This window comes from Psammomys obesus, unplaced genomic scaffold, assembly GCF_907164565.1.
Source record: "Psammomys obesus unplaced genomic scaffold, mPsaObe1.curated_primary_1811, whole genome shotgun sequence".
Lineage (NCBI taxonomy): Eukaryota > Metazoa > Chordata > Mammalia > Rodentia > Muridae > Psammomys > Psammomys obesus.
This window is the reverse complement of record NW_026593286.1, coordinates 12,241,008-12,313,096: the sequence shown is the minus strand read 5'-3', so window position 1 is coordinate 12,313,096 and position 72,089 is coordinate 12,241,008. Positions and strand designations below refer to the sequence as shown.

Below are 72,089 nucleotides of genomic sequence, written 5' to 3'. Positions count from 1 at the left end.
AAGCTTATAACTTGTGCTTCTCCTCTCCCCAACTGACCCAACTTGGTATCCTCTCACATGGTGTATTGCTTATTTCTTTGCCCGTTCACTGGTTATTGCCTGTCCATCTGCAGAAATGTCAGCACAAGGGCAGATCACTGACAGTGTTGTTTGTGGGTACTATTCCACGCACCTAGAAAAGTGCCTGGGATCTTGGCAGATGCCCCTTGAAGATTTTGTGGAATGCATGAAACCCAAACATTCCTGGTAGCTTGGTTCCTCACACCTCTTACTTTCTGTCATCTTAACTGCAATGTTCTTGATGAACCGTGCATTTTTGGTGGGCTGTGCGTTGTTTTGCTGGGTTATGGGGATGCCTCAGGTCTGAGAAAACTGGAGACAGTCTCTCCTATTCTGGGCTGAAGGGCATACCAGGAAGATGTGCTCTGATGTACTCCTGTGATGTCCGTGTTCTTTTTGGCTACCAGCTCCCCAGGCTCTCTTCCTCAGCACCAGCTGGGACAACTTCCTGCTTCTGAGCTTGGCATATTTAATGATGGAGTTGGAAAGTCAAAAGGAAAAGAGTTGGGAAGAAGTCAAAACAGATAATAATTAGCACTGAGAGCTGATTTTGTGATCACCTAAATGACCTTTTAAGCTAAGTCACATATTGCCTGTGCAAAATTAGAATAAATGAAGGTACAGACTTCAGTACTTAACTCCTCTCAGTGGGGTTAAAGAGGTAACTCAATCAAAAAATCCCTTGTCGTGCCAGCATGAGGACCCAGGTTTAATTCCTAGAACTGATATAAAAAAAAAATCTGTCTATTGTAGTATGTTTATCTCTTTGGCTAAAATCCACTTATAAGTCAGTACATACCAAGTGTGTCTTTCTGGATCCAGGTTGCATCACTCAGAATGACATTTTTTAGTTCCAACCATTTGCCTGTAAATTTCCTTGTTTTTCATAGCTGACTAGTATCCCATTGTATAAATATAGCATGGTTTCTTTATCCGTTCTCTGGCTGAGGGGCTTCATCTGTGTTCCCTAGTAAGGGAAGCGAGGGCTGTCTCTGACGTAAACTCTGTTGCCCACTGTTTGATCACTTCCCCTTCCCTCGCCAGACCATAGGGGAGGAGGTTGCACTTAGTCATAGTCATGTTGCAACTTTATATGCTGGGGTGGGTTGGTGTGGGGGGTTCCCCTTTTCTGAGAAGTGAGGGAGAAGGGAGAGCAGGAAAAGGTAGGAAGGGTGAGACTAGTAAGAGAGGGAGGGAGGGACTGTCAAGTGAATAAACAAATGAATTAGTTAATAATAAATCTGGGCATGGTGGAACATGATTCCATTCCCAGCTCTGAGGAGACAGAGCTGGGTGGATCTCTGAGGGGCTTGCTGGCTATCCAGCTTAGGCTACTGAGTGAGGTCCAAAGCAGTAAGAGACACTACTTTTAAAATGATGAACAGCACCTGAAGAACAACACCTGATGTTGTTCTCTGGCCTATATACATATATATGTGTGTGTGCACATGCGCCCACACAGCACAGCCATGTATGTGAGCACACGCACACATACCTACGCACACAGCATAAGTATGTACAGCAAAAGTTATGCTTGGTGGAAGGCTGAGCATTTTAACCGAGGTCTGTCTAGTAAATGAGTAATATTTTCTATCCTATTCCTTCTAAAAGAATCTGGAAATGTGTTCCTTCTGAAAATATGGATATAACAGTCGTGAAACTCAAACCTGATTCCTGGCTGTTCATAGGACTGTCACTCTCTGGTTCTCACTGTTTTTCTTTTGAATTTTTCTTATGAAGTTGAGGTTTGCGGTGGCTAAATTCTGCTCAAAGACACTTGAGAGCATAAGTCAATGAACTGATACGTATTCTAGTTTCTGAAAGGCATTGGGGTCTGTGCAGAAAGCCAAATATGAGTTTTGAGATTGGTACTTGAGTCCAGAGCCACAGGATAGCGCAGATGCCTGGAGTGTCCACCAGTCTCTTCCTATTGGAAGCAGCCGCCTACAGTTACACTAGTGGCTAGGCTTTGGGTAAGTCAGAGGAGATTCATCCCTTCATGTCTTTCCAGGTTGGAAAGCAATGGCCTCTCCTAGGAGCTACACTTAAGAGCCTGTTCCTGGCATTACTTTAGAGACATAAGGAAAAATTAAATAAAAAAAAGAAAACTTACTAGGAATCTGCCTGCACAGTGAGTTAGAAAAATGAAAGAGAGAATGACTTAATGAGATCAGAGTAACAATAACACCATTTTTAATCATTAACCTTTTCCCAAGTTTCTCTCAGAGGAGACAATTCACACAAAGTGGTCCCAGCTTTAGTCCCAGAACTGAGACCCATTCTTTGTAGAAACTCCCCCCTCAGCCCCAAGGGTTCTAACAGTGACAAAGAAGCCTGAGGCTTCAGAGCCAACAGCTTTGGGCTGGGAAAACAAACAGACTTTTACTGATGCAGAATCCCAAGGTTCAGGTTTCTTCTGACCCCTGGTAGAAACAGACTTGTCCTTCCTGGCTCTTGCCCAAACTAAAGAATGTGACTCCTAAGTTTTCGATGGCCGGAACTGTCTCGCCATGATTCTGAGTCTCTTTTTCATCTTCACTTCCTTTCCTCTTTCCCAATGTTGCCTTTGTTTTCTAGACAGTCTGGCTTCAGACTTTTGGCTCCCCTTTCTAAGAGGCTGTTTTCTTATCAACTTTCTGATGGCCCATCCTTTGGTGGCAGTTGGTTTTTCAGAGTGGACCACTAATGTAACGTTTCTTCTCCTAGGATGGTAAGCAAAGAGGGCTGGTAACAGGTTCTTGGAGCAGATTCAATGACTTTGGGACATTTTCAAGTAGGTCACATCGAGGAATGAGGCGATCCTTAGGACCTGTTTCAATAATATCACCCATTGTTTAAAATGGATAGATGGATGGTTCAGTGGTTGAGCGTATGAACTGGTTTTACAGAGAACCTGATTTGAGTTCCCAGTACCTGTTTCACAATCTTACCTGCAAGTCCAGATCCAGGAAATCTGAAGCCCTCTTCTCACCTTCATGGGCACCTGCACACATGTTCACATACCCTCCATGACACACATACACATGACTAAGAATAAAATAAAGCTTTAAAAAGTACTACTCGTCATGTCTTCAGTCTCCTGCCAAATGGGGTCTGCTCGTCTATGCATAAATAAAACTTGATAAATAAAGGTAAGACTTCCCAAGAATGCTTTCTTTCCTCCTCACTTAGTCAATGCCTATTCATACTTTACATTTTAAATCAATTGTCTCCTCCTCAGGAGTCCTTCTTCTATAGTTTTATGCACTTGTATAACTCTTTTTTTCCTCAACAGTGATTAACTGGTCAATGTTTTTAGTTTATATGTAATATCTGGATTGTTGAGTTTTTATACTACATGGTATGCTGGATGCTCATTTTGTTCTCCCTTGAATATTCAATGTCTATCAGGAACAGTAAATAATTGTGTAATATGTGTCGAATTGTGGCATAATTTAAATGTGATTACCAAAGAACATTTTCTGGAAATTTAATTCCATTGTGGTATTGAGAAGCAGAACCTCAGAGAGATGCTGAGGCCATGAGACTTCAACCCTCATGCATGGATCAATGCCAATCATAAAAGGGCTTGAGGCTGTGAGTTCTACTTCCTGCTTGCCTTCAAGTTCTTATACCCTTCCACTCTCTGCCACGGAATGGCACAGCCTAAAGTCCCTTGACAGATGTGGCTCCTTGATCTTGGATCTCTAAGAATTAGATCAGTAAGAAACAGATGTTCTGTCCAGAAATTACCTATTTTTTTGGTATCCTGTGGAACAATGCATAGCTGGCTGTGATAAGCAATGGAATAAGTCTGAAGATAATTATTATAACATTTGGTGGGTGGCACCATGAACCTTGCTGTTTACCTGACAAAAAAAAAATTGGGTCATGGGAAGAAGAGAATAAAGGAACCCCCTGACACTTCATCTTTGCTCTCAGCCCTATTTGAGAAGAGGTGACAACCATCTGCAGGCATGGGAGCTTGTGGTGACAGCCTTTCAAATCGCAGCAGCATTAAAAGTCACGCCTTGGAAGTGGGAGAGAATGAAGCCGACTCCTTGGATTGAGGCAAGATTGTGAAGATTAAGGGCACAACCTGAAGGCTGTACATGCTCTGTTAAGAGTTTTTTTTACCTTTTAAGAATTTTGGTGGAGACATGAGCAGACATGCTCTGGTGGATGGATAAGTCCATCTTAGCATTACAGACTACAGTAGGGAGGGAAGGAGGGTGGGAGAGATGGAGAGAGGGAGGGAGTTTTTTTTTTTTGTTACTACAGTAAGATGCATGACAAGTCACCTTATAAAGAGAAAACGGTTGTTTTGACACACATATGATGAAGTCCTAGTCTCTAATCAGTTGCTTTTTGTTAAAATAGATGTGTTTATTTTATTCACGTGTGTGAATATTTGCCTACATGTAGAGAGATTCCTCGAACCTAGAGTTACAGATAGTTGTGGGTGGAGAGAACTGAATGGAGGTCTTCTGCAAGAGCAGCAAGTGTTCCTAATGGCTCAGCCATTTCTCCAGCCCCTTAGAAGGTCTTTTAAAATTATTATTGTTGTTGTTGTTGTGTTTATGACATGTGTGCATGAATTCAGCCACACCCATGCTGTGTACACATATGGGAGTCAAAGGAAAACTTCCTCTCCTTCTGCTATGGGGTCTAGGACTTGAACTCAGGTCACCAGACTTGCAAGGCCAGCCCATATACCCGCTGAACCATCTCCCCTATCCCTCAGTTGTTCTTTTTGCTTTACACCCATGTCAAAGAAGTGCATATTAAAGGAGTGTACAGTAGAGAAAAATACTTGTCTATTGTTCAAGAAACAAAAGGAAAAAGAGGGGGGTCCTTGATCCCACAATAATCCAAAAGACCTTCCAACAGGTCTCATCTCTAAAGATTCCAATGCCTCCTCCCAATGCTAACATCCTGGAGACCAAGCCCTTAGTACACATGGCTGTTTGGAGAACGTTCGGGGTTCACATTTTAGCAGTTGGAAAATTAACTTACCATTTCTGTTAAGGAGGTGCCAAGACAAGTGGAAGTCTCAGGTAAGATAAAGCTGTGGCCTTCAGCGATGTGCAGAGGTGAAGGAAGACATCTGGGTAGCACTAATAAAGGGAGAGATTTATTTCTTTTCAGGCAGCCATGATGTTAAAAGCTCATCTTTCATTTTCTGGGCATGAAACAAAGGCAAGAAAATCCTGGGTGCTTGGGGGACAGGAACCCAGAAAGGCAGCTGTTCTTTCTCTTTTCAGGGTGATGTTTAGGGTCTTGCTGCATTTCATGTAATGAACAATGGCACCAGCCACTTTTTCATGTTTACCACAATGCCTGGTGTTTGGGAAAATTGCACATGCACAAAAGAAATTCCAAGAAAGAGACACACAAGAGAAAGAAAATGCATTCCATTTACCACAGAACAAATTTATGGCTCAATCGTCATGATTAATGACGGCCCCCCTTGAAGTTGCTTCTGAATTCTCCATGCTTGCCTCTCCTGCTCATGAAGCAGATCTTCCCCTCGTCCATACTGACTTTGTATTTTAACAATGCCAAAGTGCCTCTTTTTCTTAGCACTTGGGAATATCTCTGTTCTCTCTAGAGTGCAGCGATTGCTGCTCAAACCGCTCATGTATGGACCCTGGTCTTTCTCTCTCTCCAGGTATCTATAGTGGTAGTGCCAACTCTGTGGGGGTGAAATCCCAGCCATTGCAAAACTGAGCCCCAAACACACTGAGTTCTTCACATTCTCAAATGCCTTGCTAGTCTCCTCTGGAGGAAAGAGGGTCTGCCTCTTCGGAGCTGAACTAAGAAATACACACCCGGGGTCCGAGGAGAATACAGCGTATTTTTGCGTGGTACTCCCTGAGCTATCAGAGTGGGGCCAATTCAAGGTGATTGTGAAATGAATGACCTCAATCAAGTCATTCTCAAATTTTACTCCCTGTCTATTTGAGTTTTTCCCTTCATCAATCACAACAACCTTGCCCAGAGTAGAAGAAATAGGATCTAAAATAATAAGAACTAGCTTGGACTCCAGTGTAGACACTGGGAAAAATCTATGAACTTTCCTAGTCTTTTTTTTTTTTTTTTTTTTATACCACAAGGAGCCTGACCTACCTGTCATCATGTTGCCTATGAAGGTAAAATTTTATGGCATATGGGTGGGTGCTGTGTAAACTGAAGAGTGCCAAGCAAAGGTAAAGAATGTTGTTTATGATAGTTTCCAGAGCCTGGAATCTGCTGGGCTGCTTTCATAGCATATGACTACTTATAGTGAATATTTATTCAAGGCCATTTGTGAGGTGCTCTGCCTGGATAGAATTGCTTTAGAATCTTTGTATTATTATCTTTTTTTCTACTAAGATTGTTCTGTACATTTTTCTTATCTTTATGCTGTTTCACCTATGTGATTGCTCGCTCAATACCACCTAAAATCACCTAAGAAGTGAGTCTCAAAAAGGATTGTCGACATTGGACTTGCGTTTGGGCATATCTATAGTGGATTGTCTCTTATTTTTTTTTACATTATTATAAAAATAAACATCGCAACCAAAACTAACCAGGCCCAGAGACTATATAACTTAACAACTGGCATTCAAAATGAAGCTGTGAAGCATCAATAAACAATAAACAATAAGTTTATGCATGTACCACAACAAAACAAACAAACCATTGTTTCAATTAGATTAATTGATGTAGTAAGACCTAGACCACTGTGGGCGGCATCATTCCCTAGGCAGTGTTCTGAACTGCAAAAGAGTGTAAAAATAAATCTGAGCATAAGCAAGTGATGTATGGATTTATTTCTCTTTGCTCTTGACTGTGGAGATGATGTGGTGAGAAGTTTGAAGATCTTGCCTAAGACTTTCCCGGAATGATGGACTGTGACCTGGAATTAATCGTTTTATCATCTAAGCTGCTTTTTTTTTTCAGGGTATTATGTTATATCAATAGAAATAAATGAGAGCAGTATTTCACATAGCTGTTCAGATAACCTTAAGTATATTGTTAAAATAGTGACAAAAGATATACTATGCAAAATAATGAATTTGTATATAAAGTAGTGCAATTATATAGAAGACAGTGGCCAACTGTGTGAAAGACAAGAGGCCTTGGCTTCACATCTTATCATGCCCTTCACATGTGTTCTGTGATCTGAACCAGTGTTTATCAAGGTGTTATGTGGCAATAAGAGATTGAGGTGGCAAACTCTGAGTTTAAAAAGAGCACTAAGTCTTTCCTTTGTTCTATTATAAGGTTAATGTGGAGTGAAAATATCCCTGGAGGGAATTTGTGCATCTTCTTGAAATTTGCTGGCTCATAGAAGACTTTTCCAAACGAAGTAACTGAGTGACTAATGCCTTTATAAAATTCTAAAAGGTATGGTAGTATGAGTTTGCTCCTGGGCACTTGAAGGCATTAAATGATGATGTATGAAAGTATAAGCAAGGTACACCAGATGGAACCCTGCAATGAGAATATCTAATGGTGATGGCCAAGATGTGTCAGGTGGTCCACAAGGGAGTGCAACCTTAACAAAGATTGCCACACAGGGGCATAGAAGTCCTTTTCAACATCCAGAAACCTTAAAAGGCAGAAAGAAGCAACCCAGAACTCCAGGAAAACAAAAGAACAAAAAACCCCCAAATGGAGCCCATATAGCAGTCATGATCATACAGGTTACACTGAATACCAGCATTGGTGAGGAAGAAAAGAACTAGGTGAATGTTGTATGTTTGTGAAGGCATAGCATCGGTGCTGGGTTCAACTGAGAGACTGATGTAGGATTTCTAGGCATTTCTCTACCAGTGTGTCAGTCCTATGTTAGACTACGGAGGAACATACATATCTGTGAGGGTAGGTCCTTTAGGAGACCGCAGCTCTCTTGATATGATGAAAGCTATCTGGAAAGTTGAGCCCTTCTGGGTCTCTCAGCTTCTTTCACAGGTAAATTACAGTTCTGTCAGTAATTCTAACACTGTAGGTTTCCACCCCTTTGGGGGAGGGGTCGATCAATTTTTTTCACAGGGGTCACATATCATATATCCAGCATATCATAAATTTACATTATGAGTCATGACAGTAGTTATGATTCATAACACTAACAAAATTACATTTACAAAACAGCAATGAAAATAATTTTATGGTTGGGGTTGACACATTAGAAAGGTCAAGAGCCACTGGTAGGTGTTACACCTGATAACATTCTCATTTCTTTCTGTGTTCTTTTTTCTCAAGAAGAATAACCTTCCTGCCAAGGCAAGGTTGAAGCTTGGATCATACATACTCCAAGTAATTCAATAATTCAACCAAGTGGACAAGATCCGCTCTAAATCAGACTTCCATTATTTCCTTTGGGGTTAAACACAGAAGAATGTTTGAGCTGAGATAGCTCTATGAAAAGCATGCTTCCTCCCATGTGAACAAATAGCCTAATTTCCCATTCTGCGCTAAACTCGGCCCTTTGTTGCCAAGTCATGTTGATTGCACTAAAACAGATTCAAATTTTTCATCAACTCTGATTCTGATTTGGAGAAAGACTCTTAAAATGGATGAGGGGCGATGTGCTAACAGTCACCTAAAAGTTCAATATCTCATACAAAAAAAAAAAATTGTTTTAGCTTCTCTGCATGGGAGGGCAGAACAGATGTAAAAGAATGAAAAAAAAATCGGAGAAAGAAAATGAATGGTTGCAATAACAGGCACCTTGAAAAATGATGGGCATTTTCCATATACTTGATCTTCACGGGATTCAGTGACAGGCGCAGATTTAATGTGATTGTGAAAAGTGAGGCGTCTGGGAAATAATAAGACACAGTCCATTGGGATGCATCTCTGTCAGAAGAATTTCCTTCCATGGTATTCTGATACTATTTACTATCTTATTGCTAGCTTTGTTTTTTGGAATGTGTGATGTGCCCTCTCAGAGCAAATAACTTCAAAGTCTTTTTTTTTTTCTAGTCCTGATGACTTTTTGTGGTTTTTCAATCATTCATTCATTCACTAGATCAGAGAGAACACATTACATTCCAGGCACTAAGGGTTCAAGGTAATCATTAAAACATCACTTGAAAGCAAGACGGAATATATGCATATAGGAAAAAATGATTGGAACCCAGAGGAGAGAGAAAACAGCCCTAGCTTCCCATTCATTTCTGTAATCAGTGTCTCAGTCAGTGCAGGGCTTAGCAGAGTGCTTTTCAGCGACACTAGTGAGTCATCTCTGACCTTTATTATTTATTGGGTCACTCTCTGGTTTGCATTTTAAAAGCTCGTGTGTTTCGGTGTCAGCCCTAATGCAGCAGGATTCAAAAGTGGAGACCTTGGGAGATGATTGGCTCATGAGGGCTCCAAGCTTTACCTGGATCATGCTCTGGCCTCCTCTCAGCTCCATAGCTCTTATAGTCCCCACCCCCACATAAAGAATCGAGGTACAGCACACTGAGTGTAGTCTAGAAGACAAAGTTTATTATAGAGCACAGTGGAGTGACTTCCAAGAGCCAAAAGCAAAGGAGCTGTCGTGAAGGAAATCACCGTTAAGGGGTGAGAGTAGATAACAGACAGACAGACCAATGCGTGAACGTATACTTTAAGGTAGCCTCTGTATTGTTTTCCAAATTGTCTAGAATTACTGTGCTTTCTTATTCTAGTGACTCTCAGGTTCATTTGGATTATCAAGGGAGGGGAATTTGTTCGTTAGCAGAAAGCCTCCAGCTAGATCATGATCTTGTAATCTTCCGGGAATTCAGAAACTTGTGTCTCCATTCAGAGCTATGTTTAGGGGGAAGAGCTTTGTTGTAGGGCTGAAGTTTTTCTTCCTGCTTCATTGCCTATGTGAGGCAAGCAGCTGTAGGACCCCCCATCAGGATGCCCTGCCTTGCCACAGACCTGGAAGAAAACAAGGGGGCTGGAGTGACAGCGAAGGGCTTAAGATCTCTTGTTACCCCACATGGTGTCTCTCATCTGCATGTAACTCTAGTTCCAGGAATCCAGCGTCCTTTTCTAGGCCCTGTAGGTACCAGGCATGTAGATGGTTCACAGACTTACATGCAGCTACAAACACACACACACAAATAAAACAACAATATCAAGTTGTTGGCATATTTAGTGATTAAAGAAAGAAAAAGAAAAGGAGCCACAGACTCCAGCATCTGAAAATAAATCTTCCGTTCATTAAGTCGCTTTCCCCGGGCATTTTGTCACAGCAGTGGAAAGCTGATTAGCAAGACGCTTGGGGTCAAGCGTATGCAAACCTGTGGACCCTTCTCTATGTAAAATGTGATATGGCTGCCAGCGTGCCTTGGTTCTGATGAAAATCCCGAGAGAGGTTGTGGCGTGTGGATGTTTTGTACCCACCGATTGCATATAAAAGAGAGGAGAGTTAACCTTTCGTTGCTTCTCAGGGCACTAATGTTATTGATGAGGACTTCACCCTCATGGACTCATCACTCCTCAGAGCCTTGACCTCCAATTGCCATCCTGAGGGTTAGGATCTCATTTTCTCTGTCCAAGGCCAGCAATGGGAGTGTCAGTATCTCTGCTCACAGGGCAGGCCATTCTCCAACTTCTAGTCCTACATGCGACCCCCCTTTCTAAGGACTTTGTATGAATATGGCTGTCTCAGAGAGACAACAGTCACAGCCAGAACAGTGTTTGAAAACGCAGGTACCCAGGTCTGGCTTTCTGAGTTCAAGCTCTGACCCACCATTACTAACATTAATATTTCAAAGACTTTTATTATTTGTGTATGTATGTGTGCATTTATCTCTTTGTGTGTATGCATATTGCGTGCATGCGTGTACTTGTACATGCATGTGCATACTACGGTGTTTATGAAGGTCAGAGGACAACTTGTGGGAGTCACTTTGCTCCTTCAACACTGTGGGTTCTGGTGATTGAGCTCAGGTCATCAGATTTGACAGCAAGTACCTTTAGCTACAGAGCCAACTCAGTAGTCTTAGCATTATTATTACTCCAGAGTGTTGGGTCCGTTGTATGAAGGTGTGTCTCCATATATTCAATTGTTGGTTGCTAAACTAGCAGAGAGCTAAGTACTGGCTGGAACCTGGTGTTGTTATTTCTATGGTCCATCCCTTGTCTTATATTTTGTAACTATTTGTCCTTCCTCACTTGCCTATTGGCTGTAATGAAGATCTGCTGGAAAGTATCTGGGCAGGAGTAGGACTTCCGGTAAGAGAGAGCGGTGCTGTGAGAAGACACAAAAGATTTGGGGACAGACATGAAAGGAACAGGATGAACCACAGCAGAGTAGAGAAAGGTATAGAGTTGGCCATGTGGTGAGTCATGGCAAGACAGCCAGGATAAGTTTAGAGTAGCTGGGAGACTACACAAGCTAACAGGCCTTCCCTAGTAAGGAAAGCATGGGCAGTCACTGGTATGAACTTGGTTGCATGCTCTTTGATTCCCTCCCCCTGGCAATGTGGCCTTACCAGGCCACAGAGAAAGAGGATCCAGACAGTCCTGATGAGACCTGATAGGCTAGGGTAGGGGAGGAACATGAAGGGGGTGGAGGGAGAGAGGGTGGAACCAGGAGGAGATGAGGGAGGGGCTACAGCTGGATACAAAGTGAATAAGTCATAATTAATAATCATGATGACGATGATGAAGTAATAAAATGAGTTCTCTTTAGTTACTTCTTGCTGGGTAGGGCTGTGGGATTTCTTGTGGAAAGTCCAATCTTCATTTTAGGATATCTCCAACTTCTTCCTATCCAACTGATCAAAAGCAACCAGGTGCAGCAGGGGGGAAGCACCAGCAACATTCTTCTTCCTTGGAGCCCCCGTTCTCTTTCTGGGCTCTGGCCTTTATTCTCTCTCCAGAGTCCTAAGATTTAAACTATTTTGCAGCTGGCAAAGACCTCCTCTCAGAGTCCACATGAAGCAAATCTTTTGCTGCTGTGGACTATCAGAATCAGGCCCACATGCCACATCTAGGATTAAAACAAAAACATGTTTATATCCGCAACACAGGTCAGTTAAGATGCTTGGTCTTTTAAACGATGATATGGATGTATATTGTTACTCTCAAGGGGCTGTGAGATTTGATTTGCTGCAGGGTGAGTTTGGGGATATTGAAATCAGACTATGGGTTAGAGTCATGTAACCACATCATTGCCATGTGGTGTGAAAGAAGAGACGACAGTGAACATTTTCCCAGCTACTCTGAAGTATCCGGACTATATTGTATTGCTTATTGCAATGACGGATTTCATGCATATCTCTACAGATGAGAAACTATCCAATGATGCTGTTGGTCAGGTGATTTGTTTGTTTGCTTTTTGAAACAGGGTTTCTCTTTGTAGCCTGGCTGTTCTGAAGCTCACTCTATAGACCAGGCTGTCCTCAAACTCAAAAATCTGTCTGCCTCTGCCTCCCAAGTCCTAGGATTAAAGGAGCAGTTTTATGCAAAGGATAGTCATTGGCCAGAATCAGCAGCAGCGCCTACAACCTTGGAATAGACACAGAATCTATAACCATCGAAGCTACACAAGAGAGCAAGGACCAAGAGTCCTAGGTGATTTAACCAATTTGAAAAGAAATAGTCTACAGCCTAAAGAAGTGCTTCTCGATCTGTGGCCCTTTTGGGGTCTCATATCAGATATTTACATTTCAATTCATAACAGTAGCAAAATTACAGTTATGAAATAGCAATGAAATCATTTTATGGTTGGGGCCCACCACAACATGAGGAACTGTATTAAAGGGTCACAGGATTAGGAAGGTTAAGAACCACTGCTCTAAGGGGACAAGAAGAGTAGGAAGAAAAATTTTAGCTCAATCTGGCTGCAAAGGGGAGGGGCGATCTCAGGCTCATATGATGAGAGAGCCAAGGCTCTGCACCTAGGGCTTTTCTTGGGGATAACCATGTGCCATTAAACAGCAAGTCACTGAAGTGAGGAATCTTCCCTCTCAAAACACTTACTTTCCTACACTCATCATTAGCTGTTGTGGGAAGGACAACCACACCTCTTCCTCTAAATTACCAGCAGAAACTACATGGCTAGGGGCCAACATTAGGCTGGTACAGCAGCCAGGCCAGGTTGTCCGTGAAGTAGAGTTGCCAAGCTTCACCCTGGCAACTGTGAAAGGAGTTGGGGGTAACTGAAATAAGGCTCTTGCATAAAACTACTCTCCATTGAAGGGCTTCAGGTCACTACAGTGAAAACCTGTTCTGTGAGCTCAAGAGGATCAGACATTGCAAGGTCTCAGGGAACTATTTACCTATGGAATGTTTATCTAAAACAGGAAGTAATGATACAGTTTCCTTCTGATGCAATGTGCTAGCCAGTCTGGAAACTGAAGAATGATTTCTTTTCTCAACAATTTGACTTCCAGCTTATAAAGCGGGTTGCCAGTAACCTACTCGGTATCTCAAGTGAGAATCACATCCAAGTAAAGCATCTCAGCCCTCCCATTTCCACCCCCACAGCACAGCATGCCGAGGTCCTGCAGCTCTACTAAGAGAAGATTTCATGACTTATGTCTTTGCACCAACTTTAAAGAACTCCGGTCTTGTTTTTCTGGATTTCACAAAGATTAAGTGACTTGCCCAGGGCAACAGGGATGGTTATTTCTGGAGCTGCTTTCCCTCCTGTGAGTCATCCTGAATAATGTAACCCTGAGGCTCAAGGTACTAAATTTAACATGGAAACGGTTCTTCTAAACAGTCCAAAAGTAATAGGTGGGGTGGGGGATGGCAGACAGAACAAAATAAGACGTAATAAAATGAGGCCTTGATGATTGAGGCAAATAGACTAGAATATTTCAGATATGGCTTAAGGTTGTCATAATAAGGTTGAAGCAGGTAGACTTTTCCTGTTGACTTGAAACTACAAAACACAACTGAGATTTTGCAGGCTACTTTTAAAAACATTGTATTAGTCAACAGACATTGAATGTACAATTTACTCAGTCTACAGAAAACAGGAGATTTATAATTAGAACATGCAGTTGAACCATAAAATACAATTTTTAAAATAAGCCAACTATCAGCATCCTATAATGAAACATTCCAAATTCCAGGAAGGAATTCATAAAAAAAAAATTCTTAACATATGTAAATAAGTTCATGAGAAAGAAAGTAAAAGGAGCTGTCTACTGAACTCCCAAAACTCTGTAGCCCTATTCTACCATCACATGATGACAGAAAATTTAAAAAATAAGTACCAACTGAAGAAAAGCAATAGTGAATACTGTAACAGAAAATGCAAAATTATTTTTTTTGGTCAGATGAAAAATTTTCATAACCAAGGATTCTATTTTTCATATCCTTTGTCTGTTCTATTTTTAAATGAAGAAAGAAATACAATAAAATTAGTGGATACTTCAAAACAATGAATAAACCTTTTTTTTTTTAATTCTGTGGTAGCAGAGAAACTGTTTTGAACTATCAAGGTCAATGTCATGTCAATTATCGTCATATTTGTGCTCTATTGAGTGTTATCATAGTGTTCTTTCATCAAGACCATGTGGATATCCATGGTCTATGCTGTCTCCAGAAACCATGGAGAAATCCGTGATCCATGCTCCCGCTGACTGTGAAGGGCAAGGAAACTACTTTTACGATGTAATAGATGACTGCAGATTCACAGTTGGGAAAGAGGGACAGAGAAGGCTTTTAGGAGACCCCTACCCACCCTCCCAAGAGAGTAACTGCCTAGACAGGAAACCATCAAAGAGAACTTTTGAAAATTGTGATAAGGATGTAGAAGTGTGGCTCTTCACAGCTGAGAGCTTCTGGCCAGGGTGCATGGGGTGAGGGAGAACTCAGTTCTCTTAGAGGGGCCAGCTACTGGGAGCTTGACCATGCTCCAGTGAATATATGGGCAACACAAAGTGAATTTGTGGGTTTCTTTTTCATTTTCGGAGGGGGGGGTCACAACGATGAGAGGGGGACATGGGAGGACTTGGAAATGAGTGTGATGTGAAATTTCAAAAAAAAATCAATAAAAATATTATGTTGCTAAGAGAAAGATTTCCTTTTGAACTCTTAACACTCATTTGGGGAATGATAGATAACAATGATCTTAATCAATAGAACTAAAACCAAAAGTTCATCATTAAATCAAATCACCGTAGGAACTATTGAACACCTAGAAACCACTCAACAAATAATCCGCAACTCTTTGGGTACAGCTTCACATGGGGGAGGGGAGGTTGGGGATTTAGCTCAGTGGTAGAGCACTTGCCTAGCAAGTCCAAGGCCCTTTGGGGGGAAAAAAGACAAAATAACAAAAAACAAGGCAACCAGCTTCACACAGATGCTTCTAGTACTGCCTAGCATAGAAAGACTTCAGGTGATAGTAATAGACTATGAAAATGGAGGAAGTGGAGGTAGGGCATCTGTCATGTAAGAAATTGACAAAGATTGCTACTGACTGAGGTTCATACCAGAATATATGACTGCAATGTTTTGGAGATTTAATGTCTCTGAATTTGAAAGTATAAAATTCTAACAAAATATTCTGTAGGCTGACATTGGCAATGCAACTCCACTCTAAGTACCTAGCTGTAAGTGTTTCTGTTCAGGCTAAGTTCAAGAGGCTATTGAGTGGCTTCCTAATTACCTGGAAAGATGGCTACTCTGTAGAAGTAATTTTAGACTGAGCATATGAGAAAGACCCAGGGTCAAGGCTTTTAATCATTGCTTTGTAGGAGACAATCTTAAGAGAACTGGGGGAAAACATAAGAACATAAAATTCAGGAGGGAAAAAAGGAAGAAAAGAGGTATAGTTCTTGGCTTTACCAATGTCAAACAATGCTTGAAGTACACAGCCTAAGGAAAACAGTGAATCTTACATCAAAGCTCTTACAACGAGAAAAGGTTTAAATACAATTGAATTTCCTTGGGAAGACCCTGGGCCAACAAATGTCACTTGAAAGTAGGAGATTGAACCACTTGAGAGGCTATCATTATAGATGGCATTGCTTCCCCTGATAGTCATCAATTAAAAAAAATTATAAGAAAAGACCTTTTTAAAACGTAGGCATAAAGCTCCATTAAAACACAATATTGAATGGAGTACCTCACTTGAAAATGGTTTGGTTTTTCTGTTTATTTGTGCTAGCAAGGACATCCATTCTTCCCCAAATTAGAGAATTGATGGTCAACAATCCATTGTCTTCTAAATAATGTATAACAGGGCACAAATTGACATAGGGGTGATTTTGAGCTTGGCAGAATGGTGGCTTTCAAACTGAACTATAACAAGAGAGAACAAAACAGTTAAATTCAATCAAATAATTCAATCAGAATGCCCTGCTGTTCACGCTGGATTCATGTGCCTGAGTACACACATGTTTTTGGTCATTGCAGAGAGTTAAGCATAAGTCGGTCCAGAGAACTAGCCCATTCCATAAGTGTTATCTAAAATAATATTGAATAGAAAGAAACATCTGTATACAGACACATAGCCTTGAAGTCTTGCAAGCCAGAACATGGCTTTCAAAAAGTAATTATGTAAATGAAAATTACATAAAGCTCCAGATGAACTCTTGAGTTTCACTGTTTGTTAAATTTCTTTGTGGAATCACAGCACACAGCTGAGGAAAGGCCCCAAGACTCCTGATGAGGTTCATTAAGCCTCTTCTTTTCAAAAGTCATCTTCCTAAAATGTGAGGCCTTTATCCACTAACCTTACATGGTCCTGGAGACTTCCTCTTCGATCACAATATACTTTCTCTGTCTGGATGGAGGAATTAATGAAAGCGCACTGTGTTCGAGCACTAAGTGACTATGTGTTACTGTGTTTATTTGGGGCAAAATACTTACTTCCAAGCACAGCCTTCTCTAAATTCTGGCAAATTTCTCCTTTAAGTTGTCAATTTTCTTTTGTCGTCAGACTGGGAAGTGATCAAACTTGTCAGAATTTTTACACCCCAAATATCTCCATCTCTACCCAGACTACCCCAAGCACTCAGATCATTAAAATCTGCAGTGAGTTAAGGAAATAAAAGATAGATTTAAATTTTTTGGTTGCTCTCCTTGTGGACCTCCTGTCCTCTCCAGACCTTACTATTTCCCACTTCTTTCATAAGATTCCCTGCATTCTGCCCAAAGTTTGGCCATAAGTCTCAACATCTGCTCTGATAGTCTGCAGGACAGAGCCTTTCAGAGGCCCTCTGTGGGAGGCTCCTAACTTGTTTCCTGTTTACTTCTTCTGATGTCCATCCTCTTTGCCTTTCAGAATGGGGATTGAACATTTTAGCCAGAGTCCTCCCTCTAGATTAGTTTCTTTAAGTGTACAGGTTTATCCTATATTATAGGTCTATATGAGTGAGTATATACCGTGTGTGTCTTTCTGCTTCTGGGATAGCTCACTCAGGATGATCCTTTCTAGTTCCCACCATTTACCTGCAAATTTTATGATTTCCTTGTTTTTCATTGCTGAGTAATACTCCATTGTGTAGATATACCACAATTTCTGTATCCATTCTTCAGTTGAGGGGCATCTGGGCTGTTTCCACCTCTGGCTATTACAAATAAAGCTGCTACAAACATGGTTGAGCAAGTGTCTTTATTGTGTACTTGAGCCTCTTTTGGATATATGCCTAGGAGTGGTATAGCTGGATTTTGAGGAAGTGCTATTCCTAGTTGTCTGAGAAAGGGCCAGATGGATTTCCAGAGTGGTTGTACAAGTTTACAATCCCACCAGCAGTGGAGAAGGATTTGAACACAGGCGTCTTTCCAGCGACTCATACTCCAACCCAGTTCCATGAATGGAGATAACCTAGAACCCCTGCACAGATGTAGCCCATGGCAGTTCAGTATCCAAGTGGGTTCCATAGTAACGGGAACAGGGACTGTCTCTGACATGTACTGATTGGCCTGGTCTTTGATCACCTCCCCCTAACGGGGAAGCAGCCTTACCAGGCCACAGAGGAAGACAATGCAGCCACTCCTGATGAGACCTAACAGATTAGGATCAGAAGGAAGAAAAAGAAACCCTCCCCTACCAGTGGACTTGGGGAGGGGCATGTATGAAGGGGGAGGAAGGAAAGGATTGGGAGGGGAGGAGAGAGGGAACTAGAAGAGGGATACAAAGTAAACAAAGTGTAATTAAAGATAAAATTAAATAAACATTTAAAAAAAGATAGATTTAAACAATATAGAGGGGGAAGGCTGCATCTTTGTGGAGGGTGTGTTCCCTAGGGAAAATGAACCTTTTGTAGGGTTCTGTGCTGTTTTGTTAAATCTAACCCCAGCTTTTTTTTTATGGATATGTGAAACTAGGAGGACACTTTCTTGGGGATGACTCACATCCTGCTTTGGTAACGTGATAGGATGTTTTAAAGAGCACACGGACCATTGCTGAATTTGGCCAAAAATGCATTTACTCTTCATTGCTCTTTCAACTTCAGCAAGTTAGTTGTGTTAGGATAAGAGCTCCATGGGTGTGTCCTCAGAGACCTGAAAGGTTTAGGTGAGTCAAGGTTTCATGAAAGGCAGATTATGATTCTTGAGGAGCAGTGAGAGAAGAAAGGGACACTGGAAGGGCTTGGAGTGCAGCAAGGAAATCACGAGGTATGACATGAGGTTGAAAAGGGTTGTCCAAAACCAGGAGAGAATCCAGAATGTAATAAGCAGAGGCAACATTTAAATAAATATTTGTTCTTTAAAAATGATAATGGGGTCAACCTGACTCTGCTCCAAGCTGAGGCATTCATTTCCCCAGTCAACCAGTGAAACAATATCAGGGAGAAAAACAGCACTTTGTCCAGGCACCACTCAGATCTGGGAAGAGGAACCGACAAATCCAAAGCCCTTCTGGGAAGGGATTGAATCTGCCATGGCAGCAGAGCCTAATGCTCCAGCACCAAGTGTCTAAAGAAGTCACAGGACTGTGTCTGTTGACTGTATATTAGTTATGTGGAAAAAAAAGAGTCCTGAGTGCAGGTGTTTCCTACAAGAAACACCCAACCAAATAAGATGTATCATTTTGATAGCATTTTCATGAAGGAAAGACAGATAAGCAGAGTACAAGGTCTATAAATACACTGAGTGATCTATCACAAGTTCAAGAAACTTGTGCTTAAAGAGTCTGGATTCTGGAGCTAGTCGGGCTGAGTTACTACATAATTAGCTTTTTCATTTCTTGGCAGAATTTCCAACATGAGCCATTTAAAGGAAGGAAAGGTTTATTTTAGCAAAACCCTCTAGAGACTTCACTCCATCATCATTGGCTCTGTTGACCTGGGGTCCCCAGGGCGAGGTAGAACATCATGATTATGGAGATGTGCGGAGAAGGTGGCTGTTCGCCTCATGGTGGACCAGAAGCAGAGAGCACAGAAGGCACTATGAAGCAGGAAGTATCCTTCAGAGGCATGTATCTAGTTACTTACTTTCTCCAGCAAGACCCTTCCCCCAGCAAGACCCTTCCCCCTAACATTTCCAGAACTTTCCCAATTAGTGATTCTGTGCGGGGACGTTTCATATTCAAATATAATGGTTTGGTTAATGGCTTTGTACTTCCTAACAGCAATCCTGCATACGTCTTTGAATGTCTTTGTCCCATTCTCCTGTTCTGTGAAAGGAATGTAGTAATTGCAACCTACAGGTGGGGATGAAATTAGTTAATACCAGAAAGGCATTTTGTGGGATTCCTGGCATGTAGTTACCATTCACCAGGGAATGATAGCTATTCTGGGATGCAATTATTATTCCATTATTGTTGCATGGAAAATGCAACAGTACATAGAGTATACATAGTATACTATATAAATAATGCTCTGACTAGTCAAGTATGAAGGATGCACATTTGATTACCCCTTACATTCCATCCCAAGATAAAGCCCAGCTGCCTTTAGAACCCTAACAATTCTGGGAAGCGCTGGTCAGTACTTCGATAATCTCATGGTAGAAGAAGGTCTTTCTAAGCATAACACCAGAAGAAAAAAAATCTAGAAGAGAAAAAAAAAATGGGAAGACTTGATTAGGTGAGCACCAGCAAACTTCCAGGTCCCCAAACAAAATAAAATAATTCACCGTAAGCAAACTTAGAGACAAGCTACATGGCCTTAGCAACATGTGAGCTGGAGCAAGTGGCATGTGCAGAACATAAGGAGTTTAGGTTTTAATAGTATTATGCATAATGCTTTTTGTAAACCATGAAACAAAGTTACCCATTAATAAAATCTTAACACCTCTACATGAAAGCTCATCATGAGACACTATTCATATTTAATTTATGATAAAATATATAAATAGAAGAAAATGAGTAATCAAAGGGATATGATAGAATGTGAGAAAAGATTTTTTTTTTTCATTTTTTAAACTGGTGATGACTTTTAAATAACTGTGCTCAGTATTGGTTAGAGAGAGGGAAACAAGCACTTCCCATGCTGTGGTCAGAGGTAAAACTTAGCTCAACCTCTGTATAGGATAACTTGTTATATTGATTGACAGTGTGTTTGCATGTCCTTAGGCATATCTATGCCATGGCATACACATGTCGCAGCATGCATGTGGAGGTCAGGAGACAACTTGTGGGTATCAGTTCTTCCACCAGGCATGTTCTGAAGATTCAGGTCATCAGACTGGCAGCAACATGCCCAACAATTGTTTTCTATTTGTTTTGGGAAATAGGTTACTTGTTCAAGTCTAGGCAGACTTTAACTTACTCTGGAGCTAAGAATGACCTTGAACTCCTGATCCTCCTGCCTCAGCTTCCTGTGTGTTGGGAAACAGGTGTGTACCACCACACCAGGTTAAAGACATTGTAACTCTAAGGGTTGGCCCCTGGCCCTTGGGTCTTCCAGGCAAGCATTCTACAGAATTATCCATTTCCCCAGCCCCTCTGCAGGAGGATTTCTAGTGCATATCTATGTAGCTTTTGACTTATCTTTTACACTTCTGAGATTTATTTTTTTAATGTTAAAATAAATGTAAGCACAAAGGGTATCTTTTACAACATTTTAATAATGTGAAAAGGTTGTATCTTCTTAATAATGTGAAAAGGTTACTGGTTAGATCAAGGTCCAGACCATCTTGGCAGCCTTGAGAGTAAGCCACTCGGATCCCTGACGGTAGCTGCCGTAGGCCTCCAGCTGCTGTGTTCTTCAAGGCATGTCTGGGGAGACCCTAAATCAAACATCTGTATAATGCTTATCAGTGCAACTGTATCTGCAGGGGATATGTTCTAAGCCCTGTGATAGGGGTCAGAAATGACATATAGCACCAAATGGATACTGTTCTTTTCTTCTATGTGTATAACTATGAGAAGTATTGACCTTTGCACTTAAAGGAAGCACTTTATGGCTTCTTCTTGGTATATTTAAACTACAAGACATCCAGCAGGCCCAGATTGCACCTCCCCCCACCAGCCTAGGGGATGTGAGCCCAGGCACACACAATCCTGTCTCAGCTGTGCAGGCAGAACTCTGACCTTTGGCCTCCCCTAGGCTGGGGAGACGAGGGCAAGTCTATGCTCTTTCTATGATGCTGTAGACTGACATTGTGTTTATTCAGTTCTTCTGGCTCAGAAGCAGCTTTTTCTCTGTAGTGTTTGCTCCAGCATGGCTTTTCAAAGCAGCCTCCCTTCTCCAGCCCACCCAGACTTGCCCTAAGGTGCTTCTTGGAGGCAATTTTCTCTGCTGTTTTACTCTTAATGTGGTGAATAGACTTTCCATCTTCCTATTTTTCTTTCTGTCAAAATAGGTTTTTAAAAGTCTTTTCTTGGCTCTTTACAGCCTTGACAGTTATAAACAGCCTATCTGAATTGTGCCCCCTGGTGTGTCCCTTCGACCTTCTGGAGGCATGTTCCATCTTGCTGGGAGATGCCTCACTTATCCTTTAAAGTAACTATTAAGACTGCTCAAGATCCCACAGTCCCCAAAGGATACCTATATATTTTGAGCATCACCTTGTCTCAGGTTTCCCCTGAGACAATAAGAGGGCTTTGATTTGTTTTGCTCTCCCCCTCAGCCACCTCTTTCTTACCACTCTTAGATCTTGGGAAATAGGTACCTCCTCTGGCTTCCAGTGAAGCCTGACTCTCTACATTTGAACTTCTCCTTCGTCTAGTCCTGTCAATTATATCCCATCCTATCAGGGTACCAATTTGTGGACCATCATACCACAAACAGACAACTGCAAGGTTTTGTGTGCATCAGAAGCACATAAGAAAAAAAAAAAACTTAAAGGACAAATTCCCCCATCTAATTGCTATGGCCTGAACATTTTTGTTCCTCTGTCTTCCTCAATTTGTATATTGAAATGGTAATAGATAAGGTGATAGTTTCAGGAGTTAAAGTGTCTGGAGAGGTGATTTGGTCATGAGACTAGAACCCTCTTTAGTGGAGTTAGTGCTCTCATGAAAAAGGTTCCAGAAAGCAGCCTTGTTCCTTCTGCTGTGTGGCAACATAGCTAGAGGGCTGTCTACAAACCGTCTACAAACCAGATGTTGGCTCTGCCTGTGCCTGTGTCTTGGACTTCCCAGGCTCTAGAACTGTGAGAAACAAAGCCTTGCTGTTTATAAGCCACACAGTTTTTGGTCTAAGTCATTTGTCACTTACTAAGAGGAATGTCTCACGAGAAATATTTCATCTTATGATTTCATCTTATGATTTCTAGATGAAATCGTAAGAGTCTAACTGCACACACTAAGGTATCTACGCTGTCATTAGGTAGTATACAGTTATGGGTCCACTTTGTATATGCAGCCCACAGTTGACCAAAATGTCATTCTGTGTTATGTTTGTTATAGACTCTGTCTTAGTCGCTGCTCTGATGCTATGATTAAAAAAAAAAAGTGTGACAATTTTGGAAGAAAGTTTATTTTGTGCTCATGATTCCAGGGATTTAGGGTCAATAATGGTGTCAGCAGGTGACAGATATTGTGGCGGGGGCTGGAAACTGAGTGCTCACCTCTCAAACCACAAGCACCAAGCAAAGAGGGAACACTGGAAATGGAACAAGGTTTTTGAATTCCAAAGGCCCTCCCCAGTGACACACTTCTTCCCATAAGGCCATACATCCTAAGCCTCATCAAACAGCCAGCCACCCGGAGACCAACTATTCAAGTGCCCTAGAATATGTGGAACCACCACAGAGTCTGAGTAGACTAACACACTTATCCGTGGTGGTTCTTATTCAGTACGTCTAGTAAATGCTAAGTGTAAGGATTCAGTGGTCCTCAAGCCTCGTGTCAATATAACCTGGAAGAGGGGGGGGTTAGAAAATGTACATGTTCAGATAGAGTGGTGCTTATCTGAATTTAGCTATATATGAATAAATAAAGGGATTTTGGGTTTGTGTTTAAGATAGGGAATGAAAAGATGAAACAAAAATGTTAACACAAAAATACAATTGTAAACTGATATTCCCTTGACTTTCTCTTTTGTGTATTCTTGATTTTTAGGTGACTAAATTCCATTAGCATTCATTCAATATTACCCAGATGTCTGCCATGTACAATAGAGGCTCAATTCCTGTCTCCTAACCTTCCCTTTCCTTGTTTGTCTGCCCTCTCAACTCCTTTATCATCAGATAAAAGAGATGCAGGTTTTGACCTGCACCAAATTTAATCAGAGTCCCCCTTGTGGGATTAGATTCCCACACAAAGGAAAGCATTAAAAAGAAAACAAGAGACAAGCCACAGGCCACACAAAACTTTCCTTAAGGCCTTTGCTTGCTTTCAGCAGAGGATTCCAACTCATTGGACTTGGCTAATTCATTTTCAGGACTTTTGTTTTTTTTATGTTGAATTCAAAAAAAAAAAAAAAAAAAAAACCAAAAACACCCATGTTCCTTTGGTTCAGAAGTTTGGCTGGGAGCTAGCTATTTCTTCAATAACTGTCCCCAAAGCAATTCTTATCCTTTTTCTAATCTGTGAGGCTGTCTGACTTTCTGCCCCAGAACAATGTGGAAGGCAAAGATCACAGGAGTCTCATCACACCTCAGTTTCATCCTGTAGTTTTGCCACCCACCCATCGCCCTTTCAAGAATTCAATGCTATTTTTCTTCCATCTAATTCATGCAGAGCAACGGTTCTCTGATCCCACCATTCAAATGCAGGAGGATCTCCTGTGTGGTTAACGGGAGCCCCACAGTTATTTCTCTACCTTTGCTTCCTGTTATTACCTGGCATGCTTTGAATCATGGAAACTTCTTGGCTTTACCTAATTTTGAATATCTTGCTTTGGTTTACTTAGTCATCCTCATACCAGAGGGTTTGCACTCTGCCCTAAAAGAAAATTCACTTCCACTTTTTCCATGAACACCTTGGAAGTTATGAATGAGGACGGTTGTGTCATGTCTCCTCCAAAGAACTCTGCATTATACAAAAGAGTGTTCTGGGACACATTCAGCAGTAAGCTTAACCAAGTGTTTGTTAAGACCAGCGTTGCCTCTTCTAGCGGAAGACAGAGGAAGTTGTAGCAGTTGTTTCACGCTTCACACCAAACTCCTCAGAACATAATGGTCAAAGAGAACACAAGAACACGATAACAGACACCCGGGGATGCCTCGTGGAAATTCTATTGGGGTTGGGGGGTGGGAGGGAGCAGGGAGGAAATAAGATCATGTTCTCTTTTTCCTCTTGTTCCCTTCGCTCCAAGCTGACACTGCCTGTTTTCGTTCAGTTTCTTCAGTCACGTGCCGGCCCACTGCACGTAGTGCTTTGCCTGTGAGCACTGGAGCTGAGTTTTGATAATGTTTTAAAAATATAATGCTGAATTCTCTCTGTTCTTCAAACATGCTTTATTCCAAGAGAGAGAGAGAAACATGAAAATCCACATACTGTTTAATTATAAATTATTCTGAGGCCGAATTTGTCCACAATGAAGCATCATGAAAATCCTTAGACACCAGCTACTTTCCACTCCAGACTTGAAGGGTCGTTTGCAGAGTGATAGAGAGAGAATATCAAAGTTAGATCAAGGATGCAGGTTTAGGTTCCATTGACCGAGCCACTATAGAAAGAAAGCAAAGACATGACGTTGTGACCACCTCCCTTTACTCTCCTGCTTACTTATCGTTGGCCTCTTTCTATCCCTAAAACACACAAAGCCCTTTTGTAAGCAGACCATTCCCTCCTGTGCATTCTAGCAAGAATTTGGTCACCACTCTGTAAGTTCTTGTTCATCCTAACCATTGTTTTGTCATGATCTCCTCTACACAGAGTGTTTCATATCTGGATGTTTCCTAGGGACAGCAGGAGCGTGTCTGTCCTCCCATTGGAATGCCAGGGTACTGTCTTGCTCATCACTATGTCCTTGGCTCCTAAAAAGGCAGTTGGCTCATGACATGAATGTAGCTAGTGTTTGCTCTCTGCTTGCCTAGGTCTCCTTACAGTAAGCATAGCTCAGTGTTTGTTATATCAGCATCCCTTCTTCCAGAGGCAGGTGGAATAAAGCGGGGAGGCACCTGTATTAGTTGTCTACTGGCGTGTATCAAGCTCCTCAGAATGTACCATTAAAAAGTAACATTCACTTAGTTAAGCTTCTGTAGGCAGGTGCTTAGAATAACTTCAGCTAGGTTGTTCTTGAGACTGGTTCTCCTAAGGTTGCAGTCAAACTGCTGTCTGGAGAAATTTGAAAATTGAGGGAGAAGGAGGCTTTATTTCCAATGAAGTTCATTTGTAGAGAGAATATCTTGTGTATTGTACGGGTGCATTGCCTGTCAATTAAAACAAACAAACTAAGGCCTATAGGAAAGGGTAGAATAGAAGGTGGGGCATTTGGCGGGCAGAAAGGATTCTGGGATAGAGCCAGGCATGAGAAATTCACTGAAAAGATGTGTGGAGGACAAACACATGTCACCTGAGCAGAGGTAACCAGCCACGTGGCAGAACATAGATTAGCATAAATGGGTTATTTTAAGTTGGGCACTAGTCAGAAAAGAGCCTAGCTATATGGCCTAGGTATTTGTAAATATATTTTGAGCTCATGAGTCATTATTCTGGGGGCTTGGGGCTGAGAAGAAAAATACACACCCTACTACATTCATTCGCTCGGCTAGTGCCACAAGGTTTCCATTCCTGTGGGCCATTGGCGGGAGGCCTTAACTCTGACTGTTGGGCAACCAGAGAAGGGAGGGTTGGGGCTGTATGAGGGATGCAGAAAAGAATTCTAACTGGGCAGAAAGAACACAGTACCTGGAGACAGCCAAACAAAGATGGCAGTGAGAGTTGTAGAAAATGGTTAAGAGTTGGAGGAGAGTCCCCAAGTCCCCAAAGTGTGCCATCACTAGACAGAATTCAGGGATGAGAGTCCACAAGAAGACTATTTGACGATTAAGGTAGAAAGATACTCATGAGGAGTAATCAGCTCCAGATTTAAGGAACTAAAACAGGACTCCAACCTCACAGAGAGTTTCATCAAGTTCTTGTTTCCTTTTTAAATGTGTTGTTTATTAGCTATCCCATTTTCCCCACCATTCTTTACCCCCAGAAACAAAAACTACTGTTCATCTCATTTTCTGAGCCATGAAAGACTCCCTGCAAGGATGGAGAGATGGCTCCGTGGTTAAAAGTACTGTCTGCTCTTCCAGAGGACCATTCCCAAACACCCACTTGATAGCTCACAGCTGTCTGCAACTCTAGTTCCAGGGGACCTGACACCCTCACACTGACATACATGCCAGCAAAACACCACTGCATGTGATAAAATAAATAATCATTAAAAATAAGAAATAGTCCCTGTCCCCCACTTTTCTATGAAGTGGGATGTTAGCCTTTTTCTTTATTAGCTTTCCTCTCAGAGCTAGGAGAGAACACAGAAACCCAACACCAACAAAACCCTTCCTTCTTATTCTAACATGTCTAGGACAAGCCTAGTATCTTCACTATACTGTCCACATAGACATTCAAACCCAGCATCTCTACCTCATATCCCACTTAGAAGCCTGCTTACTTCCCACTCTTGTGATACCACGGCCTGTGGAGTCTCTGATAACACCCCCAATTTAGTTTCTGAACATAGTTTCTAGGCTTGATCATCAGAGACCTTGCTCTTTCACCAGCGTACCCCAACTGCAGGCTCTGCGCTGAGCTGTCTCAGCTCACGGATTCCATGATTTCTTTATATCTTGCACATTTTCTACCTATTTTTCTTTCTTTTTTAAAATAAGATTTATTTTATTTTTAAATTGGATACATTGAAGGTGCCTGTGAAGGCCAAAGGAGTTCGTCAAATCTCCCATAGCTGGAATGACAGGTGGTTGTCAGCAGTCTGAAATGGGTTCTGGGGACTGAACTCTGGTCCTCTGCAAGAACAACAAGCACTCTTTACGGCTGAGCCCATCTCTCCAGCCTCCCTCCACTACCCCCCCCCCTGCTTTTCTGAAAGCCTCTTACATGCTCTGACTTTGCATTGCCACCCTCCTCACCTTGTCAGTTCATGTTGTGTGATTTAGTCCACACATAATCATGCTTTAAGCCCTGACTCACATAGTTGTCACCTCCAACTTCCAGGCAAGTCCTGGCACTGGGATTTCAGGCTGTGAAATCAACTCTTTGCCTGACCTCACCTCTAAAATCGCCATTGTCCATCCTCACTAACTTTCCTCCAGAAATTCACTTCTTGTAGGATACTTGCTGTGAGGGTATGTACATATTACTATCTCCTCAGAGACATGCTAGACAACCAAGTGCCATTGTCATGCTTTCTTCTGTTCTTCCATCTATCAACCCTTTTAACACTGAATATCTTTTTTCTCTCCATATTCTTTTTTCCAGTTCAATCTGTCATTATTTCCCTCTCTGCTCTCTAATTTTACACACACACACACACACACACACACACACACACACACACACACACATTTCTAAGTTCACAGCAAAATCTCCTAAATACCCTTATCCAATCTGTGCACAGCCTCTCATTATTGGTGTCATATCCTAACTCCAAGAATAGTCCATTTAATGAAACTGATTGATCACTATTGACAAATACAATCACCCAACACCCATCATCCACATCACAGATTGTTCTCGGTGTTTATGGATTTTATGAGTTTGACCAAATGTATAGGGACATGTCTATCGCGACACTGTAGAATCATGGGGCAGCTTCACTACCCTATGTTCTGCCTGCCTCTCTCTGCCTCCTGTCAGTTCCAACAGCATACATCGTTTGCAAACATTCCGCATAGAATGCCAGACGGTTATGCATGAGCTCTGCTTCTTTACTTTAAGCCCTTCTTAATTTTTCCTCCCCCACACTGCCATGGTGCTCTACCTGTAAACCTAAGTTTGGTTGTTTTGTAGATGGAATGCCTCCAGTGGTTTCTAGTGGCTCTGTTTGAAGTGGAACCACCATCACATTGCAAATTCAGATGGTTTTTCAGTTGGTACCTGCCCCTTTAACTGTATTTCCTGCCTTTGAGGTCACCTCAAATATCATATACTTGCACAAACATAGCATAGTGTTTTCTTTCTTTATTTCTGGCAAGAAGGAAGTTCTTTTAAGCTCAGCTCAGGCTAAGCTCTTCCAAGGTGACTTGCCTGACCATCTTCACCTGCCCGGACAACCCAGGCACCGCACCCACAGCCCCTCTGCAGCTCTACATGGGCCTTTGATAATCGTACTTGCCCTTGTACGATTGGGCCTTGTTACGGACACCAACACCCCATCCCTTACTTGGTGTGTCAGAGAGTTCAGTGACATTTTTATTAATGGGCTGCTGGTGGGCTTTCCCCCTCTTGCACTTCAGTGTCTAATAGAAAATATCTTCCACCATGCCTGAGGGAAATTAGTAAGAAGTGAATGATTTAGGAACTGAATCCAGGGTCAGCACCAGAGGGTCACACAGGAAACATGCTTGCAGGTGCTAATGATGCAATGAGGAAGGAGAATCATGACTTGGCAGCAGCTGCTTCAGGGGTGGCATTTACAGGATGCTATGATGTGAGGAAGTCAGGAGGGCTGAGGAAAATCTATCATAATCTGGAAGTTGATAACATGACAGGAAATTTCCACATCACAGTCTTTTGTGCACAAATATGTGATCATGTGACCAAGTTCTGTTCAGTATGACTTCAGTGAAACGTTTTTGTTGTTACTGTTTTTGTTGTTGTTGTTGCTGTTTCTTTTTAAGGTTTTAAAACTTTATTCTGTAATTTAAATTTACAGACTCGAGTTCTGGTGTGTATTAAAATCCACGGTCATTTCTACTTTGGCTGTAGATTTCTCATTGGCAAAGTTTCTGATCTGTGCATGAAAATTCAGGGTCACAAAAGGCTGTGAATAGATAAGTGGTCACTTGGTTTGTCTTGCTGGGTCCACATGCTCCAAATGACTGAAGATCCAGTCACACAGAAACAGTACTGAGGATGATCTGTGGGGAGAAGTCACTATCTTTGATCTTTTGTACATGAGGAATGGTATGACCGGCCTCTCAGAATCCTGCTTGTTGTTTTAGGTAAGACTTGGGGTGAACAAACAGTCTGTCCTTCTAAAGAGGGCAGTGATGTTCAGAGGAGAATTTAGAGCTTGTAGTAACGAGCTTGGCGGGCAAGTGCTTGTTTCCCTTGCCAACATGGAATAGCAGCAGTTTTTAGTAGACAGTGCGCCAGTTGCTGCCATCACTTGGCATCAGCCCTGCCCCTCCCCCCAGTAATCAGCAAAATAAGGTCGACAAACCACCAGATCCCAAGTCTTCCAAGTGTCAGGAGCTTTCCCAACTGCTGTTCCAGTGTGTCCCAAACAGACGCAATCGTGAAACATCCCAGGAAGAAGGAGCAGAGAAGCGTGGTTATGAAGTAGTGTCCGGTGTGCTTTATACAAGGCTTATTCCCTCATAGAAAGGTCCTGGGGTTGGCACACTCAATTCCCTCTGGGGCTCTGCACTGGACTGAAGTGAAGTGTGTTGCATATCACTGTAGACCTGATCCCCAAACTTGAGACAACAATAACTAAACTCCTGGGGTGCAGTTGCTTTACCAACGTGATTCACTGGGGCACCACAGATTATGAACTTGTCCAGTAGGCAAGAGCAAAGGATGACAGGAGAGTTGGGTTCCTGTATTCCAAGTTCTGGCTGTGGGACCCTCGAGTTGAGCAGCACCTGAAGGTAAGATATCCAGCCCTGCAGAGACTGATACATCAACCAGTGACCATGCATGGAGAGGACCTAGGCTTCCTGCTCGGATGTAGCCCATAGGCAGCTCAGTCTCCATATGTGTTCCCTAATAAGGGGAGTAGAAGCTGTCTGTAGCATGAACTCAGTTGCCTGCTCTTTGATCACTTGCCCCTGGCCGGGTGGCCAGACCAGACCACAGAGGAAGATTTGGGCAGTCCTGATGAGACTTGATAGGCTAGGGTTAGATAGTAGAGGAGGGGAACTCCCCCTTCTCAGTAGACTACCAGAGGGAAAAAAGAAAGAAAGGGTGGGGCCTGGAGGAGATGAGGGAGGGGGGCTACAATTGGGATACAATTGTAAAACAAACAAACAAACAAACAAACAAACAAAAAATAAAAATAAATTAAAAAAGAGTTTGACTTAAGTTTGACTTTTTTACTTTTTTTGAAAAGTTGCAAATGTCTCAGCTGTCCAAATTTTACTGATTCTCATTTTAATTGGTGGTGTGAGCACACTATGCCAGAAATATTTATGTCTTTCCACAATGTCAGAATTTATTGAATAATAGCAAATTCATAAGGTTTAGCTGTCTGAATAGCAGTAATTTGCAAGATAATACCCCTTACATTAGCAATCTAGCAAAGGTGAATGTAGATTCTTTTGTTCCAATTGTAATTACTAATATTTAACTCTCATATCACACAGAATACAGCAAAAAATGTGTATATATATGCATTTATATGAGTTACAGAATGAATTCAATTTAAAGAAGCTACTTCAGAGTTCAAGGGGTATCGGAAGTGGAATAATAGAAACAAAATGGAGTCTATATTGATAAGATAAGAAACCCAACCCAACCACAGGAAAGATGCCGTAGAAGTCAGGACATGAAAGAGTTGGAGTTGAGAATAAAGATATAGCCAGCTGCAAAGACAAAGGGACCAGTCCTGGAGTAGACTCAGCAGGTCCAGGTCCAAATGTGTGAACAAGTGACAAGGCAGATAGCAGTCAAGTTGACTGAATCAACAGTAGAGAACCAAGCTGAGCTGTAGCTCTATGGATAGTTGGGGGTAGGGGGTCATTGATACACAAGGTGTTCATCAGATGATAAGTTGATATTGTCCTGTGCCAGTAACAGTGTTGGTGTCTATCGCTTTATGGAGTACTGATGTCAACAATCCAACAAAAACCTAGTTGCGATCAGCTTCAAAGGAGCTGTGTTTTCAAAGGGAGGCAGTGGCAAGAAGAAATGGTGGTACTTCTGGAGGAAGATAAGTTTGAATAGCACCCTGTGAGTCAGAGGCCAAAAGGCTGAGTGTCTGCAGAGCAGAGAGGGTAGGAGCGTGGGAAGGGATGGGAAAAGACCTGGTCCACATGCCAGCTTGTCTCTGCACTGTGCTGGGACTGGTATCCACTGAACAATCACTTCAGTGTGGCCCTTGGCACATCTTTTCTGTCTGGAATTGCCAGAGCTGATAGCAAGACTTGTCTGGAAGTTATAAACAGTGTCCAACCCTAGGGTGGCCTGGGCCCATGGCAGCCATGTATGGAGTACTGTTGATGAGGAAACTGAAGCCTAGTTAAGGTGGGCACTGAGAAAGGTCACAGCAGGCCAAGTGGTCTATCTTTACTTGCTCTCACCCCCAAAAAAATAGATATTCTTGATAAAGGCCAGCTAAATGGCTTTCCACTCAGCCGCTCTCAAACCTGTTCTAGGAGAAAGATGAGGAGAAGAAGCAGAGAGGAATGCAAGTAGGTTTCTCTGCATTGTTCTATAGCAGAAAAATGGCACATCCTGTACCCTTCCTTGTCTTTATGTCATCTTCTAGAACAGGAATATTTAGTAGTTTTCAGATCTGCTTGGTTGATTTGGAGTAAATATATACATTTTTCAACCATAGGGTGTATGTGTGTGCGCGTGCGTGCGCGCGCGCGCGTGTGTGTGTGTGTGTGTGTGTGTGTGTGTGTGTGTGTCCATTTCCATGCCTCAAGTCTAGGTGACTTTTCTTTCTGATGGCTGTGGTGGCTGTGGTCTGCAGCTCAACTGATTCAAGAGTGGAATACAAAAAAAAAAAAAAATAGCCTCACCAATCTCCTTTTTGTGTGGAAAGGACAAATCCTTTGTGATCCAAACAAAACAAACAGCGCCACCTCTGTAAACTGGTTAAGAGAAATAACTCTCTTGTTCAGTAGTGAACCATAGAATTACTAATTCAGCAAACACAGAAACTACCCGAGAACCAAGCATTTCTTTAGAATACTTACTATGTTTCCCTAAAGTGCTTATTCCCCTTGGAGAGAGCCATGCAATTCTACTGACTTGTGTGAACAGAGAAAAGCAAGAGGTCTACCTTGGTCTTCTTTCATCTCTCTGTACAGGTGTCTAGGATCTGGATTCAGTCATCCATGGTTTCTGTAACACTGCCCAATCCTGCACATCTCTTTTCTCTGTCCATCTTCACTACCATCCATCTTTCCCCTTCAAGTACTCTCATGTTTACTTAGACCAAGAGAGCAGTCACTTTCAGAGCTAGCTAACTAGTGAATATCCTGGGAGATACTGGTCACACAACCTGGGATTCATTGGGAGATTCACATGTGTCGTAGGCTTTCCTCCACTGTGTTTCTTGCAGAGTAAACTGTTGATCTTAGCAAGAGGCCGTTTGCCAAGAAACTCAGTGCTTAGTGTTGGGAGAAATCAATTGCAACGGCTAAGATACTTGGTTCTTTTATTGTTGTTGTTGTTGTTTTTCTATCTGGCTACTGGTGACCAAAGATGAGACTAAACTAGAGCAAATCCAGTTTTTCAGTCATTCTGAAACTATTGCATTAGAGTATTTTCAAATACAGTAATCATGAAACTATGCTCTGTTCAGCAAATGGCAGTCGCCTATTATCACATGAAACTTCAAGGATGATGGGAGGATGAGTCAAATGCCTATGTGATTATTTCTGCTCAGAGGGGAAACTATGAAATGGTCATTCATCGTCAAACTCTGCTTGCTTTAAAGATTATACTATAAACACTATACTCTAGGGGTAGGAGATTAGCTTTAGATCATAGAATGTTAGAGCTTAAAGAGACTCTTCAGAGTCTACTTTTAAAAAGATGATAGTAAATTTAGCTAACCAAGTTCATGAGAGAGAGAACCCTGGTAGTTTCTATACGCTGAGGACTGGGGCCAGAAATTAAACACCTCCTCAGATGAGGATGAACATTTCCAGGAGCCCTTCAAAGTCTCCTTCCTAAGTCCTTCAACTCTCAGACTGTATTGATTACTGGTTGCCAAAGACCCTAGTGGTATGGCAAAGAAAAATGCTTGATGTTTCATTTATGGAAAAATGTCTTCAGACCTCAAGGGGCAGTTGGTCTTCACAAGAGTGCTTGGTTCCTGATACATCACTCTGAATAAAAAACAGGTTTGTAGGATAGTGTATCACATCATGGTGAGAAGACCAACTTAAATCCCCTGACCCTCTCCAGAAGACAATTACAGCAAGCACAGTTTCCTATCAGTTGTTGAGCAAGACTCTATATTAGTGAATAATAATAATAATAATAATAATAATAATAATAATAATACCACATCAGCCTCTCCAGTGTCCACAGATTTTTTCCCCCCTCCACTTCACTTTTGTGAGTTCTCCTGGCAGCTCAAGGTCCTTTAGCATTCATTTTCCCAATGACTCTACTCTGAGTGCCAAACATTCTTTGAAACTCATTCTTTAAAAAAGTGAGACCTGGTAGGCTAGGGTTAGATGAAAGAGGAGGAGGACCTCCCCTATCAGTGGACTGGGGAAGGGACAGGGGAGAAGAGGGAGGGGGGAGGACAGGATCATGAGGGGATGATGGTGGGGGCTATAGCTGGGATACAAAGTGTATAAGTTGTAATAAATTTTATTTTATTTTTTAAAGAAGAGGAGGAAAGATTGCAGGAGTCAGAGGAAATGGAGGACACCAAGAGAACAGGATCCATGGAATCAAATAAGCAGGGCTCACCTGGGCTCACAGAGACCGAAGCGTCGGGCATAGGCCCTGCATGGGTCTGCACTAGGTCCTCTGCATACATGTTATGGTTGCTAGCTTTGCGGTTTGGTGGGACTTCTAACTGTGGAAGGTTTGTCTCTGACTCTTGTCTGCTCTTGGGACTCTTCCTCCTACTGGGCTGCCTTGTCCAGCCTTGATAGGAGAACTTTTGCCTCATCTTATTGTATCTGATTTTGTTGTGTTTGCTTGCTGTTTCTTGAAGGCCATTTCTCTTCTGAAAGGAAATGGAGTGGGCATGGATCAAAGGAAGAGGAAGGGTTGGGGAATCAGGGAGTAGTGAAGGGAGAGGAAACTGTGGTTGCAATATATTGTATGAGAGAAGAATCTATTTTCAATAAATAAATGAATAAACAAGTGAGGAAAAACAATTGAAAAAAAGTCATTCCCATATGCAGGTTTTTAATTTTAACCCGGAGCATCCCGGTTAATCCCCAGAGTATCTCTCCATGATCCACTCTTACACTGCCTCTCTCCATTTACAAATAAAACTGCTGTTTCATGAGTATATTGAACATAAGTCCAAACTGACAAACCTACAGGTTTGAAGTAAAATCTCTCAGTCACAAGATGGATGCTGTTTTTAAGTTTTCCTAGTATTGGCTAGAGAAGGAAAAATGCTTTGAAAGATGGTACGTGGGTTTATTATCTGTTCAGGCTATGGCCTCCCTGATAGTTGTTGGAGATCAGATAATCTTTGTGGAGTCTGGGGAAAGGATGCCTTACAGTGTTGATGTGAGAATAAACCAGAACATGAGGTGTTTTTCTCTACTATATAATATCATATTATGGTTATCAAATGTCCCCTCCCTTCCTATAGAGATATATCACTTTCTTTTTATTTATTTATTTTTTTCCACTTTGTATCTCCCCTGTGATTCTCTCCCTCCTCCCATCCCAATCCCTCCCTTCCTCCACCCTCTGCATGCATGCCCCTCCCCAAGTCCACTGATAGGGGAGGACTTCTTTTCCTTCCTTCTGATCCTAGTCAATTAGGTCTCATCAGGAGAGGTTGTGTTATCTTCTTCTGTGGCCTGGTAATGCTGCTTCCCCCTCAGGGGGAGGTAATTAAAGAGCAGGCCAATCAGTTCATGTCAGAGATAGTCCCTGTTCCTATTACAATCTGAAAAGCTCTGCCCTGCAGGCTATCAATGTAGATGCTGAGACTTATGGGCAACCTTTGGGCAGAGTGCAGGGAATCTTAGGAAAGAAGTGGGAAACAGTAAGATCTGGAGAGGACAGGAACTCCACAAGGAAAGCAACAGAACCAAAAAATCTGAGCACAGGGGTCTCTCCTGAGACTGATATTCTAACCAAGGACTATGTATGGAGATAACCTAAGACCCCTGCACAGATGTAGCCCATGGCAGTTCAGTATCCAAGTGAGATATATCACTTTCAAGCTTGTTTATATATGACACCCTTTCCCCTTTTGTTGCCAAGAAGGCCCTAGAACCTTCTTGGTGACTATCATATAGTAATCCCTCCTATCTCTTTATATCTGCCAAAACTCCAGCACTTGTGTAGAGTGAAAACAGTGGGATACACTTACCAGTCCTCCATTGGGAAGCTATGATCCTTCTCCATCTTTCAAATTCTCACCACATGTATCTCTGTGCATCTACCTCTAACTCCTATCCCAAGTAAACCTTTTCTACAGGTCACTGGGAGCTCAAGATAGCAGAAAAATCTCTCACATGCTTTGCCCTCACTTTTCTTGCCCAATAACCTCAATTCTAGTCTGCCTTGGGGCACAGATTTCCTTCTAGCCCTCTCAAGTGTTGATTATTCTATCTACCACAGCATTCAGACAATAGTCCATGAGCCTGGAGCTGGGAAATATCTCTGTTCCTTTTTTTTTTTTTAACTACTTTCATCATCTTCTCTATGCTCTTCCAGTTGTAAAGCCATTTTCATCAGACTAAATCAGTTGCTGTGCCTTCATGTTATGGTCATCTATGGACTTAAGGCACTTACATTTTTCTCAGAAGACTAGGTCCAGGATTATTGTCAATTTTTAATGGCATATCTGCCATGACTTTTGAGGATTTCACAACTCCTTTTAATGGTCCTTCTAACCTCTGAGGTCCTTCTCCTCAGTGACTGTGTTCATGTCCTGCTTCACCTATATATCCCAATGTCTTGGCCTTGTCAGTTACTGCTGTTGCTGTCATCAATCAACTGAGAAAAGAAATCTGCGGAAGGAAATGTTTATTTTGACACATGACTTTAGCTAGTACAGTCAATCAATCATGGCAGGAAAGACATGGTGGGAGGGGGGTTGGTCTCCTGTATTCATAGTCGGAAGCACTGGGATGATTGCTGGTACCCAGCTGTCTTCCTTCTCATCCCTTTTACTCTGTAGGATGGTGCTTCCCACATCCAGAATGAGTTTTTCCTCCTCAGTTAAACTTCCATGGGACCATTCTCACAGACACGTCAGGGGTGTGTCTCCTAGGCAACTCCTAATCCAGTTAAGTTGCTGATGAAGAGGAACCACTGCATTCTCATACCCCGGAAGTACTCTCCTTTATCACTACACTCTCCCATCCCTTGAGCTCACTGCCTGGTAGATAGCTCAGCTTCAATAAATCCTCAGCCTGACTGGGGCCACGGTAGTTTCTATTGCTGTTATTCCAAATTTTGCAGGCAAAAACAACACAATGTGTTTTCCACAGTCCCAGGGGACAGAAGGCTAAAATCAGTTCAAGTCAAGGCAACAGCAAGATTTGTTCCTTGCAAAGATTCTGAGAAGAAAATCTTTTGTTGTTTTCAGTTTCTCATGGCCATCTGAATCCCATGGCTTTCGGTTCTGACTTCAAAGTGTACCACTCCACTTTCTGCTATTGTAATTATGTAGCCTTCTTCTCTGACTCTGACCCTCTGCATCCATTCTAAGGATCACTGGGATGGCATGAGGACCACACAGGTGATGCAGACAGCCCCTTACCTTGAGATCATAAATCACATCTGTAAAGCCTGTGCAGTCACATAAGTTAACCTACACTGAACACAGAGATCAGGACTAAATATCTTTTGAGGGAATTATTTAGCCTCTAGTGATTTGTAATCTGTGGTTGGTCCACATTTCCAAGCTTCTTCATACCGTCTTTACTCTTAGAGCACACAGTGAGCATTATCACTTTAAATAGCCTAGAGGCTCCCTTGTACCTTTCTTGGATTACTGTGTTTGTCTCAACCCTCTCACCCATACTGGTCAATCACAACACAGACTTTTAAAAACTTGTACCAAGAAGCTGGATGCCACTGAAGAAAAAAACGCAAACTCATGTTAATGTCTTCTCTTCAAGCTTTTAACCAGCACCTTCATAACAGCCAACCAAGTACCCTACTTATCCTAGTCTAGGTACCTACCCACACTCCCACTGTTGACTAACATCTTGTTATGCCTTCACTTTTAAAAGTGAGAGCAACCAGGCAGCTCTTATTAGCAGGGAAGAGCTTAATCTTTTTATGTGCACAAAGATGAAACTTAGCTTTTCTCCAGGGCCATGGGAAAATTATTTCATTTCTGCAAAAGTCTAAGACCCAGCTTTCTTACTGCTCCCCAGGTCTCATGCCATCTTGCAGGCCACTGCGTGAGGGACTGCTCTCCCTGTAGCATGCAATTTCTTCCCCCGTGCTACTCCATCATTCCCACCAAGAGGCAGGATTACTAAGGGGACAATGGAGTGGAGGCATATAGCTGTCCCATTTTGTGCCTTAGCACTATACAGACATTTATCCTGTGCACTTGGAGCAGCTGTGAGTTTCTGCATTAACTACTTCGCACTAGCTGCACAAAGAAACTTCTCTGATGAGGTCTGACAGCTGCATTAATCAATGGGTATGGAGATATGAATTTAGGAAGCAGTTTGATACTGTGGCTATTTAGGAAAAGAATAGCAGTAGGTTCACCCTTGAGGCCTGTGGGCTTCCAACCATGGGTCTTTGCCCAGATTTATAGTAGCAGGCACATGTTTTCTCCTGTGGAGAAATAAGAATGTTACCTTTATAACATTCATGCCACACTATAGCACTCACGAGCATATCTTACCATTTTGGTCATTATTGTAGCTCACAGCGCTCTTAACTGGGTAAGCTTGTTGAAAAAATTTTCCTCCCAGGAGTCTACATAGCAACTCTCCCTTCTATGAGATCTAGTCAGCAAGGAGAAAGTTTTCTGGCCAGTACTAACTTGATCTCTCCATGTCCTGTACCCAGTATGTGTGGTGTCTTCAGCAACTAGGTCTTAACCCTGAGTCTAGTGAGCAACCAAGAGCAATGGCAGCAGCCTGGATTTCAGGACTGTCCAGGACACCTCTGGCCAACAATTCAATGGGAACTATCCCATAGCTTTGACTTTAGAGCGGAGCACTATCTCAAACACCCTTACTGTTATCCTTTTCTCCACCCTCCTCTACCCAGAAAAGAGATTTCCTTGACAGAGAAACAAACATGTCCATGACATGATGGTTCAAACACTGAATTCTAACCACTGAGCCACCCGAAAGCATCCACACTTTCCTATAAAAAATAAAGTATTTTTAAAATTTAACATATCACAAAGTATGATTTTTATTTATTTATTTATTTTTACTCACCCAAGACTGGCCCTATATAGCCATTTAACCAACATTACTCAAAGCAAACACACACACACACACACACACACACACACTCACACACAGTGCTTTTTCAATCTTGTATTTAATACTAAAATTAAGGCTGTAATCAAACTGGTTGGTCCACAGAACAGCCAAGTCACTAACAAAAAAAAAAAAAAAAAAAATCTCCACTTATCAAGAAATGACAGTCTGTTGAGAAATGTGAACATTCTGTCCAAAATGCCAACTCTGCTTTTGGAGTCAGGTTGGAGGGAGCCCCCTTTTTCATGTTGACAACCTCAGGTCTGAATTACTCATCAAAGATTGGTCACGATTCACCAGAAGCAGAGGACTCAGCGTGTGATGCCATGAATTCTAAGCACTCACTCTGTAATTTGAGACCTCTTAGATTCACATTTGTGCCTTGGCAGAAAATTTATGATCTACATAAACAAGAAACTCATTTTTCTCTAATTTGAATATGGCCTTCATGCCAAAGATTATAGCACTGAGTTTTGAAAGGCACTTTGGAACCAAATTAAATCTTTAAGATTCTTGATTCAGGCTTGATGAAGTTGCCAAAAGTGTCTTGCCTCTTATAAGTTTTTTGATAAATAATGCAAAGTGGTTGCACATCTCTTGATTTATAAATGCTGTGTCTAGAACTCCATCCTAACAGAATAGTCACATGTATGGAAGTAAATGGTAAGAAGTCAGACCTTAGAGAAACAAACAGGCCATTCTTCTGGACCTATCCCTGGAGCTAATTTCAGCACCTACACTTCTTTTAGAGTGCTAGACTCAAGTTTTCCCTGCTGTAAAATGAGAATAACATTGCAAATACATGGCACCTTTTGAGGGTGAGAGATGTTAGAAATACAGGCACTGTCAGGCAGTCCTGGAATATTACAAAATGGTAGCCTTGGAAGGGCTCACATTTCTAAAACCATGCATGGCTTCTGACGTCAAAGAGAGTGGCACAAGCCCTTTGTCCTTCCTGCCCTGCCCCCACTCTCCTCTCATATGATTCCCATCCACTTTTCCCTCAGCACTCCCTCTCATATCCTGTTCTGCCTCTTTAACCACTTCTGTTGTCTATTCTATTTCCCCTTCTGAGTGAGACTCAAACATCCTCCCTTGAGGCCTCCTTGTTACTTAGCTTCTTTGGGTCTGTGGATTGTAGTATGGTTTTTCTGTACTATGAGGCTAACATATTCTTATAAGTTGAGTACATACCATGTGTGTCTTTTTGGGTCTGGGTTCCCTCACTCAGGATGATCTTTTCTAGTTCCATCCATTTGCCTGCAAATTTCATGATGCCTTGTTTTTAATAGCTGAGTAGTAGTCCATTGTGTAAAGGTACCAGTTTCTTTTTTTAATCCATTTTTCAGTTGAGAGACATCTGGGTTTTTCCAGTTTCTGGCTATTACGAATAAAGCTGCTATGAACAGAGTTGAGCAAGTGTCCTTCTTCCTGGCCTGCGTGGTTCCTTCTCCATGCTAACCATTGTGGCATTCTTCTTCCTCTTTTCTTCCTGTCTGTCATTTCCGATGGTTCTCTTGAACCCAAAGCCTGGGAACCTTAGCCATGCCTATCCCATTCTGCCCTGCCTAGGTTTTAGGCCTTTAATCAACCAGTCAAGTATAATGTCTTAGGCAGGTTTACACAACAAGGATAGGTTTATCCAGGCAGTAACCAGATCGTGTGGGCCAGTAATTAGCATCAAAATACAAGCATCAGACCAACCCAACAACAGCCCTTTGTCAGTTGTAGGGTAGGTAAAAATCTTTTCCCAACCTATAGGTTGCCATTTTATTCTATTGACAGTGTCTTTTGCTTTTTGTTTCATGCTTTTTAGTTTTATGCAATCCCATTTATTAATTGTTGATCTTGAGCTGTTGGTGTTCTGTTCATGAAGTTGTCTCCTATGCTAATGAGTTCAAGGCTGATTCCCACTTTTTCTTCTAAAAGATGTGTTTTTCTGGTTTTCCGTTAAGATATTTGATCCACTTGGACTTGAGTTTCATACAGGGTGAAAAAATGAATCTATTTGCATTTTTCTACATGTGGACAACCAGCTAGACCAGCTGGTTGAAGATGTTTTCTTTTTTCCATTTATTGTTTTTGGCTTCTTTGTCAAAAGTCAAGTGTCTGAAGGTGTGTGGGTTTATTTCTGGGTCTTTGATTCGATTCCATAGAACAGCAAGTCTATTTCTATGCCAATACCATGCTGATTTTTATGACTATTGCTCTGTAGTAGCTTGAAGTAAGGGACGAAATACCTTCAGAAGTTCTTTTATTGTACAGGATTGTTTTTCACTAATCCGGTTGTTTTTATTTTTCTATATTAAGTTGAGAATTATTCTTTCAAGGTCTGTAAAGAATTGTGTTGGTATTTTGATGGGAATTTCACTGAATATATAGATTACTTTTGCTAAGATGACCATTTTTTTGTATGTTAAGCCTACCAATCTGTGCCCATGGAACATCTTTCCATCTTCTGATATCTTCTTCAGTGTTTTTTTTTTTTCTTTCATTCTTTCCAGAGAATTGAAGTTCTTGTCATTCAGGTCTCTCTCTTCCTTGGTTAGTTATATCAAGATACTTTATATTATTTTAGCTACTGTGAAGGGTATAGTAATTTCTTTCTCAGCTTATTTGTCATTTGTGTACAGGAAGGCAACTGAATTTTTTTTAGTTAATTTTGTGTCCTGCCACTTTGCTGAAGGTGTTTATCAGCTGTAAGAGTTCCCTTGTAGAATTTTGGGGGGCCACTTATGTATACTATCATATCATCTGTGAATAGGGATACTTTAATTTCTTCCTTTCTGATTTGTATCTCCTTGATATCCTTTAGTTGTCTTATTGCTCTAGCTAGACCTTCTAGTACTATATTGAAGAGATATGGAGAGAGGGGGCAGCCTTGTCTTGTCCCTGATTTTAGTGGATTGCTTTGAGTTTCTCTCCATTTAATTTGATGTTGGCAATATATTTTGTTTGCTATATATTGTTTTTATTATGCTTAGGTATGGGCCTTGTATTCCTGATTTCTCTAAGACTTTTATTATGAAGGGTTGTTGGATTTTATCAAAGACTTTTTCTGAATCAAATGAGATCATGTTTTGTTTTGTTTTCTTACCAGACGGAGACCTATAACAGGGTAAGTTCCTGGGAGGATTTGGGGTGATTCTAGCTGAGACCATTAGTAGCGGGGGTCATGGAGACTGAAAAGACCACTCTCTAACAAGACAGGGCTTCTAGTGGAGAGAGGAAAACACCAACCCACCCATAAAAACTTGGACTCAAAATTTACCCTGCCTACAAAATGTGCAAGGATAAAATAGAGCAGAGATTGAGAGAATGTCCAACTAATGCTGGGCCAAACCTGAGACCCACCCCACAGGAGACAGCCAGCCCTGACACTGTTAATGACACTCTGCTATGATTGCAGACAGGAATCTAGCATAGCTGTCCTCTGATAGACTCCACCCACCTGTAGATCGAAACAGATGCTGAGACTCACAGACAAACATTGGGTGGACGGCAGGGACCTTTGTGGAAGAGTTGGGAGAAGTATGGAAGGACCTGAAGGGGGACAGGAACTCCACAAAAAGACCAACAGAGGAAAGTAACCTGGGCCAAGGGTGCTTGAGGAGACTGAACCACCAACCAAGGACCATGCAAGGACTAGACCTAGGCCCCCAAAACATAAGTACCTGATAGGCATCTTGGTTTTCATGGGGGTCGCTTAGTAAGGGGAGTGGGGGTTGTCTCTAATAAAGACTCTATTGCATGTTTTTCGATCACCTTCCCTTAGCAGGGCTGCTTTAACAGGCCACTGAGGAAGAGAATGTGTTCAGTACTGATGTGACTTGATGTGCTAGGGTGGGCTGGTGGGGAGGGGGAGAAGTTCCACTTTTCTGAGGGGTGGGGATCAGGAGATAGGGAGAAAAGGGAGGAAGGGACTGGGAGGAGATGAGGGGGGGTTATGATTGGGATGTAAGTGACTAAATAAATTAATTAATAAACAAAAGAACCATCAACTTCAAAGAAGGAGGAGGAGGAGGAGGAGAAGAGACCAGTATCACTGAGGTGAAATCTGGGAAGTGTTTTCTGAGAAAAAAAAAAAAAAAAAAAAAAGAAGAAGCTGTGTTCCAGAGACAGGCCTCGTGCTAGCAGCTGGCCTTGGTAATGTGCAAGAATCACCCAAGTGGACTGATTTTTGAAGGCATGAAGGGGTCATGGAGAGCAGGTGAGGTTTGGCACTGTGAGAGGCCAGGAAAGGCCCGTGGCATTTGAAGGCCCAGGACTGAATGGGTCTTGGAAAGAACTTGAGGCTTGGCACAATGAAGAGAGCCTATGGGAGGCTGTTGATGAAACTGAAGCCTAGTTTCAGTGGAAGATCCCAGTGTTTTGGAGATGTCAGTACCATGGGGTGACCACCAAGAACAGCAGCAGTAGTGGCGTGGAGTTTGCCAGAGACTAGTGTGCTACAAAGGTTAGAGCTGGAAAAGTGGCCAAAGCCCTTTGGCGAACCCAGAAAATCATGTGTGGATCTCAGACACTGGAAAAAGAAGCTGTGAAGTTAAAGTTGCCTTGGAGACCCAAAAGGACTTAGAGATGCCAGAGCATTGGAATACCTGACCAGGAAAGCTGCTAATAAGAAGTGGAACCAGCCCAAGAGAAAGAACTGTGTTTCAGTCAACGAAAGTGAAAGGAGTTGGACACCAGACACGGAGATGCAGAGTTTGGAGTTTGCCCAACTGGATTTTGGTCTTGCTTTGGTCCAGTATTTCCTCACTATGATGTTTTGAAATGGTAATGTATATCCTGTGATGTTGGAAGTATGTGATCTGCTTTTGGATTTTGATTTTATAGGGGATTACAGTTAAGAGATTACATGACTCTCAGAAGAAATTTCAAACTTTGGACTTGTAAACATTGTTGAGACTGTGATTGACTATGGGGGCTTTTCAAGTTGGCCTAAATGCATTTTGCATTATGTTATGGCTATAGACCTCTGGGGGCCAGGGAGTGAAAACGGACGGTTTGAATAGGTTTGCTCCTCATAGACTCATGTATTTAAATGCTTGGCCATAGGGAGTGGCACTATTAGGAGGTGTGGCCTCATTGGAGGAAGTGTGTCATCACTGTGTAGGCAAGCTTTGAGGTCATATATGTACGCTCAAGCTCCACCCAATGAATAAGTTAGTCTTCTCCTGGCTACTTGTGGAGGACAGTTTTCTGGCTGCCTTTGGATCAAGATGTAGAACTCTCAGCTGCTGCTCCAGCATCATTGTCTGCCTGTATGCCTCCATGCGTCTTGCCACGATAATAATGAATTAAATCTCTGAAACTATAAACCAACCCCAATTAGAGAGAGAAAGAGAGAATGAGAGAGAGAAAAACAAGTATCCAGTAATAGAGGATTCTGAACTAACTTTTTGCTGTGTTTTTGTTTTCTTTAATTAAAAAAAATTTAATACAATATATTTTGACCATGCTTCCCCCCAACTCCTTCCAGATTCTCCATACCCCTCTAATCCTCCAATTTCATTCTCTCACTCTCTCAAAAAAATATAACAAAAAAATAAAAATAAAAAACAAACAAAAATGCAATAAGTCAAAAATACTAAACAGAACAAAATGAGATATAATTCCTCCCCACAAAAAAACATAGAGTTTGTTTTGTGTTGTCCAACTATTCCTAGGTATGGGACCTACCCTGGAGTATGGTTGAAACACAGTGACACTCTACTGAAGACCAATTTTCCCATTCCCAGCAGGTATCACTTGCAAATAGCTTCTTGGTTAGGGGTGGGACTTTATATCTACTTTCCCTTCTCAGTGTTGGAATTTTGTCTGGCTTGAACCTGTGCAGTGAGTGTTGCCACAGTCTCTGTGAGTTCATACATGTATCTAACTTTCTTATAAACCCATAGGAGTCACTTGAGCAATGAAAATGAGCATTGCTGAAGAATTTTTTAATGAGTTAAGAAGTAGTCATAATAAAGTGTTGCCTGAAATTCTATCCCTAGCTACAAAAGTGAAAATGGGCATTTGAACAAAAATTGGTACTTATGAAAGTAGAGAAGGGGAACAGTGGGAGTAGAAAGACTTAAACAGAGAAGGGGTAGGAATACAGTAGACAAAATGGCAAGGAAGGAGAACCAAAATGAAGGGGTATGACAAAGCTGTATGGAAGCCTACTGTCTCATAACCAAGTAGACAATATATAAATTCTTCTTAAAAGTTGTATTGAACCCTGCTGGGCTGGGAAAAGCTGCTCCTATGAGTTGTGAATCATTAAACAAAACTCCAGTTTGAGGGGTGTTATACTAGGTGGTTAAGGAGGCCTCATAAGTTTCCTAACACAGTATAAGCTCTTGCTATTCCTCTGCACTTTCCACCAGAAGTGTGTGATGAGACCCTATTTCTGAGGACACCACGCACCATGATTTAGTTACATAATATAGAAAAACCAAGCTGAAATGGAAGCTTCTTCTCTGCCAGCTAGCTTGGATTCTTCCAAAAAGGGTTGTGTAGGTTGCTAGGGTTTACCCAGCTGTGAATCCCATGAACAATGAAACCAACCAGCCAAGTAAGATGTGTCTTTTTGTACAATAGTGGCGCTGCTACTGTGCGGATCACCAGTTGCTCTGTTTGGACTTGAGGCCTAATCTACAGAAGGAAATCCATTCTTTCTATTATATGCCTGGGCAAACACCCATAGCAGAAGTGGATCATAGGCTGTAAAGGCATACTGTCATTTAGCCAACATAGCAGCAAACTGCCTTAAAATATTTATGTTTATATGCGTAGACAATTGCTATTCTCAGCCTTGATCAGAGGAGCTTCTTTTCAGTGAAGAGCAGCAACTATAGAGGCTCGTAGCTTCAGAAGGTGAAGACTCCACCCCTGTAGGTGGAGCAACACACGTATATTATCCCCTCTATGCGTGCAAAAGACTTAAATAAGATCAAGCCAGCCACAATCCAAGCATGGATGTGGAGGGCTCATGAACACTGCTTGAGAATAGCCATCACTGCCAAGTGATGGCCGCTGGGCAAGGAGGAGTCAATTTACCTTAGGAGCGTGGCCCTGAAAGGCTGCTGTGGCCCCACACCCACGCACACACACAGCCAGCACTAAGTGGATCAGTGGGTTTTAAAAACAAATAGCACATGACGTTGGTAAGGAAAAGTGGTCATGCCGCTAAGGGAGGAATTAGAGGGGAGGAGACTGCCATGTTCAACTTCTTCCCCATTGTGAGTTCTCTAAATGGTGAGTTCTCCATTTGGACAACTCTACCCTCAGATTTCAGGAGACCTTTCAATCAGGTGTGGCATAGCAACAACCTTAAGGCCTCTGTTAAGTTCTGACTCTTTTCTGCAGCCCATCTAATGAAAAGCTGGAAGTGAGTTATTTACCAAGAAGGCTGAGCGGAGAGATGACTAACTTGAACTTATTTTCCACAATGTGAAGGCAAGCCAAAGAAGTGCAGCCTTTCCATGCCTTCAGTCATTCTTCACCATTAGCATCTTAGCTATATTTTCATGACATCCCAATCTGAAAGGACTGATCAACAGCTTTTATTTTAGAGGTGAGTTAAAAAAAAAAAAAAACAACTTAGCAATATTTAATGGACTAACCAACCACTTCTTTGCTCTTTAATAAATAGCTGCACATTAATACAGAATATATGAGTTTGAACTTGGATTACCTTAAGCTAGACATTTGTACATATATGATTTACTTAGTAGTTGAGCTGTGTTTGGTTTAAAAACTGAAATATCCCACAGTACCCCTATGGGTTTGCTTTGGTATCATGAGGGGCCTTAAAGTCTGAGAACGATAAAGATGTGGCTTTTGTTTTCTTGGTCATATCATATTATAGTCTGATAAAATCTGAACCCAACTATCAAAGAGACAGAAGTCACATCTATTAGGGAGGGCAAAGCAGGCAAAGATTTAGCAGTTTAGAGCAGTAGTTCTGTTAATGATTTCACGGATCAAAATAAGGTCAGAAGGAAACTTGGTAACTACGCAGGACTAGCTTGTTATGTTACTCTAGAGAACTTTCAGTTAGAAGACAACTGGCTAGGGAGATGGCGTCTGCCTGGAAGCCCAGGGCATAGGAAGGTTATTGGAGGTAGTCTGATCCCCAGACTATCTAGCTGGTCTAGGCAAAACAACAAAATGGTGAGCTGCAGTTTCAAAGAGAGACCCTGTCACAAAAATATAGTGAAGAGCAATAGAAAAAGACATCCAAAGTCAACCTCTGATTTCCAAATGTGCATAAATGGGTGAGCACACTTACAACGCATACACACAAATAATAATAACATATACACACAATAATAATAATAATTTAAAATAAAAAAGTAAACAAACTGATTGCAAGAAAACCACTTTAAGCCAGGTGCTGTGGATCCGGCCTGTAATCCCAGGACTCTGGGAGGCTGAAGCAGGCAGATCTCTGTGAGTTTGAGGCCAGTCTGGTCTACAAAGTGAGTCCACAACACAAAGAAACCTCGTCTCAAAAATAAATAAACAAATAAATAAATAATAAAGAAAGAAAGAGAAAAGCACTTAACTGTTACCATACGATTATTTTTTTAAAGTGAGATATCACATACAGTAAAATGTGCAAAAGCTTAAGTGTTCCGTTTGATGATGTTTTAACATGTATAAGTATTCGTGATCACCCCTATCAGATCGAGAAGTCGACCACCTGTGGATGATGCAGCCGTGGACCCTAAACATTCATTTTTCCAAACCTCTATAATTCGTAACTGCACTCTAAACACTTACCCTTACACCACACACATAAAGGCAGCTGTCAACTCTCACCAATGAAACTTATCTTTGCCCCTGTATGTTCATCATCTGTTCTCTGCTAATGTCAATTTCTTACTTCCTAGCATCATAATGTAGCCATGATATATGTTAATATTGTCTTTCCTTCTTGGGAATTTTCTTATTATTTTGCAACTCTGTCCTAAACCTAAAATTCTTTCAAAATGCAAAGCTACAGACAAACAAAGGCAAAAACCAAACCCAGGCCACCACAAGCCAGGGTTCACCTTTGGTTTTAAACTGAATTACTACTTCCTTGTTATTTCTGTAAATCTTCTGGGCTTTTGAGGTTTGGTCTTGCTATTTTGTCAGGGTCTGACATACCCTTGACTGGCCTTGAACTCATTACATCATGAAAGATGATTGTGAACTCCTCATCCTCCTGCTACCTCAGTAAGTTCTAGTGTTTTTAAGTATAATTTAATTTTTAATTGTGTGTGTGTGTCTGTATGTATATGTGCACATGTGAGTGCAAGTTCCCTTGGAGTTCAAAAGAGGGTATTTGCTCACCTGAAAGGGCCACCAGATAAGGGTGCTGAGAATCAAACTCTGCAAGAGCAGTAATGCTCTTCTCTCCTGAGCCATTTCTCCAGTCAGCAACCACTGGAATATCTGTGCTAGGGTTTAAGCCTAGGGCAAGCAAGCACTCTACTGACCCAGCTACATTCCTGATTTGGCCCTTTTTCAAAACTGCCTCTTGACTTCCAAAGCTTACTTGCCATGTTTCATTACTATTGTTTTTAATCAACACAACCTAATTGTAGGTTGTCACCTTTTCAAAGCATTCTTTCTCCTTTAAGTGGTCTTCTGAAACAATGGACTCATTGGAGGTTGTTTTAAAATAAATCGGCAGACTAGGAGAGCCCCCTAATGACTGTCAGGTACTCAAGGAAGCTGCTTTCAATGTATAAAAGAACTGGCCCTATGTCCTCAAACAGGCACCAACTTCCCTGCTTAGGACAAATCTAAAGAAATTGACAGTAAGAGCCTTCCCTAGAAAGAGGAAGACAGTGTCAAGTGAGGTCACTAACTTTGGAGGGAATGTTCTGGAGCTCTTTGAGTGCCAGCTGGAGAAAAGCAGGGATCCTTTTCGATTGCAAGAAAAACATACCAGCTATGTGGAATTCACTCTGAAATTAAGAAGTCTATATCAAAAGTCCTCCTGGTTTTCTTATCAAATAAAACAGTCTTTCCTTTAGGCTCTTCTGAATTATCAAACCAACCTCCAATGGCAAATAAACAATAAGAAGAGCTAAGGTAGCCTGTTACTGAAATGTAAACTATTCTGAGTGCTTCCCCAGGCTTCATTTCATCCTCACAAAAAAAAAAAAAAAAAAAAAAATCCCAGCAGCCACTGTCATCAGCAGCTTATTGGAGGGGTGAAGAGAAAGCCATTTGCATGCCTACAGCTAGTGCAAGTAACACTGTTCTGAAAACTTGATTGTTTTGACTCCAGAGGCAAAGGCTATGGTACCCTAGAGCTTCTGCCTACTCTATTGCCTCAATACCTGGGTCTAGCAGAGGCTTGAATAACAGGGATCAGAGTAAAGGAATGTGCTCAGGTGGTGTTTGGTCTCTGTGGTGATAGGTCTATGCTTTGGTGTTGTTATGGAATCCTGATTTATAACCAAACAGCTTCTTTCAGGAACAGCCCACAGGACACAGAAAAGGACATAACTCTCAGTTACTGCGGCCCAAGTTCTAGAATCATGTTAGGAGATCTCACAGGCATCATTTTAATTAATCATCACTCTAGCCCTGTGAGGTTGAGAAAAAGAAACCTTCAGTGAGTGAAGAAATAAATGTGGAATGAGAAGGGTGAAGAGAGGCTTCTGTTTTGGAGATCAGATCTGAACTTTAGGCTCAGCCTTTGTCATCCTGTAAGCCTCATGACAGAGGGACACAGAAAAAAAAGACCATAATATTACACTCTCTTCTGACACTTTAAGAAATGTTGAACTATTTTTTAAAAACTCCACATTTGGGACTCTTCAGTCTAAGAGCCATATTTTATTTACTTCCTAAAAAAATGTAAAATAGTTTTCCAGACACAGCAGGGGAGTTGCATATACAAATTCAAAGCATTTGCAACAGCATGCACAAGACCTTCATAAGTTCAAACCCAAGAAAATCCCAGCATAGTGAGAAAATGTGGGCATAAAGTCCCTTCTAGTTAAGGAGCCATGGGCAAATAAGGCTTCAACCCTTAATAGGCTGACCACAGTCTACTGGAAGGCAAAAAAATTTAAGAGTAGATTAGCAGTACCAATTGTACTTGATAGGTTTGGAAAAAAAAAATAAAAGGATATAAAGTTGAGTGGATAAAGAAGGGAAGTTGGATCTTGGAGGAGGAGATGAGAAAGGGAGTGACTATGATCAAAATAATTGCACAAAATTCTCAAAGAACTAATAAAACCAAGAAAAATCTGTATTCACCCTATAAGGGTCATTAAGAAAGGAAGGCAAGGGAACAAGGCAAACCCGAGGCCACCCATTGGTTTAAACCCTCTTTGAAAGGAGACTGCCTCTCCCGTTTCTGCCCAAGTTGGAATATGGACGTGAGCAAATAATAGCCCTGCATTTACTTTTGACTTACTGAGAAGCGGTTTGAATCTATCTCTGATACTATAACTAGAATCAACAAAAGCTCATAAACTAGACAACATTTGGAGTTTCAAAGATCTGGAGAGGAACTGACCATGTAGCCCTGATGGAAGAAGAGGCTGCCATTTTGTATGGGTTAGTCCTGTCTTCCATCACAGCTGATTGAACAAGGGTAGGCACGTGGCTCAGACTACACTTCTTTCCTCAGAACTTTGTATTTGGGATGAAAGAGACTTGCCATCTTCCTCCTCTTCAGGTGGCTGAGCCTTCAGTGTATAAGTGATGGAATTATGGATCTGAGAAGAAATGCAACTGTAGAAAAAGAAGAACAGCAACCATGCAATGTGCCTATCAGCCAGGTTCAGACTGAAAATAAGACTGCTATGTCCCTTCACCCCAATTTCTCCCATATGCCCAAGCCCCTGTCTGCCTAAGTCTTTCCACCAGCATTCTTCCTCACTATTTTCATTTTACTTATGATCTGTTATCCTCAATCCTTGACATGTCTCCTATCAAAGGGAGGGCCAAGTCAAGGAAATCGGTATGAAAAGCTGTATGGAAACCTTCTATCTCATAATCCAACATAAGTAAATGGAGGGATAGTAGAAAACACATGAAACCAGAGAGAAGAGAGTGAACTGCCAAGGCCTAAAGGATTAGTTAGGACAGGAGGAAGAGAAGACAATGGATTAACTAAAACTGAGAATTTTGGGGGGCTGGAGAGGTGGCTCAGTGGTTAAGAGCACTGGCTGCTCTTCTAGACGTCCTGAACTCAATTCCCAGCACCCACACGGTGGCTCACAGCCATCTATAATGGGATCTGATGCTCTGTTCTGTCATGCGTGTGCACATGTGCCTAAAGCTCTCATATACATACATAAATGTATTTTTTAAAAAAGGATTAAAAACAAAAACCCTAAGAATTATGAAAAAAAAAAAACTTGTGGAAAACTACTAAAAAAGGACTTTGAATGGAATGAACAGAATTGCCCTGAATGAGCGGACAATATTGTACCCCCAAAAACATGGTTTGTTAAATGAAAATCACAGTACAAGGCATGGGATACCATCCCCATGAGTTCTTGTCTGAGAAGCCCCAGGTATCCAAAGTGACACAGGCTACTGCCAAAGCCTTGGTTACCCACCATAAACGCCTACTGCTAAAGACACCCCTACTGCTAAAGACACCACATACACTGGATGAAGAGCATAGCAAAATCAGTCTCTAACTGACCAGGAAACTTCCTCCTTGTTAACTAGATTTCATAGTGCTGGAAGATGCTATGCTGGAAGGAAAAGACATCAATGGTTTTACTCAGCATTAGACACTGTGTGCTCTAATACTGACCTTCCAGGCATGTGTGCTGACTGGTGCAATATTTTCGCAACTGTTACACAGTAATTAACTGCTTTCTGATGGCTTCTGAGGCCTGCTCCACAGGAGAGAAATTTATGTCTTGTAAAAGCTCATGGCTGGGGAGGTCATAGGTCCTAAGATAGATGCTATTTTTATATTGCTAAATGGTAATATTGTCAAGGTTCCTTATAAATATTTATGCTTATGTACATAAACCTGGAACACTTTCAAGCTTGGTCACAGAAGCGTCTTTGTGCACTGGACAGTAGTCAAAGGAGAGATACACAACTCCACAAAGACTGAGGAGTGAAGTCTAAAGATACTGAGTACTTAGCCTGGAGAAGACACATCAACCTCCCACCACCAAGACTGAGAACATCTCAGGAGAGGAGAAAGAGAAAGTACAAGTGAATGAAGATGGGAAGGAGTCATGTGAAGTGTCCTCTGCTGGAGATGACATGACTGCCTCAGTCACAAACTCATCTTAGCTGTGGTTACCTGTTCATTGCGCAATGCCTCCACAAAGATCACCTCAGCCAAAGTCCCGGCAGAGATGGTTTCGATGATCTTCAGGCTCCGTGCCATACCGAGGAGCTCTTGGCTGTGGCTGCTGGGAGAGGGAGAATCATTCTTTATGGAAGATGTGGCAATTTGTAGGTGTCTCGTGTTCCAGTGGTTGGCTCCCACACCCGTGCACACTGTCAGCAGTAACTGGAGTTAGTGAGTATCAAAACGGAAAAGAAAACAGACATGAAGTTAGAAGGGTTTATGTTGTGGGGTGGATGATGAGATTTGAGAGAGGAATGCTGGGTAGATCTGATCACCCAGATTTCATTGTAGATATGTGTGAAATTCTCAAAAAGAAAAAAAAGTTGTTAAAAGGTTCTTCTCCCTTGGGCATTGTCGTGATACATGCTGCTTTCTTCTGAAAAAGGTGGGAAGGAAAGGGGATGTGTTCTAAATAGCTATATAGTTGGACACACAAGAGGCAATCCTCCTAGCAAACAACTGGCCAGTGTCCTGTTTTGGGAGAGAAAGGGGGAAGTTAGACAAAGATACTGACTTCAGGAAATAGCTGAAGTACTTAGTGTTTTTTTAGAACATAGGGAAGGGACCATAACCTGGAAGTTTAGAAGAAGGCTGAGTGCCTGACCTACGATGAGGGAATTCTGTGTAGGCGGTATCTCTGAAATTCACAGGAAGTTCCCTGAGGCCGAGCCTCAGGCAGGAGGTGCTGGCCAACTGATGGGTTGCTCTGCATCACTGTGACAAAACAGCTTAAAGAAAGAAAACGTCATTTCAGTTTGTGTTCTCCATGTATAGTTACCTGGCTCCATTATGGTAGAAGAAGCATATTACTCCCTTTACTATTCTATGAAATACTTATTTCATAACAGTTAGGAAGCAGAGGGACAGGAAAGGGTTGGGGACAAGACACCCTTCCAAAGCACTTTCATGATCTACTGTCTTCAGCCAAGCCTTACCACCTAGCAGTCCTCTCAATTATGAACTCATAAATTGATTGATATTTAAACGAAACAAATAACCTCATGACCTGATTGCCTCTTAATGGATCCACCTCTGAACACTGCTTCTTTGGGCAAGCATAGCTCCGGAACACATCCCTGAAAAAAAATGGAGCATGTGTTTGATGACACCAGCTGGCATTGCTTAGGCGTGATCAGTTTCTAGATGATGTGGTCAGTAACCAAAAATCAATTAAGTCCTTCCTCCAGTCTTTCAGAACCCCTCTGGAATCCTTCTCCTTGCAATGTGTACTGAACTGAATGAAAACAGCCGTCATAGGGTCATATATTTGAAGGCTTAGTCACCAGGACATGGAACTGTTTGAAACGATTACAAACATAGGGGATGTGGCCTTGTTAGAGTAGGCGTGGCCTTGTGGGAGAAAGTGTGTGACTGGGGGTGGGCTTTGAGGCTTCTGAAGCCCATAGCTTCCCCAATCTCTCTCTCTCTCTTTCTCTCTCTCTCTGGCTCTCATGCACGCTCTCTCTCTTCTCTCTGCTTGAGGATCAAGATGTAGCTTTCAGCACTGCCTGCCGCCATATTTTCCACCATGATAGTAATGGGCTAAGCTTCTGAAACAGTGAGTAAGGTCCCAATTAAATGCTTTCTTTTGCAAGATTTTCTTTGGTCATGGTCTCTCAACAATAGGAAAGTGGTTAAGACAGAATGGATACCATTGAACCAACAAGCAAAACAGAAATGTGAGTTGTGAAGATGTGATTCTAATATACTTAGTTGGAGCCAAGGAAATATGTTTATATTTATAGTTTCTGGGAATATGAAATAAAGGATATGTGGCCAGAGCACACAGATAGGCATGGCTTTGAGGGGTTATCTGCATATCTAGCCCTGGCCTGGCCTTCCTTAGGGCTTCAGAGTAGATGTCAATTGTACCACTCCAGCTGTGTAAACCACAAATACCTCTAAACATTGCCAAATACTCCTAGAGGGGCAGCAAATACCCCCCAGATAAGAACCACTGAGCTATGTTCTCGCTTTGTATTCGGTGGAGCATCTCTTCTTTTTTTGTTTGTTTCATTTTTGAGACAGGGTTTCTCTGTGTATCCTTTGTTGTCCTGCACTCGATCTCTAAACTCAGCTGGCCTTGAGTTCATAGAGATCCCCCTGCCTCTGCCTTTCTATCAGCCTCTCTGAGTGCTGGAATTAAAGTCCCACACCCACAACTGCATTTCTGTTCTTTTAATAATCCCTTTTCCTCTTAAGTAATTTTCATTTAGCTTTTATGGCTTGTAACCCAAGGAGGCCCTGAAGTTATCCTAACATTTGTGGAGATTTCAAATATTTCCTGGTCCTGTGCTAAGCATGTCCAGGAGCCAGCTACTTTAATACTCTGAATAATTCTGTAAGGGAGATTTTTCGCTTCTCTGTGTAGAATAGAAAACTGATGGTCCAAGAGGAAATGTATTCCCCCTCACTGAGCAGAAACAGGTGTTTGGTGACTGCTGCCGATGTCAGCGACAGTCACACCCTCTCCTCTGCCTCTTTAGGAATATTACATTGAACTACATGAGATTGGCATTTTTTTTTTTTAAGTCAAGAAGGCCAAGTGCCTATCATTTCATTTGCTGTATATGAAAATTTCCTGTCTTTTTGCCAGGAATGCCTGCTACGATCCAATGACCTTGCTTCTCCTACTCCTCCTTCTCCGGGTCATCTTCGTTGGACCACTGGACCTCTTTAACTCATGAAGGTGCATGGGCTTGCCAATCTGCTGTGACCGAACATTGCTAAGCAGCTTAAATTAAAGAAATTAGTGAGTCTTCAGGCGATTTCTTTTGCACTAATGTGCTCATACCTCGTTCTTTTACAAAGTCCCTGTGCTCAGAGTACCTAGTGCAATGGTGAGTAAAAGTCCCCCGAGTGTTAAATTGCCACCACTTGAATATAGATATCGAGTTAAGACAACTCTGTTGATTTAAAGCATCCCAAGATTTCCCCAGTCTTTATGTTTCCATGGCTCCCTGCTCTTAACAAGCGATTTTTTTATGCAGTCAAAACACTTTGAGGTCTCTTGAAAACCTTTATTATTACCTTAATGCTCTTCTTGATGAGCAAGCATCGATGCTATCAAGAACGGAGCTTTAAAAACACTTAAAGCTGATTTGCCCTGCTGGAGGTCCTCGAAATTTTTCAGCTCAAACTGCTGATTATGTTAACAGGGTCTTCGGGATGGAGGGGAAAGACAGGAAAAGATCAAGAGCAAAACGAAATATGCAGGAGCTGGTGAACCCCAGAGCACAAGCAGGCTAAAAATAGCCAGTCAGCAGGACCGCGCTCTCTCTCTCTCTCAGCCCAGCAGAGAGCCAGCTAACATCCTTGCCTGGAGAGGGGCTCATGAGTTTATGGAATCGATGTAAATGTGTTTGCTCTGAGGAGATCTTTGCAGGCCCACCCTGGCCATGGGCTCCGCTCAGCTGCACAGAAAGGTTCAGGGACCTGTGTGCAGAACAGTCGCTCGCTTCTCCCTGTGTGTATAGAAAATTCCCCTCTACGGCAGGTTTGTGTGACTGGGAGGAGACAGCAAGCAGCTCCCACATCACTTCCCGGAAGAATGGCCTCCGTGTGCGGGTTTTCAGAACCACGGCTTTGTGTTGTTCATTCGCCTTCGTTCGTCGGTTTTTATTAGTTCCTCTTTCCCTTGCAATGCTTTGATCGACCCGTGACCTGTAGATGCTGTTTCAGCCAGCTACTCAGCGTCAAGGTGCAGCGGGAAGAGTTGGGAAGGCAGTGTCTAGGTGGGGTTAAAAGAAAGATGCTGTTAAAATCGGAGTCTGGGGCCAGATAGTCTGGGTTTCCACTAAACTCCCACACCTTCAGGGTCTGTGGTTTTTGGTTACTTTGTGGGTAGAATTTTTTTAATTTTATTTTTGAGAGTATTGCTGTGCGTCCTGGACCAGCCTCAAATTTGTAATCCTCCTGTCTCAGTTTCCTGAGTACAGGAATTACAGAGGCTGTGTCGTATGCTCAATCTTGTTTGTGCTGTATTTTTTTTAACAAAGGGGGAATAATTTCACTCACCAAATGGTATGCTGTGCTGATGAACTCATGGGCACAGGGTTGTTTCTAGCCTATCCACAAGCTAAGAAGCAATTAGTGGCTAATGCTAATACTGTTCTTCAATACTGTGCTAAACTGGCTTCCTCCGTGTCTTCCTATGACCTTACTCTTTCCTATTAGGCCATCACCATCGCAAGTTAGCACTTCAACCATCAAATTAAAAGGCTAAGTGAGTGTTTATAGGGCAGTAGGATGACCTCCTACGGAACAGGCCTCCATCATGGGCCCTGGGGAAATGGAATACTATTGTTTAAATGAACACAGTGCTCTTCTAAATATTCATGTGTGTATTCACAGACACATGCTACTATTGGCCTTCTTTAATCAGAGAAACCCAACGAATGACATGAGCGCAGAGACTCAAGGATGAGCAAAGTGTCAAAATAAGTGGCATTTGAGGACTCAGTCTAAATACTGCATCTAGATCATCTCCTTTAAGGTTTGGAGGGCACTGTGGGAAGAAGGACAGAAAGTATTTAAGACTGGAAGACAAGAAGGGCTGCCAGATGCCATCCTCTGCACAAGACATACCAGTTGCCATCATGAAATTACACCAACTGCAGTTGCCTGCACCAGACCTGTACAAGACTGGACCAGCCAGGCAAGGAGACTTGGGAGCACTGTTTCTTACCTGTTTATGACACTACATCTTAGAAGTGGCTGAGTCGTTGTCTCCAGCTGTCTACCACTAATAAGATCACCGTGCTTCGGGAAGTAGCTCCCAGATGATGGCCACTGTTCCCAAAATTCGTGAATCTAGGAAAGGGACTGGTGGACCAAGGCTAGGAGGGAGAATGATCGGGATGGGGATGAGAAAAGACACAGTAGGCGGAGAGTAAGCAGGTTACATCTTATGTATGTTTGAACTTATTGAAAAACACTGAAAAAAAAGAAAAGCTGAGTTAGAACTGCCTGTCACTTTCTGAGATTAGAAACCTTCCTCCCAGGGTAGGGATGTGATAGATTCTTCTGTGGAGCACAAAAACGGGGGAGGTGTCTTTGGGCTTTGTAGTGGGGTGAGGCTCATACAGTAAGGACATACAGTCCATGACATGAGTCAGAAATAGACACAGGGAGACTTGGTAGATGCTGCGTGTCTTGCTTTGGTATGCTGTAATAAAATGGCACAGACTGGGTGACTAAACAACTATTCATTTCTCATCCTCTGAAGGCTGAGAAGTCCAAGGTCAGGGCGCTGACTTATTCAGCGTCTAGTTACGGCTCTGTGCACAGACAGGATTCTACGGTACAATGGGCTAGGGAACCTGTGCGGAAAAATAATCCAAGGTCCTCGAGGACCCAGACGCACAGAAACAGCCTCAGGACCCGTAGGTGTCCTCGTGGTGGGCGCAGTCAGAATGGATCTAGGACACCGGCTCAATTATTTGTTACTGTTATTGAGAGCAGAGGGCATTTCTTTGCATCCACAACGTGCAGCACAGAGTCTGGTACATGGCAATTAAAATTTATATTCTGTTGATCACAGTTCCTGAAGCCAATGCAAGATTTATACCTGCGAAGCTTCACAGAGGGTGAGATGCAAGTATTAGCTTCTGCCTGGGCATGCCTAGCGGAAACAGTGTGTGCGCAGAGGCAGCGTGGCGTGGGATGGTGGGGAACGTGCTGTAATTGGAATATGAAATGTCTCTCTTAGGCCAATATGTTTCTGCCATTTGTCCCCAGATGGGGGCACTGTTTGGAAAGATTGGGGAACTTTTAGGAAGTGGAGCCTAGTAGGACTCTAGTAGGAGTCACTGGGGGAGGGCCTTGGGGTTTTGTTTAGGTTAGCCTTTTTGCCCTCTGCTCTCTGCTTCCTGGCTGTGTGTTCTTCTGCCGCACACCTTCCCACCATGATGGAGGACATCCTATCTTAATGTGTAAGCCAGAATAAAAGTCGCCTCACTTCAGACGCTTCTTGCCAGGTATTCCATCACATAGGGAGAAAAATAGCTAGTACCACAGCTTAAGGAGAGGCCAAAAATTTGATGGGGCCAATCACAGCTGGCAATTGTGGGGACTGAGAAATGGCACAAACTCCACTGAGCAAGTTCCTGACTAGATGTGTTTAAAGCCTTTTCCAAATGCATTGCTGTTCCAAACACAATCATTTCCAGGTCGTGAGGTTGGGTTTTTGTTTGTTTGTTTGTTTTGTTTTGTTTTCTTTTGCTTTTGTTTTTCTCAGTAAATGTCTTTGCAAGAAGAAAGGAGTCTTGGCTCTGAACAGCTGGGTGCAGGCCTTGGCTTCATTGGTTTTTAGCTCTGAGATTTCACTCAGTGACTTATTTCAGAGGCCTCCTCAAGCCTCTGAAAGAGAAACAGTTCATCCATGATCTAAGAAGAAGTGGAGAAATGTGAAACTTCCTTGAGTTTTTATCTTTCTGATGGTGTCAAACCAGCTCTTTTCTGTGCTTAGGAGGAGGCAGAGAAGAAGAGAATGGTGTTGTTTCCTGCAGAAAGTGCCCCCACTGAGTCCAGCATGTTCTCTCAGACAGAACTAGCCCATAGGCTCTAAGGCAGGAAGCACAGACTACAAGATCTACGAGGGAACCAGTGGGATCTATGAAATAACTATTTACTGGACAACAACTTTGTGCCAGGTGTATTAGGAAAGAAAATATAGATCCGTATATTACAGCTCTGTTCTGAAAAAAAAAAAAAGTCACCATTATTCATGGGAGGGCAACAAAGGAGAACAAGCAGTGACAGAACAAGAGGATGTTTGTGTGAAAAGGCTTCAACGATCCAGCACTTACCTTCCTTGGAGGAACACTGGGGGAGCCACACATACTGGCTGGCATTTGGACTAAGTCTTGACACCCCACAGATGTGAAATCAAGAGAGAGGCAGACAGGAGTTTCCAGTCTAGAGCTAAATAATGTCTTAGCAGGTTTGTTGCCCCTGGGTAGGACAGTAATCTGATAAAATACCACAGATTCATCATTTTAAATGGATTTGTGTGTTACTGTGTCTCCCTTCTTTATTTTCTCCATACATGATTTCTTTTTTGTACAAATTTTCTTTCTGGTAGTCAGCAGCAGGCATTTTGCCAGAAAGCAGGGGTGTGCAGTTGGTGAGGAATATGAAGAAATACTTCTTTCTGCATGGAAGCCAGGAAATATTTTCCTCCATTCAGCCTGAGAGGTGATTTAGCAGTTGAGTAAAAAAGAAATAGCTCCAGCTACCTCCAGGAGAGGCTCAGAAGGAGCAAATTGAACTGCTTGGATTCATAGCCAGGGCAAAAGGGTTCCAGAGAATTCCTTTTAGCTCAGTGTCCGACCTTCACATCTATGCCATTTTACAGAGGAGGAAGAAAGAGCAGAGAGAAAGTAAGGAAAAGTAAAGAATTTGGCAGGTAGGGGGTAGATAGGTAGGTGAATGGCTAGATCTGTGGGTCAACTGGTATGGATTCAGATTCTGACTCTGCTCTTCCCCAAGTCTGTGACTTTGGGCAGTCCATGCAGCTATTCTAATCACCTCTTTTTCTGTTTAATGGCGACAGTGACGAGAACTACACACTAGCCTTGCAAGACTTTGAAAATAACAGACCAAAAGCAAATATAACATAGCCACAAAGATACAAAGATCAAGATTAATTACCATCGTCCATTCACTCAGCCATTCTTCCCTGCCCCTTTTTGGCCACAGATTCTGCCTTCCTGAATAAGGGGAGGCAGTAGAGGGGAAAGACCACAGAAATATCGTGAGATCAGTCCCCATCCCTTTGACCTCAATCACTGGTTCATGGATGGACGTGCCTCAGATGCCGATGGTCCAGACTCTTACGTGAGTTTTATCACTTGAATAGACCTCTCTTCTAGAATCTTGCATTACTGTATCAAGGTGGTCATAACTATGTTCTCACCCTATGGAGAAGAACAGCCTCTGGCTGCTGAAGGAAAAACCTTATAAAACACACAGAATAAAAATATTGCTTGCTAGTGCAAGACTCTAAGTCCCCCAACAGCCTATGCTTCCTTATGTGTTTGTGTTTGAGGTTATGACCCCATCACACTTGCAATATACTTCTTTTTGCTTAAACCAGTAAGACTTCTGCTTGGTTAAAAGGGCAAAGAGGAACTCAAGCAGAGGTCAGAAAAGTGAACTCTCATGAAGAAGAAATTGAGCAATGTTGTGTGACGTGTAACAAAGACCTAGAAATTTGTGACATGGCTCCTAGCATTGCATTGAAGGTTCAGGGGCTCTTAGAGAAAGATTTTCTTCTTTTTCTTTCTTTAATATAATTTTTACTTATTACAATTTATTCACTTTGTATCACAGCTGTAGCCCCACCCTCCTCCCCTTCCAAACCCGCCCTCCCTCCTTCCCTCATCTCCTTCCATGCCCCTTCCCCAGTCCACTGACAGGGAGGTCCTCCTCCCCTTCCCTCTGAACCTAGCCTATCAGGTCTCATCAGGACTGTCTTTCTTAGTCTTCCTCTGTGGCCTGGTAAGACTGCTCTACTCCCCTTCTCAGGGGGAGGTGATCAAAGAGCCAGCCACTGAGTTCATGTCAGAGACAGCCCCTATTCCTTTCACTGGGGTACCCATTTGGAGATTGAGCTGCCATGGGCTACATCTGTGCAGGGGTTTTAGATTATCTCCATGAATGGTCCTTGGTTGGCGTATCAGTCTCAGAAAACACCCTTGGGTCCAGATTTTTTGGTTCTGTTGTTCTTCTTGTGGAGCTCCTGTCCCTTCCAGGTCTTTCTATTTCCCCCTTCTTTCCTAAGATTCCCTGCACTCTGCCCAAAGTTTAGCTGTGAGTCTCACCAACCATTTTAATACCCTGCTGGGTAGAGTCTTTCAGAGGCCCTCTTGTGGTAGGCTCCTATCTTGTTTTCACCTTCTGATGTCTATCCCATTTGCCTTCCTGAATGAGGATTGAGCATCTTACCCAGGGTCCTCCTTCTTGCTTAGCTTCTTTAGATATACAGATTTTAGTATGATTATCCTATATTATATGTCTAATATCCACTAATAAGTAAGTATCTACCATGTGTGTCTTTCTGGTTCTGGGCTACCTCACTCAGGATGGTTTTTTTTTTTTCTAGATCCCACCATTTGCCTGCAAATTTCATGATTTCCTTTTTTTTTTTAATTGCTGAGTAGTATTCCATTGTGTAAATGTACCACCGTTTCTTTATCCATTCTTCGGTTGAGGGTAAGATTTTCACAGTCCTAGGTCTTATTTTAATTCTAGGTTTGTAATGTCCATCTCAAGAAGCTTTTCTCTGTTGTCATGGGGTTTCTGGACTGCTTATACTGCAGGTTATGACCATAATCAAGTTTTCTTAATGAACAGACTAGTTCCCCGACTGCTCTATCTTGGTACTCATTAAATATTGAGTAAGATGGGTATGGTATGCAGAAATAGAGCAAACTAGTAACCAAATAATTACTAAGAAATTGTGTTACTTTTCTCAGTTCTGTAACCAAAACACCTGAAAGAACAATTTGTTTTTATATTGTTTTATATTGATTTATTTCTAATGTGTTTGAGTGTTTTGCTTGCATGCTTTTTATGAACCATGTGAATGCCTCATGCCTGAGGACGTCACTGGATCCTTGAAGCTGGAGTTATGGATGATCGTAAGCCACCCCATGACTGCTGAGTATTTAACCGAGGTCCTCTGCAAGAGCCCTAATTGCTCTTAACTGCTGAACCATCTCTTCATTCCCTTGAAAGAAGAATTTTGTGAAGGAAAATCTTATCTAAGCCTATAGTGGTCTCTCCATGGCTGGTCAACTCCCTGCACTTGCGAAAATCATCACAGTGGCCGGAGAGTGTGGCAGAGGCTGCTTTTCACTTCCTGGGGTACAGGAATCAGAGAAAGGGGGTACAGGAATCAGAGAAAGGGGGTACAGATGAAAGCCACAGCAAGAAAGAGCTCCACAAAAAATGTCCCCAAGCGACATAGTTCCTCCACGGATCCCCCTTCTACTTTTTACCACCTCTCCATAACATCATCATATTATGACTCTCGAGGGATCGGTCCAGTCTTTATGGCAGAACCATCATGATCTAGCAGACTCTGTAACTGTCTCCACCGACACACCCAGGGGTGCTTTGCATCTCCTAGGAAATTCTCAACGCAGCTGGATTGGCAAGGAAGATTGCTCATCCCAGAATCCTAATGTCTTCATTAGACTTTCTTTTGGAACTTGTTAGAATGTGATCGAGCCAAGCCCATTATTAATTTAAACTAACAAAAGCACTTCCAGTAGTAGTAAGATTGACTTTAAAAAAAAAAAATGAAAGACTTCAGCTTCTCTTCTTCACATAGCACCCTCTTAAGGTTCAGAACCTTCTGACCATCAAATGGTCAAATGACATCAAATCACAAGAGGCCTAATTAACAACACCAAGTTAATTAGTGTTTCACTTAATGCTCTGAGGGAATGTACTCAGAATGGAAGGATAAGGCATCAGAGACGAAATTACCAGCTTCACGGAGAGAATGACAGGAGTAGAGCTGGGCAGATAATCTTTTAATGAACACCAGGTCAGTTTCCACCAGGTCAGTCATGATGAATTAGACATGATTTTGTCCATTCATTAACACCATCTTTTAAAAATTCTGAATGGGCATGACATGGGTGACTATTTTAAAAACACAATTTTAAGATTAAAAAGCAGCTATTATTGTAATGTCATTAGAATTATGAAGGAGGCCGAGGAGGAGGAGGAGGAGTGGAGAGGAGGAGATCTATTTATGTGTTGGCATCCTCCAGGAAGAACTGCTAAATTGCTTCAGAGCTAAAATTAATGACTTGGAGGTTAAAATTATTAGTTTCATACATGCAGAGAAGTAGCCATGTAGAGGTGCCTTAAATCTCGTTAATGACTAATTTTCCAGTTATAAAAGTGAAAATCAGGGCCAAGTCTTTGAGAATATAAGGGCAAGACTTGGCAGATCTGAATGAAGTAGGCACCGAGCTTCCTCCTACTGCCTCTGCTGGGAGAAAAGGCAGGCTTAGCCTCCATCACAGGCATTCACTGCAGAGCATTGGAAGAGAAAGCAGATGCAAGGAGAAATTACTGGGCACTGGTGATGTCACAAGAACAGTGAATCTGCTTAGTCCAGGGAAAGAGGTAGCCCTGATTCCATCCTTTGGTTACCCCTTGATGTTTTACATCAATAGGCTGCTCCAAATAGACACGAAAAGGATCCTTCTAGAACAGTGGTTCACAGCAAGTGGGTCGTGACCCACTTAAGAGGTTGAAAGACCCTTTCATGGGCGTCGCCTAAGACCCCTATTGGAAAACAGGGGTAGTTTACATTAGGATTCATAAAGGTGGCAAAATTACAGTTATGAAATAGCAAAAAAATATTTTTATGGTTGGGGGGCCACCACAATGAGTATTAATGATATTGACGAGTATTACTGAGTATTAATGTAACTGTATTAAAGGCTCACAGCATTAGAAAAGTTGAGAGCCACTGTTCTGGAGTTACTCATTTGCTGGCAATGAAAGGATTTAGGGACATCTCTCTTTTTCTAATTTTTTTGTTAGAATATGCTAAGTCTGAAATAATATAGCTTTCTTTGAACATTCTAATAAATGCATGTAACATATTTTGATCATCTTTATTCCCTCATTGCCATCATTTGTCTTTTTTATCCCCTTCCAAAAACCAGCTTTCTTTCCTGGAACATAAGATTTTTGATTTCTAGGTGATACCCTAGCCAGTGTCTCCAGACTCTCCTTTGCCTATGCCAGGTGGAACCAAGTATCCTCTGATCTCTCACTGTGAGAAGCTAGCCTTTCACAGCCATAACTTATTTTCACAATAACATATAAAGTCATTTCCATTTTACTAGAGAGGCTCACATCCTTGAAATCTAACATGACCTTTGAGTTTACATTTAGACTACTGAATTGTGCCAAAGCCACCCTCATCACGTTTGCACCTTAGTGGAGACAGATATTTTAGAGAAGAAGAAGAAAAAAGCTACCAGGAATGAAGTATAGAAGACAAAAGCCTGGGATATGGGAGATGGGGCGGAAGAGTCTTGGAAAAAAGGAACTGGGTGCGTACCAGGACAGCCATGTTGTATATGGTTCTGAGAAGTTCTGCCAAATGCACTGAATGGAATTTCTTTATCTGCTCGCCAGTGCTCTGTTGAGGAACATTTAGGTTACCTCCCATCAGGGTCTCTTGCAGTAGGCATTTAATTCTTATTCTTCAACTGTCCTCATTAGTCCTTCCCCAGAACACATCTGCGTGATGCTGGAATGGACACAGTGGGTTAGATGCATGATTTATATATTATACACAACAGATGACAATGTGTCCACTGTTGCCTGCCCTGGGCATGGGAACCAGATAAAAGCCCCAACCTGCCTGGCTTTCTTCTAAGTAGTCTTTGCGAGCTAATTAGTGATGCCTTCCTGAAAAGCCCAGCTGGGACATAGCTTTATCATGATAGAGAATGCTCAGGTTGTTCAAAGGAAGGAAACCCTGCTCAAACAAAACTGTGAGAAAACAGATTTTCACAGTACAGAAGGAAGGCCAGAGGGGACCAGAAATTAAAGACAATTAAAAGAGATGAAATCTATGGCCATGAAAACATTAGAACACCACTGTGGTCTTTGCTTAAGTTTCTTTCTTTGACTGTGTGTGTTACAGATGGAACTTATTTTGATTTTATCTTTTATTTAGGTCCTGTATTTTAAATTTTAAGCATACTGAGAAAAAAAACCTCTAGAGAATAATTTTAAATATTTACCTTTTTAACAGAATCATCTTCCTATATTGAAACAAGCACAGAGTTATAATGAGAAATTATAGTGGGCGACTTCTATAATTTCATACTCATACTCTACAAGATGCAAACAAAAAATACCAATAGTACAAAAAGCATGCTATCAGTTTCATTTTAAGTCATCAGGCACGTGAAGAAGAAGGCTGTGTTATGTCCTTGAGGTGGTGAGAGTGAAACAGCATAGCCTGAGTGGCTTATACGCCACAGCTACTTCCGCAGTTCTGGAGGCTGGCAAGTCTAAGCCATGTTGCTGGTGCCTTCACAGCTGGCTGAAAGCCACCCACCGACACGCCGACAGCACCCAGACATGATGTTCTCATCATGTAATGGGCAAGGCAGCTCAGCTGTGGCCTGGGCGCTTCTTTTGTAGGGGTATTACCTTCCTAATCTGAATACCTCCTTACCCCCTCCTAGTAAGAATACCTGTGAGTATGTTTCGACTTACAGGTTTGTGGGAACTCATTCAGTCCACAACACACACTCGGCCCGAGAATGTCAACTGTGCAGGAAGGAAGGTGAAGCAAGCAAGAGGTCCTTGGTGTGAGCTACAGTCCACCCCTAGCAAATGAGCCAGAATTAACTGGTGGCAGCAAGGTAGGGACTCCGTTTTGAAGAGTGTGAGCTCCAAGACTCGCTGGGTCAGCTCGAGAGAGCATCTGCTGTCACTTTCAGATCCCAGAAGTAGGTGCGCATAACACGCAAACTTTTAAAATGAAGATTCCAGGGCAAGATCCCTAGAGATAGTAGAAACCAGGGGGCTCCATGCCACTGCCATTATAAACAGGCCCCTACTTCTTCAGTGGCAAAGAGGTTAGGTGAGGGATCGGAGGCCACGCTGAAAGGCACAACACAACAGGGCTGGTATTTATAACATTCGTATGAAATAGATATGATGATCCACCTTCCACTCCCGAAACATGACTTATTGCTTACACACTGGGGGAAAGGGCTCGAAACATCACCCCCAGCTATACCATTGCTCCTAAAAATTGGAGGCTTTGGAGTACATCTAAGAGTTTGATTTTTCCAAGAATATATTTTCTTCCATTTCTTTTCTCACTCTCAAAACAGGTCCGTGGCACTGTCTTCCTTCAAGCTCTGAACCCAAACATCAGAACTTGCCTATCATCTGCTTTAGTCATTTTCTGTTCTGTATTGTGTGGCCTTGCTTTTAAAGCTCCAACTTTGCTGTCATTAAACATGTCATTTACCCCACATAAGGGCTGGATTTCGTGACTCACTGCTTTTTGCTGAGATGTCCTTTTCACAACACGCTCCGGCATTACCCTTACCTCATCATTCTGAACAGTGTCTTCTCATAGCAAAGGGATGCTCTGAACTCCTTGGGAGACATGACATTCTGTAAGTAGGACATAAATACTCCCCCTTTGCCTCCTTTTACTGAATGAAGGAAGTGAAGAGGTGGTGCGATGGTGCAGAGCTTTTGTGAGTGACTATTATTTAAAGACAGTGTGCGTAAGCCTAAACAAGCCGTGGGATGTGGAACTCCTTATAAAATGAAAAACGCTCAGTCTCTTGGCAATCTGGCCCAACGCCACAGCTTTTATCACCCATTCCTATGAAAGGACTTGGAGAATTTCATTGCTTCTGTGAAAATAACCAAATGAAGCAGCTGAGTTCACACTCTCTACTCTGGAGTTGGCGGAGGCTTCATGACCTGACCCAGGGATCCCTCAAAGCCAGTGACTGCTTCAAGTCTGAAACTCCTCGATTCCTGAGAGCCTGAACACTGGTTTTTATTGCCTCCTCACCATAGAAAGCTGCATACAAGTGCATCATGGGGATCTCCAAACTATGAAAAGATATTGACAGCAAGTCACAGTTTAACACATTGACATTTCACCACTGAGAAACGTTCATCTTGGTTCCATATGGACACAGGCATTTATTCCAGCAAATTATTGTTAGCTTGTTCTCAAAATAACAGAATGCTGTAGCAGATAAAAATGGGCCTCAAATCTCAAGGAAATGGGGGAGGGAGAGAATATGCATTAAAAGAAGACTGATTTTTAAATATTGCAATTTATTTAGAAATGGGAGCATACTGAAGTTCATCACTGCGCTTAAGAATTCTGTAATTAATTGAACTTACTATCAGGTCTTTATTTTGACATTATGAAATGAGAAGGTTTTTTTTTTTTTTTTTTTTTTTTTTGTTGTATTGTATTGTGTTTTGTTTTGTTTTGTTCCTGAGACAGGTTTTTCTATGCAGCCCTGGCTGTCCTGGAACTTGCTTTGTAGACCAGACCAGGCTCGGACTCAAGAGATTCACCTGCCTTTGCCTCGTGAGTGCTGGGATCAAAGGTGTGCACCACCACCACCACCTGGCTGAAACAGCCTTTTCTTTTTAAACGACTTATTTTTTAATTGTGTGTGTATGAGCATGCGCCTATATGCATGTATGTGTACCATGCACATGTCTGGTGCACAAGGAAGGAACAAGGCATCAGATTCCTTGGAACTGGCATTACAGATGGTTGTAAGCTGCCATTTGGGTGCTGGTAACTGCATTTCTCTGCAAGAGCCTCTTATGTTCTTAACTACTGAGACAGCTCTCCAGTCCCTCAGGAATCGAGTTTCTTAAAAGTTACAGATAGGTTTATTTCACATATAATGGACAACTTTTTGGTGATGTTTCCTGAGTTCAAAGTCCTAGCTCTTCCATAGAGATACCGCAATCTTGAACAAGCTGCCTCCTAGTTGGTTCACATTCCTTCTTCCTTGTATGAGGGTCCACCTTACAAAAGAGTGAAAAACAAATGAACAAATGAACTCATTTTTTATAAAGTACTTGGTAGGGGTTTAGTACTCACCTACTGTGTGTAATCACTGAGATACAACACAGCAGAAGATGATAGAGCCAGAGCCGCCGTCTGCAGAGAGATTACAATCTAATTGAGGAAGTGTATACTAAACAGTCACCCAATAATTATGTCCAGTAAATACTCGCTGACCCATTTGTAGTGGTTTATAGAGAAGATGCTGTGAGCATGGTCAGTGAGAGACGGATTCTGGGGAGAGAGGGGAAACCTTATCAATGAATTGGCTTTAGCCTGAAACTAGAGGAAGAAGTTCCACCCAAGGAGATGGTAGAACTGAAAGGTGGGATTTGGGGAAATAAGAAAAATTAATTGAGAGAGTGACACAAGAAAGAACTATGACATCGTGGATGGACTCTTCTGGGCCTGAGGGATTGAATTTGCTTTTCTGGTACAGAGAAGACAGGAAGAAGCTTTGTCATGTAGCCAAGAATTGGAAGTAGGACAAAACTTTCACAGCAAAAATAAACTCAAAATAATGCTCAAAGGAGAAATAAAGACAGGGAAAGACTGGAAGGTTTGGGGCCAGAATTAACCTTCAGTGGGCAAATGCTTTCTTTTTCGTTTGCTTGTTTTGAGGTTTTCTGTTGATCTGTTTAGTAGATTTCACAAAAACAAACTGAAAAATGCCAGATGTTCTTTCTCCCAACTCCAGGGAGCTGAGACTGGCCTTTCCCAGTTCTCGGGAACAAAGAAGGCGAGGGGCATGATTCACTGCAGACCTTGAAGGCTTTAAAAGTATACCAACAAAGGGATATGGGACTTGGTAGCTTCTTGGGGGGGGCAGCAGGGTACCCTGGGAAATGGGGAGATAGAAATTCCAGAAAAGAAAAAGCAGAGATGTGATGGAGATGGAAGACAAGTGTTAGACAGAATTTAAAGTGCAACCTTCTGGAAGGGCAGGTGGGGAGCATGTTCAGTCTTTGAATGGACAGTGAGGCAAAGTGTGTGATGCTGTAACCAGTCAGGACTTGGCATTACATCCTTCCACAACACCGGCTTCTTTGACTCTATTATAATACCAAAGGTTTGGGGTGAAGATTTTGGCTTTCACAAAATCTGGAGTATATTTCCTTCTGGGATGGAGGCTAAAGTGGCATCCAAAGTAGAAAAGGAAATTGTCAGTAACAAGGACAGAGATACCTCTATCATGGACTAAACTGAGAGCAAAGAGTCACCTGTAGACAGTACCAAAGTGAAGAATTCTAACTTTATATCCAAGATGTTTCCACTCCTTGAAGGCTGTTTCTAGGCACAGTTTCAGTCCACCCCCACAGCAGTGGGACCACGCTAGTGACAGCAGAGGTATAGAGGAGACACTAGAGTTATGTATACATTTAGGAATCAAATAAATAGGACTTGCTGCTGATTGCTTGTGTGTGCAGAGGAAGTTGTGATGTGAGCTCGTAGCAGCAGCCATCTTGCGGTGCTGCTTCTCGAAGGGTAACCACAGGGATTAATTGAGCATGTCATTTACTGCAATGTGAACCACAGTAGGAGGAGCAGTTTCTGGGAAGATGACAGGATCCATTTTGAACATGTGGAGAAGAATGTGCTGATGAGGCAGTCTGTGGGATGCAGAGAAGGCATTTAAATACAAGGGAAGATCTAAGATGCACCAGACTCTGAACTTGACATATAAATGAGAGTGGCTAACCAAAGAACAATATAAAGCATTAAAAGAAGGAAAATCCCACTGATTCCCTGGGGCAGCACAACATCTGAAGGATGAATAGAGGGGAACAAATCAACAAAAGATACTTAAAGAATGACCAGAGAAAATGAATGAATAACAACAGTTTGGTGGTGACATTTATGTCAAGATGAGATGTTTTAAGAACGTACTCTCTATGGGGAGAGCATCAATGATTACTATGTCAAAGATGGCAAATGGTCAATTTTTGTTGGGACCATTCATGCAGAATTATATATATTCTCAGTGTGTGTGGTTGGTGGCTGTATACACCAGGTACACAAGTTACACTTGTATACACAAGTTATGAAGAGAATGAGAGGTCAGCTTGATGAACAAAAGTATACAGACATCAGAACTAGGTATGGATTGAAAGAGTCAGGGAAGAATCACCTTTGAAGTTTTCTGTTCTTTTCATTTGCTTTTGAAGGCCCAGAGACCTTTGATGAAAGAATGAGATCAGTAGAGACAGACCAAGAGCGTGTCAAGAGTGGATAGTAATGGCCTCAGGAGGGCAGTGAATAGGGTCATGTGTTCCACCTCTAAAGTAGCTCCCTCCCATCATTGACACAGGAAGGAAGATGGCAGCCCAGGCCAGTGCTTTGAAGCTCTGCTTGTATCTTAGAGTTTCTTCTTTCTCTGTGAAGTGTGAGACAAGGCCATCCACAAAGAAATGAGGTCATTGAGAGAAAGCCTCAGTTTAAGAAAAGGCAATGTGTAAAGTGGGGATTTTGGAGAGGGAAAGATGATGATGCCTAGGACATTGTGAGGTGTTTTTTTTTTTTTTTTTTTTTTTTGGTTTGTTTGTTTTTTGCTATGGAGGAACCTATTGGTCATCATTTCATGGGCATATTAATATGTAAAATTAATATTCTGTAGTTTTTCTCATTAGGGGGTTCTGGTACAGCAAAGAGGTGTAGTTGGCCTCATTAAGATCTGAGGTTTCATTCTCTGGTTGATAGAAGGTGGATGCCGTGTATCAGAGGTTGAATATGGACCCTTCTTCTCATGACATTCATGCAGTTTCTTCTGAGTCTCTGTTACTAAGTCTTTCCAACTGTTATTTCTTTTGGTTTACATTCCTATTTTGGTGGTTCTACTTCATACAGAACCTTTCTCAAGTGATCTCCTTGGGTGAATGAAAAAATTATTCTGGTTCTTCTTTATGTTTGGACCCTACAGTCATTCCTCAGGATGAATCTTAGAAGACCCAAGTAGCTTTTCTTGTTAAGATTTCTCCTCTTCCCCTATTCAGTTGCCCCCAAACTCCAGATCTCTCTTTTCCATTATTCAGGATCTGTTATGCTAGATCTTTCTTTTGGAAGAAGAACTGACCTACACATTTGTACTTAACAAAGATAATTTTTATTTGAAAAGAATAGGGAAATTTCCAAGAGGACAAGGAACAAGCAACTGAAAGTATCATTGGGCTGTCAGGCAAATTTTTTTTTTTTTACTTTATCCTCTCTAGACTTTCAGTTCATGAGGCTTGAAGTAAAAATGGGATACAGCATAAGGCTCTGTCCTCAAGGACAAACCGGGTTTCCCTTGAAGGCAAGGAGCCAGAGGGAAGAGATTGGGATTGAAAGGGAGTTGCCTACAGAATTTAGGAGTGTAGACTCTCCTGGTACTACCCAGGAGATAGGGAAGACACGGTAGATACTTGGATCCTGAAAGGTTCATGGTGGCTAGTCACTGATGTCCATAATCAGTATGGGGCTCATCTTTCTCATGAATAATTGTCCCAGTGACGCAGCAGCTGATGTCAATGACTAAGTCACCTGATATTTTCAAGCTACAGTCTTATGATTATGTTATATACATTGCCTTTCTCATCTTGGGGTTCTGAAGACTTGACTTGGAAAGGTGGTTTACAAGACCTACTTAGTCACCCCTCAACCTACCATTTTTTAGTCATCTCTCATCCATTTTACTCACCACATCCTCTCTGTTATGAGGTCATTGTAGGTCCAATTTGGCCTACTAAAATACTTCTTATTTGCTGTCTAGTTGATCAATAAACAGCTTTTTAAAAGAACTTAACTCAAGTTTCTCTTAGGCTAAACCATCTCACCTAAATCCCCTGATTCAACCAATTCCTCTTCTCATAAATGATAAAATAGCATTGCTATTCTTATCATCATTATAACTACTCACTGTTAATGGATTGTTTCCTCCACAAGACTATAAATTCCACAAGGGCAAGAACCGAGTATGCTAGCAAAGTGTGTGGCACTTACTCCTGGTCTCAGTAAATACTTGTCTGATGTATGAAAAGAGTGTTCCTTGTTGTGAGTGTTCCTTTTTGTCTGGTGTTTGTTTGGCTGAAGTCCTATATGGGCTCAGCTGTGGAATATGACCTGACCTCCTGGGCTATGCACTGGCAGTGGGACACTGTTGGGGATGGGCCCTAAGAACTCCAATGTCCCTTTAATTACATTTTTTTTTTTAGGACTTATCTGAAGCTATTTTAGTAGTTGACTTTTGTGGTTTGGCTATGGTTCAGTAATTTCCCTGAAAGACCAGGGTCCTGGGACTGTTTCCCTGAGAAGCTGTGGTCCCATCCTTCTTGGATAAGAGCACATTGTCTCTTTCTTCACAGCGGGACTTCAGAGCTATGT

At 42.0% G+C, this 72,089-nt stretch overlaps 1 pseudogene; it reads right to left on the bottom strand.

Annotated features, from left to right (window-relative positions):
* Nucleotides 1-29,565: 29,565 nt before the first annotated feature.
* LOC129683657 (TM2 domain-containing protein 2-like) lies at nucleotides 29,566-52,147 on the bottom strand (annotated as a pseudogene).
* Between the last annotated feature and the right edge of the window lie 19,942 nt (nucleotides 52,148-72,089).